Here is a 72,089-nt window from a genome sequence, read left to right as displayed (position 1 = left end):
TATGTATAGCTGATTCACTTTGTTATACAGCAGAAACTAACACGCCATTGTAAAGCAATTATACTCCAATAAAGATGTTAAAAAAAAAAAGGTAAGTATAGAAACTGAGGATGGTTAGAAACTTGTACTGCAATTTGAGAGAGTCATTAAATTTCATAATAAAAACTGAGGCTTATATTTTGTATGTCATAGTTCGTGTGTCATTTTTCCAGTGATTCATTTTTACTATATTTTATACAAGTACCAGTCCACAGTGGATGGGGGTGTGGGAGATGAAGCAAACTGGTCCTTCACCACAGATAGTCTGAGAAACCGTGGTCTCATATACATGGTCCACTGTGAAGCCTGCGGGTGAATCAACATTCTGGAAGCACACAGGGAGACTTTGGGGAGCTCTTCTCCCCTCGCCATGAAAGAAGGCAAAAATAAATGTCCACTATAATCGGGATCTTAGTTGGAGAGAGGAAGGACATTCCCAGACTTACTTTAGCTCTCTTATTTTCTCAAGCTTTTGTCCACGTTGATCTGCCCTTATTCAGAGTCCCTAGTAAGAATTTACTCTGCATAAGCTTTGGATATGGCCAGTTTAATAGGCTAAACATTACATGGGCATTCACCTGCCTTGCCCATTAAAACTTGTATTACTAGAATCAAAGCATTTGAATGGCTCTCTTAAGCCATTAAGAGAAAAACAACTTTGAGCTAGACTAACACAAGGTAATTACTAAGCTGAGCGAAATTCCTCTGCCATGCTCTTGGCACTGAGGTATGGAAACTCTACAGCCCTATAAGAAGTCTGAAGGAAAAAAATGTTTTATACAAATTTCAGGGGTCTAAGTTTCTCATTAAAAGTACATTTTAGAAAGTTGTTTTAAGTTAACTTGCTAGGGCAGTTGTACGGCAAGCAGACGGATGTAGCAATTTGTCAAACTGCAGCTTTCATCTCTCTTTTAAAATAATATGGAAACAATAAAAACACAATTAAAACTAAAATTAAAAAAGCATAATCTGAAAGAGTATTTTGATTTTTTTCTAATTAAAGCTCTGCAATTAAAGTTTTGCTGGAGAACAACCTGTGTTTTTCATCTCACAAAGGGCTAATAAATGCACCGAATTTGAGATGTCTGCTAAAACTCAGAGCTGGAAGTGACCTTGGAGAACCTTCTAGTCTGGCTTTCTCATTTTACAAATTGGAAACTGAGGCCAGAGCAGGTTTCTTTCTTTTTTCCTTAATCCTTTCTTTCATGTGTGTGCATGTGTGTGTTTTCTCTTGGTGTCTGCACCTAATTTAGTCACTCAATATAGGACTTTCTTCTTTCCAGTATGAAGACAAGGACTCAACAAACACCAAAGTTTATGCAGTACTACCTCGAAATCTGCAATTTTTGCCTAAGTGAACTTCACAAACCATTGAGATAGTAATGCATTTTTGTGAAAACCAAATGGAAATACAGCATGTGCCTTCATGCCTTCTGCAATAAAATAAGCTGAATGTAACTTGAGTATTCTTTGGTGACCCCAGCTTAGTCTAATAAACAGCTGTGATACTGCAGAGGAGCAGGTGGAGGCGGTCTGGGACATGGACACAAATGTGCATTGTCTCCAGCAGTGCCCCACAAACCTGCTATCATTTTAAAAATCCATCACCTGTATTTTAGGAGTTTACCTCTTTTTCATAAAAACACAAGAATTGTTTGCCAAATGTACATATGCAGTGCAAAACTGACCTATGACAGAACTGCCTTTAGCAGGTCATGGGGCTACCCTAAAGAGTTAATGTAGTTTGGATCACTTTTATCCCCTCAGGGGGTGAGGGAACAACAGGAAGGAAATGGAATATAACAAATAATATAAGATTTGGTGGGTACTTAATTTGTGCCCCAAACTTTCACTCATTTCATTTCTTAACTATCTTGTGAGAGAAGAAATAGTTCTCTCACTCACAGATAACAAGACTGAGCCCCAGAAAGATTAAATAACTTGCCCAAGGCCATAAGCGCTAAAAAGTGAAAAAGTAAGGATTTGAACCAAGCTTGCTTTGGTCCCAGACGTGCATCTTCAGTCCACACAATACTGTCTCAGAGAGTAGAGTCACTGCGTCTTGATCACTGACTTCATTTTAACATGCCAGGAGCTATATTTTGCTGTATAACAAACCACCCCAAAAATTAGTGGCTTAAAACAATGAACATTTTATTTGCTCATAATTCTGCAATCTGGGTTGGGCTTGGCTGGGTGACCCTTCTGTTGATCTTACTGATGGCTACTCACGTGGATTCATCCAGCTGGCAGGTCAGCAGGGGCCTGGGCTTGACTGAGACACTGGGATGGCCAGGCTTGTCTCTCAGGGCCTCTCCCTCTTATGTGGCTTTTCTGACAGCCTCTCCACATAGCTGTAGCAGGCTAACAGAATTATTATAAAGCAGATCATGGCTCTGAAGAGAACAAAAGCAGAACTTCTTAAGGCTTGGAACAAGAACTGATAGAGCATGACTCTGCCACTTCCAGTTAATTAAAATAAGTCATACTCCCAACTCAGGTTCTAAGAAAGAGGACTACACAGAGGCAAATACTGGGAGATCACGGGGGGCCAACAATGTAACAGTGGTCGCTATACTCTTCTTGAACTGTGGCACAATCAACTGTAAAAGTTGCTGTTTCTTCTATACCTTCCATTTTTCTTATGTGCAGTTTTTCACTCTTTTCCTGTTTGTTTCTCCACTTTCTCCTACCATTTCTTAGCTTTTCTGCGTTGTAACTGGCCTTCCCTAGGCAGCCACAAATAAAGGATGCCTCTCCTTCAGAGCAGTGAACTGACCAATCGCATCTTGTCAACCCTTTTCTTGAGGTCATCAGTCTTTGTTAAAGTGTTCTACTGACAGAGGTTGCTTTGTCTAGGTTTTTGTTTCATCTTGTTTTGCTTTATAAACTGCGTTCAAAGCTGGAAGTCTAATGTAAAGGAAATAGGACATTACTGCCTCAAGAAGCAACTTAAGTGAGTACATTTAAAAGCTTCACCCTTATAAATAAAATTTAGAATCTATCACACTCCTCTTCAGTTTTACCTGCAAGAAGGCAAGATGTCCAGTTCAATGGCCAAGGCAAGAAATCAATGTTTATCATGTTTTACATGCTTTAACTTCCTTTAGCAGTCATTCACCAGGGCAGAGAAGGAAGAGAGGCCTGTAGGAATCAGATAACTTCCAGCATTACAATTCTAGTTCACAGCAGGTTGCTTCTTACACGTAGCTAAAATGAAATCCGATTAAATTTCCATTGAATCATTCAACCTGTCTGATCACTGCTTTCTGCTGTCAGGAGAATTTCAAGAGTACTAAGAATTAGGGCCAGGAGGACTTGCTGTACAGATACCACAAGCATGAAGAGGGCAAAGGAAATAAGAGAAAAGAATTGTAAACACCCAAGGTGAAAATTCTTGCAGAAGGGGATCATGGGTTTCCATTTGAAATACTGACGAATTCAAATGAAAGTTAAAAGTTGAAACGTGAACTACCCTTCAAGTGTTTCCAAATCCATTCACTGACAATGTTGATCATTGTGTCTTTTATTCTGCACCCTGAGGCCAGTCACTGGATCCTTGATTGTTGCATTACATCTCCACCAGACATTTAGGTGCAAAAATGAAAGGGGATTAAATTTAATTTGGCTATGAATTGCTCAAGTGAAGGAGGCAACTGAGATAAAATGTCTTTGTTACTATTTTAGACTAATTCATTGACTCGAATCTGTGTTCTGTCGTCACAAACATCAAAAGTTGATTGAAAATGGGTGTAAATTCATACATAAATAATACACAAACTCATGACAACCCTCATAATGATTTACAAAGTCCAATAAATATTCTAAGAAAATTTGGAGAATCTGACTAGATTCTGATGTTCTCAGGAAGAAAAAATTGATAAGTTTATCAAAGAAATTTTTGAATGAAGAATATGAACGGCAGCCACACTAGATATTTAAGTACAGCATAAAGCTGAGCTGGAGGGAGTGGTGCCCAGCAGCACCAGTGTCCACATGGTGGGGAGAGCGCCAACGGTGGCTGCCGCCAGTTGACTCTGTCCCCAGGGTGAACAGCAGTCGTCACCATCCCTCACCCCATGCCTCTCTGGGAAACTCTCCAAGACCAGTAAGCATTTTTTGTGAGAAGTCTCTTTTAAAACTGCTTTTGCTATATCCCATAAATTTTGGCATCAACATGTCTCATGGTCTGCCTGAAGGACAGGGCCTGGATCTGACCCCATCTCTTCATCCCAACCTCCAATTCTCCCCCTGGACCAGCCTTCACCACCCTCAGCCTCAAGTCACCTGTCATGGTCTCCCACACGAGCTCCACGCTTTTTACCCTTTTGCTCACATGTTAGCTTCTGCCCTTTTATATGGAAAATAAACACTCTATGGTGAAAAAAAATAAGGCTATGATAATTAAAATAAGACACTACAGAAAGAAGGAAAAATATAAAGATATAGAACACACACTAGACAGTCCAGAATTGATTTTTTTCCATACAAGAATTGGCTAGGAAACAAAAGTGACATCACCAGAAAGGAAGAACTATTCATTAACTTGTGCAGGAATAACTGGGTAGGAATTTAAGGGATGTAAAATTAATTTAGACCCATCTTTCATAGTGTATAACAAAATAAATCCCAGATATATTAAAAAGTTAAATATTTTTAAAACATCCTTTTCCAAATGCCTGCTCAAACAAGGTATTAGATCTGTGAATTTAAAACCAAGGATGACTTCCTAAGCTTAAAATCCTTTTAAGAAATCATAAAACAAAAGACCAACTGTTCAGACTACATAAAATTTGAAACTTCTATTTGTAAAAAAAAAAAAAAAAGAGTAGCAAAACCAACTTTTTAAAAAGAACAACAGCAGATTGAGAAAATGCATTATTTTACTATTATAGCAAAAGAAAACATTTTCGCATTTATTTTTGATTTTTAAAAAAATGTTCGTTTATCTTTGGCTGCGTTGGGTCTCCATTGCTGAGTGCGGGCTTTTCTTTAGTTGCGGCGAGTGGGGGCTACTCTTTTTTTTTTTTTTTTTTTCTTTTTGCGGTATGCGGGCCTCTCACTGCTGTGGCCTCTCCCGTTGCGGAGCACAGGCTCCGGATGCGCAGGCCCAGCGGCCATGGCTCACGGGCCCAGCCACTCCGCGGCATATGGGATCCTCCCAGACCGGGGCACGAACCCGTATCCCCTGCATCGGCAGGCGGACTCTCAACCACTGCGCCACCAGGGAGGCCCGGGGCTACTCTTCATTGTGGTACACAGGCTTCTCATTGTGGTGGCTTCTCTTGTTGCAGAGCACAGGCTCTAGGCGTGCGGGCTTCATTAGTTGCAGCACGCAGGCTCAGTAGTTGTGGCTCGCGGGCTCTAGAGTACAAGCTCAGCAGTTATGACACACGGCCTTAGTTGCTCCGTGGTATGTGGGATCTTCCTGGGCCAGGGCTCGAGCCCATGTACCCTGCATTGGCAGGTGGATTCTTAAACACTGTGCCACCAGGGAAGTCCCAGAAGTTCATCTTCTTTAGCAATTTATTTTCATATATGGAAAGGAAAAGAAAACTGGTTAAAAAAACCTCTAGGTCCTTACTGCATAGTTAATTCATGAAACCCTGCTGCGCCTTACTGTACTCCTTGCTCCACAGTATTCCAGTCATTTTATTTTCACATTGTCTGAAGACAAGTGTATTTATGGAGCAGACTACTTGAAATAGGAACTGTCCACTAAACCTTGAAAACGTAGTCGCTGCGTCTATAGCTGACTTACCATTCTGGTGCTCTCTCTCAACCCTGAAGCTCTTAGAAGAGACCTTTTATCCACTTTATAAGTATCAGGCCCAACATGACATATAAGCATTTCACAAAATAGTTTGAATTTTGGAATAATTTTGATTCAAATACTTGGATGCAGAGATGGAGAAATGAAGGAGGCAAGAAGGTATTATTCCTCTGTTCAGCCCCTTGCACTAGGTTTGTGTCCCAAGGAAAGAGGAGCATCTCTGTGTTTCTACATGGAGCACGGCCCTAAGGAGAGTGAAAGGCGCACAGGGCTGCCCTGCCATCTTCAGGGCGTGAACCACTCTTCCAGGTTTCCTGGCAGACTAGAAAATATGGCTCTTTCATGGAGGGCACACAGCAGTGTCAGTGTGACAGAGCCATCCTCGGATACCTTAGCTGACACCTGACATTCCAGTGGCTGCCAAAGTGGAAGAACAAATGGAACATGGTTTTGAAACCCATGCAAACACCTCTGAGGATGCTCAGTGTGTGTGTACTTAGGGACCAAAATGCTACAACAAGACAGAACTATAAACCAGGAAATTTTTGCTTGATACCATTTCTCGAACTCTATTTACGCCCACAAATAGGTGAAACCCAAGGCAATTCAGGTCACACTGACAGATGCATTTGGCCAAGTTGGTACGTTGAATACCAACTGTTGAGTTTCTTGACCTCATCTGAACAGTTCTCTGATGTGTGTGGTCAAAGGAAGGTCACGGATCTCAGGAAAGCATCTCCCTACCACACCTGCTCTGTCTCTGTGTTCTTTGTTCCTCTAAGTCCCCAGTTTACTGCCATCTCCTGCCCCCGCTCTCCTTGCTGGCACAGGCTTTTTTGAATATGATGTGTCTCTTTCCTGGCTCATTCTTTGGCATTTCACTGAAACACCTGCTATCAGACCTCAGGAATAGGGAGAGTTATTTTTTGCCTGGTCAGGAATGAGCATTTGGTGGGAGTCATTTCTTTAGTGTGCAGTGCTCTGAACCCAGTGCTTTGGGTGTGGAGGTCCAAGGCATTTCCTTGGGGAATCTGGTCAGCTTCCTGGTATAGAAGACTTAAGTTAGCCACAATCCTTAAAGCAGTCCTATGAGAACATATAAAATACACTTCTATGTTAGAAATGTCCTAGCATTTTTGGAATTAGGTACTTTTGAGTGTTTTTATTCCATAGACATCACGGATGCCATATCTCAATTGCATTTCAATTACTGACTTATACTTCCGCAGTATAAACTTTGTAACTTCTTGACCACGAACTAGGCTGAGCACTGAGCTTGCTTCCTTTCTTTCCCTCCCTCCCTCCCCCTTTCCCCTTCCTTCTTCACTCCCTCCCTCCTCTCCTTCCTCCTTCCTTCCTTCCTCCCTCCCTCCATCTCCCTCCTTCTCCTTCCTTCTCTCTCTCTCTCTCTCTCTCTCTCTCTTTCCCTCTCTGGCTTGGGTGATTGTTGATGCCATTCAGAAACAGAGAAGATGATCTATTCAGTTTCTAATATGTCAAATTTGAATTACCTAAACAGGTGGAGATATCCTCTACCCAGTTATGTCATACATAGTAGAAACTTTATAAACACCTGTGATTAAATATATTTGGGGTCCAGTTCTGGAGCTCAGCAGAGAGGGCAGCCTGAAGATGTAAGTAGGGGTCTTCAACATACAGGGTGGACGACATGGGCGTCTTGGGTTTAGAAGATGTCCCTTGGGGAATCTGCACAATGGGAGAGTGAAGGACAAAGCTCTGGGGAAACAGACCAGGGGCCGGCAGAGGACCTGAGAAAGAGCAGTTAGAGAAAAGTGAAGATAACCAGGAAAGAGAGAGGTAATGGAAACTGAGGGAAGAGAAGATGCAAGAGAGGCTGTGTGACAAAGAAGAAAAGGCCTGCAGTGCCCTGAATCCTGCAGCCCACAACCCTGGCACCTGGGGGCAGGGAGCATTCACTATATAGTCACAAAGTTTGTTGCTTTTTATAGAGAGGAAGGACTCATTCAGAACCAGAATGAGCAACATTGCCCCCTTTAAACATTATTTTTCATTAATAAACCTCCACAGAATTAACAGTATTTTATTTTTTAAAAATTTGTCTCTTCTTTTTTTTTTAACCATTATTCATCATCTCTTTGATTACTTGCTCAAACCCAGTACACGTGTATAGGGGTATCAGAATTGAGAAGTGAGGGAAACCACTTTATTAACAAGAGAAGAGTGCTTATTCATATAGTTCCTTTAGTCCTCAGTCTTATAATGTCTACTCATTTTCAGATAAATTTCCCCCCTTTCCTTTAATGAAGTTATGTCATAGACCTGTAACACAGATTCTTTGCTTAAATGTAAAAACATTTAAAAATAAATGTGTACTCCCTTCACTCATTTCTCCTACCACCCCACCCCCTGCCTCTGGCAATCACTAATCTGTTTCCTGTATCTGAGCTTGTTTTGTGTTTTGTTTGTTTGTTTTAGGGTCCACATATAAGAGAGGTCAAATAGTATTTGTCATTCTCTTTCTGACTTATTTCACTTAGCATCATGGTGCCCACCCATGTTGTTGCAAATGGCAAGATTTTTTTTTTTTTTTTTGTGGTACGGGGGCCTCTCACCGTTGTGGCCTCTCCCGTTGCAGACCACAGGCTCCGGATGCACAGGCCCAGCAGCCGTGGCCCACGGGCCCAGCCGCTCTGCGGCATGTGGGATCTTCCCGGACCGGGGCACGAACCCATGTCCCCTGCATCGGCAGGCAGACTCTCAACCACTTCACCACCAGGGAAGCCCAAGATTTCATTCTTTTTATGGCTGAGTAATATTCCATCGTGTGTGTATGTGTGTGTGTGTGTATATATAATGTATATAAAATTCTTCATTCATTCATCCATTGATAGACACTTCTGTTGTTTCCATATCTTGGCTATTGTAAAATAATGCTGTAGTGAATATGGGGGTGCATATGTATTTTTGAGTTAGTGTTTTTGTTTTCTTTGGATAAATACCCAGAAGTAGAATTACTGGGTCATATGGTAGTTATAGTTTTCATTTTTTGCAGAACCTCCATAATGTTTTCCACAGTGGCTGCACCAGTCTATATTCTTACCAACAGTGCACAAGGGTTCCCTTTTCTCCACATCCTCACCAATACTTGTTATTTCTTGGCTTGTTGATAATAGCCATCCTAACAGGTGTGAAGTGATATCACATTGTGGTTTTGATTTGCGTTTCCCTGACGACTCATGATGTTGACCTCCTTTTAGATTACTGATTCAGTCTTCTTACTAGTAATTGGTCTGTTCCTAGTTTCTACTTAATCATGATTCTCTCTTCATAGTTGTATATTTCTGGGAATTTTTATTTCTTCTAGGTTGTCCAATTTCTTGGTGTATAATTTTTCATAGTAGTCTCTTATGATCCTTTGTATTTATGTTGTACCATTTGTGATATTTCCTCTTCTACTTCTGTTTTATTTATTTGAGTCCTCCCTTTTTTTCTTGGTAACTCTAACTAAAGATTTGTCAATTTTGTTTATCGTTTCAAAGAACCAGCTCTAAGTTTCACTGAACTTCTGTATTGTCTTTTTGGTCTCTGTTTCTGCTGTAATCTTTGTGATTTCCTTACTTCTACTAACTTTGAGCTTCATTTGTTCTTCTTTTTCTACTTCCTTGAAGTGTAAAGTTTCTTGAGGTAGGTATTTATTGTTATGAACTTCTCTCTTACAACTGCTTTTACTGCATCCCCCAAATTTTGGCCTATTTCCATTTTTGTTTGTCTCAAGGTATTTTTAAATTTCTCTCTTGATTTCTTCTTTGACCCATTGGTTGTTTTGTTCTTTTTTTCCCATGTTCACTCTTGTTTTAATTATATACAGCAGAGACCCTGACATTCAGAGTACCAAAAAAATCCCGTAACTACTGTTCCTACCCAATAGGTATTTAACATATGATGCTTATTGAGAACCTAATGTGTACATGGGGCTCTGCTGAGTACGGGAGGGGGTGGTTACAAAGAAGTATAAGGCTTGCTCTCTGCCCTCAAAGAACTTACAACAAAAGGCTGATGAACTAAGGGACACGTGGGCAGGCAATATACAAGGTGTGATACATGTACAGGAAGGTGAGGCCGCTGTGATGTGATGGAGTTTGAAATCCAGACTTTGCTGCTTATTAGCTGTGTCAGCTTGAAAAGTTACTGAACCCCTCTGAGCTTCACTTTCCTCATTTGTAAAACGGACTACGAAGCCTACCTCGAAAGCTTATCATGATGTAAGGAGCTAAGGCACATGGAAATCTTAAGGTGTCGTTATTATGGTTTCTCTGTGCTAGATACTCAAGAACGGCTCCTGGATCTGTGGGATTTGGGTTTGGCTTTGAAGAATGGATAGGACTGAGAAAGCAGAGAGTTAGGGAAGGAAGCCATTGACCCAGAGCTCTCCGTAGGCAACAGCGTGACCTAAGTCGTGTTTGTCTTCCCGCTCTAGTATTTCATTACCACATCCTTACCCGAAAACCCCCTTTTCAGGATCCTGTTTTGCAGAGACACGTTGCTGCCACGACCGGAAACTTTCCTATGCGCCCCCCTCAGAGTCAGTCCCTCTGTGCCTTCCAAGAAAGCTGCTGTCTCATCCAATAAGCCAGACAAAGTGGCAGTATGTCTCAATTTACTGATCTGTAAAGTGGGGGTAACATTACCTCCCTTCCCTTCCTTAAGGTTTACTGTGAGAAGCAAACGATATCACTGATGTGGAAGCACTTTGTAATTGTGAGCTTCTAACTCCACAGGATGTTGTTAGGATGACAAACTCGGCTGCTGATTGAATCCAATTCGACGCTACGTGGAAAGATAGGCCTGACACAATATCTGGTCTGTAGGCTCTTTCTTGAGAAATGTCAAAAGGTATATATGATTAAATCAAAAGAGTGAAAAGAGATCATCTTTAAGGTCTGTTGTTCTCTCTTAGGGGAAAGTTTTTAACGTTTAAAAATCTAGAATCCATGACGTGTGCTTTGTAATCAACCCCCCAAAATGACCGTTGAGAGAAACGGGGTTCAGTCAGGCCAAGCAGGAGGGAGGAGAAGCACCTTGCCTGCTGCGGGTGTTGGGGGAGAGACCTGTGGACTGATGGAGTCTGGTAGCACTTGCCTGACATCTCAGCTGGTGGCCTCCTCTCTCACTAGCACTAGGCTAGTTTTCGCAACTCTAAAAAGAGCCGATTTTTACAAGCGTTTCCCAGTAGGTGGATTTTTTAGTTGTCCTTCTCTTTTCTGTCTGTAATGCTGTCTCCTTTGGGCAGTTTCCCCAGCACCTCCACTGGGTTTTATGACTGGATGGACATTGAGACTTTTATTCCTGTGGGTGTTGGGTTTCATTTTTATTCCTAAACCTTTATGGTCTTCTGGTCCCTTGCAGGCTGAAGCTTAAGGAGGGGCTGATTTTCCTAAAGCAGAGGCCGGTGGAGGCTCTTTGGGCTGAGCAGGAGCTGGAGCTGAAGCGGGAGGCGGAGCCGGAGCCCCGACCCATTGGTGCTTTAGTAGCATGTTGTTTAATCGCCACATAGTTTTGAATTTTCCAGCTTCCTTCATGTAATTAATTTTGGTTTCATACCATTGTACCTGGAAAAAAGGTACTTGATATGATTCCAGTCCTCTTAAATTTATTAAGGCTTGTTTTTGGGGGGCTTCCCTGGTGGCACAGTGGTTGAGAATCTGCCTGCCAATGCAGGGGACACGGGTTCGAGCCCTGCTCTGGGAAGATCCCACATGCCGCGGAGCAACTAGGCCCGTGAGCCACAACTACTGAGCCTGCGTGTCTGGAGCCTGTGCTCCGCAACAAGAGGGGCCGCGACAGTGAGAGGCCTGTGCACCGCGATGAAGAGTGGGCCCTGCTCGCCGCAACTAGAGAAAGCCCTCGCACAGAAACGAAGACCCAACACAGCCAAAAATAAATAAATAAATAAATAAATAAAATATAATAAATAAATTAAAAAAGACTTGTTTTTTGGCCTAACATATTCTCTATCCTGGAAAATGTTTCATGTGTACTTGAGAAGAGTGTGTATTTGTGTTGCTTTTGTATGGAATTTTCTATATATACCTGTTAAGTGCATTTGGTCTAATGTGTCATTTAAGGCTGATGTTCCCTTATCGATTTTCTGTGTGAATGATCTATCCATTGATGTAAGTGGGGTTTTAAAATTCCCTACTATGGTATTGCTGTCTGTTTCTCTCTTTAGGTCTGTTAATGTTTGCTTTATATATTTAAGTGCTTCTGTGTTGGGTGCATATATATTTACATATGTTATATCCTCTTGTTGGAGTGACTCCTTTATCGTTATAAAACTCCCCTCCACTCCGCCTTATGACACACCTGGCTCTCCTTTGTGGAAGCCAGAGAGCCCCCAGGAAAGCAGACCAGATGATACCTCAAGCTGGTCTCAAAGAAGTAGAAGTTTGATCGGGGTTTTTCATTGTCCCAGGATCCTCCCTTATAATCCTGTCCCAGGTCCAGTTCTCTCCCAGGACATTGACTACCCACATTCCAGATGGGGATAAAGAGGAAATTGTCAGGAAGGATGGTTCTTATCAGCTGGCCACTGTCACTTTCACCCCTTATTTGGAGATGCTTATCCTGTTGTTCTTCTCCTATTACCTCCATTTCATTAAGGCTTTTTTTTTTCCTGAGGTTTTATCTTGTTCTTTCATTTGGAACATACGCCTCTGTTTCTTCATTTTCTTGACCCTCTGTTTTGGTTTCTGTACAGTAGATGAAACAATCGCCTCTCTCAGCCTTGAAGGAGTGGCCTTGTGTAGGAGATGAAGCTTGTTGTTCAACCCTGCCCCAATGCTTTTTTGTCTCTCAAACCTTTGTGCTTATGCAAGCAGCCCATTACATTTTTAATAACTCCCAGTAATTGAGAATGTGCCAAGACCTGTCAGCATCCCTAATGGGAGGATCTCAGCCCCTAGATTCAGGCTGTTTAGAAGCCAGACCCTCAGGCAGTGGCTTTTTAAAGTATGAAAAGGTACACAGATACATGTTTTGTAGGACCATAAGTGTAAGCTCTGCTGGCCAGGTGACCTGGCAGTCACAAAAATCAGGGCTCCAAACAAGTATATAAGCTCTTTCTGGGAGATACTGGTGAACTGGAACGAGGCAGAGGGAGAGTGCCAAGATGGCATCCACAGCCTGCATTCCTCATTCCGTAATTACGGAGAGCAGCTCCGTAATCCACTACATGTGTGCTGAACCTGAAGCCTGCCCCTCAGGCTGGAGCTCCAGGATAAGCCAAGCAGCCTCCTTCACAGATGACTGGGGTATGTGCATCAGTCTGCCTCCGGCTCAGTCCCTGGGCTGGCAGCCTGCCAAGAACCATCTCTCTGATTTGCTACAGTCCCGTAGGATCCACAAATGCAAGTCCCCCTGTCCACCAGAGCCAGGCAATCAAGGGGCATCCCCTAGGCAGCAACTGCAAAAACTGGGGCGCCAGATACAAAAACCAAGGCAGTAGCCAAGTGTAAAGCTTCCTTCCAGGAGACACCGGCTCTCTGGAGGGCAGCAGAGGGAGAGAGCATGAAGACAGTGCCTGCCCTCCAAGGCCTCTGAAAAGGATTACAGTCAACCCCTAGATGTGTGTTTAATTAGAAGCTTGCCCCTCAGGCCACAGCCATGATGATAAGCTAATAGGTCTTCTTCACAGAAAGATAGGCTTCTGGGTCTGTTGCCTCTTGCTGTGCCCCGGGGGTGGTAGCTGCTGAAGAATTCTTTCTCCTTTGGTTGTGTGAGACCCACAAGTGTAAGCGCCACTGCCTGCCAGAGCCAGGTGATGGAGATGTGTACTCTGGCATCAGCTGCAAAAATTGGGGTATGAGCTCCTTTCTGGGTGACACTGATTTTTACAGTCCCAGGGGACCAGGAATGCAAGCTCCACTTGCCTCCAGAGCCAGGTGGTCAAGAGGTATCCCCCGCCCCAGGTGGCAGCCACAGAGATCTGGGCACCAGGCACATGGAAAGAGCTCCTTCTGGGAGAAGATACTGGTGCTCTGGAGCACAGCAAAGGGAGAGTGCGAAGATGGCCCCACCAGGCTCCATCCCTGGAGACTGTTCCAGCAGGCTTCTAGAGGTGTGTGTTAAATTAGATGCCTGCCCCTCAGGTCAGCACTAATATAAGCAGGTGAGCCTCCTTCACGTTAAATCAGGGCTTGATTGGCTGCCTCTGAGCTGGGCCCGGGGGCGGGTACATCTGAGCACAGGGCCGCTTTAAGAGCTGGCTCTCAGATAGCTACAGCTCTGCGTCTGAAGATGTGAGCCCTGTTGGTTTTCCAAGTTAGGGCTTTTGGGGGCTCGTCTCTCAGGTGCAGGTCCTAAAAGGTGAGGTGTCCAATGTGGGGTTCAAACTCTTTCCTTCTTGGGGAGAAGCTCCGGGTTTTGAGTTTTCTCCTGGTTGTGGCTCACTGGGGTGAGCTGGGGGTGGCGTTTATATCGAGATTGTATGCCCGTTTCCATGTGGTTTCCTTCTTGTTTGCCAGATGTGTAGTGGTCATTCAGACGGACTTGGACTTTAGGTTTTCTTTCTTTCTTTTTTTTTTTTTGCGGTACACGGGCCTCTCACTGTTGTGGCCTCTCCCGTTGCGGAGCACAGGCTCCGGACGCGCAGGCTCAGCGGCCATGGCTCACGGGCCCAGCCGCTCGGCGGCATGTGGGATCCTCCCGGACCGGGGCACAAACCCACGTCCTCTGCATCGGCAGGCGAACTCCCAACCACTGTGCCACCAGGGAAGCCCATGAAAGGAACTTTTTAAGTAGTATCAATGCTAAAAGAATTATCCTGGCGGCGTAAAACATTGCGAAGGTTTTCCAAAGTGCTCCTTGACACAGTAGGGCCTCCATGATTGAGATTTGAACTCCTGTGATCTGCTTAATACTGACAAGGTTATTCTAAGGGCTTTGTGCTCTCAAACATGAGCAGCATGTTATTACCCTCGATTTCAACGGAACTTCTGAAATGCCAAGAGTTTGCCTGCTGTTCCTAAGCTCGGAGAAATATAATCTGGTCCAGCAGGTCGGAGGACCTTACGTTTGGATGTGGCCCACCGTGAATGTGAAATGCTAAGTCTTCATAGCCAGATCATTTGAAATGGCCTTTCAGTTCTTAATTAGTAGATGCTTTCTCTACCACTGACTACCTGGGAGTGACGTGAAGGAGAATTTGCCTAGTTTGCACGGGGGCGCCTGGGAGAGCCATTATCACTCACAATGTGTTAGAAATGAAAGATTGAAGAAAAGCTGATTAAAGCCCCAGCAGCTGCCTTCACAAATGAACTTCAGGAGAAAAAGCAGTTTAGTGTAAACGTGGCAAGTCTTCATATTGGAGCTTGATGAAATTAAAGGCAATGCCAGGTAATATAAACCACTGTTGAATCTTTCTTTTATTAAAACTGGGTTAAAACAAGGAGTAGAAATTTGTCAGGTGCAGTAATTACTTTGGTACTTTACTGATGAAAGCTCTCTTGGGCAAAGCCCTCCTCATCTCTTTTCCATTTCCTCCTAAGTTAGACTTTCAGCTGCTAGAAGAGAATAAATATGAGCTAAGAAGAGGGTAACTTCAAAGCCTATCCATTTATGCATTAAACATTTCTAAGGGTAATACTGGTGATGTTTTCCCTCACTCTTTCAGTTGCCCTGAGTTACTACCTTGAGAAAATTTCTAGATTATTTGGTCAATTATATTCTTAGGGGAACAGAGAAACATACATGTTGGTGACCATAGAAACAGGAAAAAAAAACTCTGATGAGACAACATCTGTTGCATGTGAAAATACTATAACCCAGCTGTTGCGGCTAAAGCAGGAGATGGAAGAAGGATACTGGGGCAGCAATAGTGGGATAAAAGAAACTGATAAAGAAGAGAAAAGTCTGTGAGGTCCTTGCTTGTAGTGTGGTCTTTGAAGCAGCATAAACGTCACCTGGAAGAAATCACCTGTTAGAAATGCAGAATCTCAGGCCTTACCCCAGAATACTGAGTCAGAGTCTGCCTTTTAACGTGATCTGCAGGTGATTCATATGAACATTCCAGTTTAAAAATCTCTTGATCTATGGGCAGCCCTATAGATGCCCATCTAAGTGCTATCAAAGCCAGGGAGACCTATACAATTCAGAGGATATCCACAGCTTCTCAGAAGGCATTTGCAGAGGGCATGCCAGTGGAAGGAATTACACATTCAGTGCTGGTGAAGATAGCAACAAATAGCTAGAGAAATAGAAATTCACAGGAAATCTTTAATTTTTAAAATTTTATTTAAGTGTAGTTGACTTACAATGTTGTGTTAATTTCTGCTGTACAGCAGTGACTCAGTTATACATATATCTATTCTTTTCCATTATGGTTTATCACAGGATTTTTTAAAATAAATTTTATTTTATTTAGTTTTTTTTTAATTTTTGGCTGCATTGAGTCTTCGTTGCTGTGTGCGGGCTTTCTCTAGTTGTGGTGAGCAGGGGCTACTCTTTGTTGCGGTGCATGGGCTTCTCATTGTGGTGGCTTGTTGCGGAGCACAGGCTCTAGGCACACAGGCTCAGTAGTTCTGGCTCGCGGGCTCTAGAGCACAGGCTCAGAAGTTGTGGTGCACGGGCTTAGTTGCCCCGCGGCATGTGGGATCTTCCTGGACCAGGGCTCGAACCCATGTCCCCTGCATTGAATCCCCCAGGCGGATTCTTAACCACTGTGCCACCGGGGAAGTCCCTATCACAGGATATAGAATATAGTTCCCTGTGCTATACAGTAGGACCTTGTTGTTTATCCATTCTGTATATACTAGTTTGTACCTGCTAATCCTAAACTCTCAATACTTCCCTCCCCTACCTCCACTCCCCTTTGGCAACCACAAGTCTGTTCTCTGTCTGTGAGTCTCTGTTTCGTAGATATGTTCATTTGTGTCATGGACAAGAAATTTTTAGAGTTAAGGCAAGAAAGCTCTCTGATTTAAGGACTGAAATGGTGCAGTAGTAGAAAGGAGTTAAAACTCTTTGCAGTATATTTACTTGCTATGAAAAAAGGCACCGAATGATCCAAACAAGGGCAGCATGGCTACTGGAAGCAGAAGGGACACTCAGCACCAGGCAGCAAGACAGGGGTGTGGTCCAGGATAAAGATCTGCTTCTAATCAATTTTTGCTCATAGCTTTTGTAGTGAGGTGGAGTTAACAATAAACCCAGACCATGGTCATCCACGTTAATTCTTAGTAATTTACTGCATATCCTTATCTATTCCCATGTGCACTTAAATTAACTCTTGAATAAACTCTACATAATTTGTTCGTAAATAGGTTTTGTTTCTTCACAAGCGTGGGTTCATTTCCCAGCTTTTATCTGCCGTGTGACTTTGACCACCTGTATCTTAGCCTCACTTGCCTGTTTCTTCAGCTTTAAAATGGGGATAACAGTAGTACTCACCTCAGAGGTTTGTTTGAGAGTTAAATGAATTAGTACATGTTATTTGCTTAAAAGAGCACCTGACATCTAGTTAGGGCTTAATAATTATTAGTTGTGATTATTATAAAGTCTTGAAATAAAAGTATCCATTCAGATACTTAAGGAGAGGCAGCTGAACCAGGAGGATTTAACCAGCACTGGCAATCACTCTGCTAGGACAGGTCACCTCAGTTAGACATACTATTTTTAGATGCTCCAGACCTTAAATATGGATAATAACACAAAAATCAGATAGGATTTTGAGCAGTCATAACTTAAATGTATTCTTATATACCTAAGGAATGAACTCCCTGGAAATGGAAAATCCATTACTTACCTTTGCTTCCAGAAATCTCTTTCATTTTCTTGGGTCCTTTCTATCCATACTCATAGAAAGTACATGGAAGGCCAAGTCCATACCAGTAGTTCTTGGATAAATAGTGATAGCTGAAGTATTGTGGCTGAATTTCACTCCTTTAAAAATTGACTGAGGAATTGAACTTAATTTGTAGCTGTATTATGCATCTTGATCCATGTGACAGGAATGCTAGAAAATGATGTAGTGAAATTGTAAAATGTTTAGGATCAGCTGGATCTCATTAAGAATGAGCTATTTGTGCTTAAAACCTACTTGAGTGAAAAAATGTTTTTCTCAACTACTTTGCAGTAGTTTTTCACGTGCATTTGGAAGATTTTCCTCTTCCTGCTCCTTCTGCTTTCTTGAGGGGCATTTCTGCAAGGAAATGTCATTATAAACACCATTTGTCATAGGTGATGGCAAGAATCTCCAAAAGCAATGCATGTGAATAGCTCTCCTTGAAGAGGCAGGACAGTGATGGAAAGTAAATAAGTTTGACCCATGTTATAGACCGGATATCTGACAACTTTTCCTTCTGGTCGTGGTTCTGCTCTGACGTTGCTGTCAGCCCCCTTCTCGAAGCCTCTGTGTCCCATCTATGAAATCTGAACTAAAATATAAAATCACATATTCAACCAACTTAAAATTCTAGGCCTCTGTGATTAGGACCCTACACAAAGGAATTATGAAAAGCATTTCTAACCGATTAGTTAAATTTCCCCTGGTTTAGGAGAATTGGGGTCAGGGACCAACACGAGACTACCCTGGGGAGACATGCAGGTCTTTTCCTGAATATACTTTACTTGGGTAAATGTAATTTCTGAGAATAATTTCTTTTCTTGATTTTTTTCCTTCGGTCTGGGGCCATGTTGGTCAGCCTTTTTTTTTTTTTTTTTTTTGCGGTACGCGGGCCTCTCACTCTTGTGGCCTCTCCCGTTGCAGAGCACAGGCTCCGGACGCACAGGCTCAGCGACCATGGCTCACGGGCCTAGCCGCTCCGCGGCATGTGGGATCTTCCCGGACCGGGGCACGAACCAGCGTCCCCTGCATCGGCAGGCAGACTGTGCCACTAGGGAAGCCCGGTCAGCCTTTTCGTAATATGAATTTTTATTTTCAAAATGGACTTTCTCACATCTCTCTCTGTACTACTGAAGATGTTGACAATCTATACAAAACCAGGAGAAAGAGGTCTTTGGGACGCTAATGCATTACACTCAGTCTCTTGGCCCAGGTGGCCCAGGTTTGGTGAGGAGGACATGGCAAAGATGCAAGGAAGTCCTGAGCCAGCAGGGATTACTGTAATTGAATTCCTGGGCAGCCCCTTGCTGCCTTCCAGCCCAGGCACACATCTTTGCCTTTTTTCTATCTTCTGGCTTCCATAAATAATCCGCAAAGTGGACAGTTGGCGGCCAGAAAATCAATTGGCCCTTATATCTTCTCTAATTAATTTCTCATTGCCAAGCATTCGCAAGGCATTTGTAGGGAATAAACTAACTCTTCTACCTGTTATGGTGCTTTTGATAGATGACAAGACATAGATAGATTCAGGGTGGAACAAACAGGTAAAGTTCTATAGCTGAGTACACTCTATCTGGACTTCCTTTTATCTTGTGTAACTGTAGAGGACGATGTTTTCCCAAATACCATATTATTAATATAAATAATAATTAATTTAAATATGTTATCTTTTTTAACTCTACTTTTTTAAAACTACATTTGTGTTGTGTGACAGAAACTGTGGGTATTATAAGTAAATAGAAAATAGGGATGACAAAATGAAAAGTAAACTCATAAAGTACATGAACATTCCTAAGGCTTTGAAACATGCCTGTGAGGAGACCAGCAGACACATATATTGGGTGCTCAAGAAATATTTAATGGATGAATGGAATTTTCCAAAACAGTTACTTGTATTTCTTCCCACCATCAGCTTAGGAGATAACCTATTTGTTTTATACTTGCCAATGTTGTTCAATTCTTTTCCTTTGTTTTAACAATTTAAGTGATATATTCTTACTACACACCTATGAGAATGGCTAAAATTAAAATATTAAAAATACCAAATGCTGGTGAGAATGTAGAGCAACAGGAACTGTCATCCATTGCTGGTGAGAATGCAAAATTGTACAGCAACACTAGAAAACGGCTTGACAGTTTCATATAAAGGTAAACAGATACTTATCATAAGACTCTGCAAGCACACTCCTAGGTATTTGCCCAAGAGGGATGAAGATTCGTGTTGATATAAAAACTCTACACAAATGCTTAGAGTAGCTCTATTCATAGTCACCCTAAACTAGAAACAGCCTAAATGTGGGCTTCAGTGGGCAAGTGAATAAACAGACTGCTGCATTCATGTGATGGAATTCTACTCAGCAGTATAAAGAACAAATTTTTGATGCACATAACAACTTGGATAATCTCAAAGGCACTATGCTGAGTGAAAGAAGCTAACCTCAAAAGACTACATAGAGCATGATTTTCTCAAGGAATCAGAACTACAGTTGACCCTTGAATAATATGGGAATTAGGAATGCCAACCCCCCACAAGTCAAAAATCAGAATATGACTTTAGAGTTAGCCTTCCTCATCCACGGTTTTGCATTGGCAGATTCAACCAACCTTGGATCGTGTAGTACTGTAGAATTTACCATTGAAAAAAAAGTCCTATATAAGTGGACCTGCGCCATTCAAACCCATGTTGTTCAAGGGTCATCCGTATAGTGATGGGGAGTAGGTCAGTGGTTGCTAGGGGTTTGAGGCCAGGAGAGTGTGTGACTATAAAGTGAGAGCAATGGGGAGTTTTTTTGGGTGTAATGAAACTGCTCTGTATCCTGACTGTGCTGATGGTTACATGAACCCATACATGTGCTATAATTTATAAAAGTGTACCTCAAAAATGAGCCAATTTTATGGTATCATAATTTTTTTAACAAAATTTTTAATTAATTAATTGATTTATTTTTGCTGTGTTGGGTCTTCGTTTCTGTGCGAGGGCTTTCTCTAGTTGTGGCAAGCGGGGGCTACTTTTCATCACGGTGCGCGGGCCTCTCACTATCGCGGCCTCTCTTGTTGGGGAGCACAGGCTCCAGACGCGCAGGCTCAGTAGTTGTGGCTCACGGGCCTAGTTGCTCCGCGGCATGTGGGATCCTCCCAGACCAGGGCTCGAACCCGTGTCCCCTGCATTAGCAGGCAGATTCTCAACCACTGCGCCACCAGGGAAGCCCCGGTATGATAAGTTTTAAAACAAAGTGAAAAAAATATACATTCTTATTGAAGACTATTAAACAGTAGGAAGCGTAAAAGTAAAATGGAGTCTTCACTCCTCACCTCCCTAACTCATACCAGGATGTGTATCCTTTCAGAGCTATCTATGCTGTTCTGACAGGCTGAGAGTTGCTGGGAAAGACATCAACTCAGGAGCCACATGGCCTTGATTTGTCCCAGCCCCTCCACTTAATTGTAGCTTTGTGACTTTGGGCAAGTTACTTAACCTCTCTGTTTCTCATGTTTCTCTTTCTTATGTACAAAATGGTGCTTATAGCTTGTTTACATAACAAGCACTGTAAGCATTTGCCATTTTTACTGTAGGAACATACGACATGCACACGTAAAATCGGTTTGTATTTGTATCGTTTTGACATCTTTCGTTCATTTGACATTACATAATTAATATCTTTCCATGTCAGTATATAAAGATCTTCCCTACTTCTGTGAATTCCAAAGGCTGCATAGTAGTCTATTATATATATATGAATTAAAATATATTTAATATTACATATTATTTATAAATATATATTTAATACATTCATATTAAATTTAATATTATATATCCTATTTATAATATAATATATTTAATAATGTTCTTATGGATGAAGGCACCCTTTTTAACTTAAACTGGTTTTTTATTTTTGAAAAATTTTCTCTACCAATCGGATCCCAATGTGCTCGCAATCTTCCAGGATTTGTTCACAGTTCATAGTTCACTGCTGGTACCCTTTTCTCCCTTCTCATCCTCTTCTTTCCCTTTCTCCTTCTTTTAAAAATCTTTTCCATAAGTTCCGTGGGCTTTTCGGGAGGCATTGGACGTGATGTGTGTCTTCAGTCTGTCCTCTTGAATCAGAAGCTCTTACCCTCCTAACATCCTTTCTTAAACCCATCCTATGAGTCAGGGGAAGTATTGAGGCAGAAGATTGCAGTGCTTAGGGAGAAAACTGAACTTAAGCTGGGAAATTTGAGTGTGAATTCTGCTTAGCCATCCATTAGCTGGCTGAAGGTGGGCATTCACTTCACATTCTCTGGTTCTCAGTTTCAACTGTAAAATGATATGCTTAGACTAGGTGAACTCTAAAATTCTGTTACCGGGCTTCCCTGGTGGCGCAGTGGTTGAGAGTCTGCCTGCCGATGCAGGGGACGCGGGTTCGTGCCCCGGTCTGGGAAGATCCCACATGCCACGGAGCGGCTGGGCCCGTGAGCCATGGCCGCTGAGCCTGCGCGTCCGGAGCCTGTGCTCCGCAACGGGAGAGGCCACAACACTGAGAGGCCCGCAAACCGCAAAAAAAAAATAATAATAATAAAATAAAATAAAATTCTGTTACCTCCACTTACAAAATGGTGACACTAAGGCTCACAGAAATGATTTGCCAGTGGTCATCCAGGAAGTGAGATGTAGACTTGAGTCTTGAACACGTGTCTTAGGATTTCAAATCACAGGTGCACCAAGCCAACCTGAGCAATGCCACCTCAAGAACTGAGAGTGAAGGGGACACATCTCTCTGAGAGCCATTTCCTACCATGTGTGGATGTGGGCACGTGTGCCCCCACACAGAGGCTGTCCCAGGAGGTCGCCTCGTGGCTCTTATACGCCTGCCCTCCAGTGGACAGAGCTGTGTTCTAGAACGTTGCCTGCTCCTCCTCTCGTGGGGTGGGGGCGGGGGTGTAGCTCGGCTTTGGCCCAGCACTGAGAAGCAGCCCTGTACAGATGGTGGTGCGGCTGCGTGCACAGTGGTCGGGCCTCCCAGCACTGGAGAGCATGGCTGAGCTGGTTCCGAACTCGCTCTGACAACATTCCTCTCCTGGCAGCCATGTAATCTCTCCTCCAGCCTTGTGCAAGCAAATGGCTTTGCAGCGGCTCCCCTCAGTCCTGGTGTAAGCAAGGTACAAGCATCAGGGCTGTGCCTTTGTATACATTTCCCTTATTTGGATCTTTCCACAAGGCCTTCCCTAGATGTCAATTTCCTCCTTCCTTTCCACGGATTTCCCTTTGGGTTGTATGAACACGGTTTTCCTTTTTAGTCAATATTAGGATGACTTTTAAAAATTTGCAGCAAAACCCCTAACTCCTCTAAACACACAAACAAACAAGCCAACAGAAAATCAAACCAGCAAACAGACGCATCCTACAAATCCATTAAAAGTGCTTCTTCAACACAATCTCATCAGCCTCTAGTTAGGGGACGGTGTGCTTGTTTCTTACACGGTTTAAGAATTGAGTGCTCGTCCGTTGCCCCACACCTTTAGCTTCTTTGGAACATGAGCTTCTGGAGTTCTGATCTGTCACTTCATTCTTTCTGGCCGCCTCCTTCCTTCTCCTTTACCTGGTTCTGTCCATTCCCTGAGTCTCATGCAATTATACCATCTGGCCGACCTTTTGGTTACTCCAGACCAGCTGTTCTCAACTCTGGCTGCACGTTAGAATCACTTGGGGGTTGAATTTGTCTTTGTTGGATTCTAGGTGTGCATATATTTAAACATACCTTAAGTGACCTGTACATAGAGGGGGTAAGAAATGGATAACATCTGTTAAATGGGATCAACTCCTTCCTTTTTCTACCTACCTAATCTAGCTTCTTTCCTCTTTTGGTGATTCTCAGAGAGAAAATAGGGGGTTCCCTTGGGCGGTTGTTGGCTTTCAAGCCTTTGATCTGACAATGCATTCATAACTCTCTGGGAGTGTGGTGCCCACCCTACAGGCTTATAGTCACTCTTAGAGGTCACAGGATGAACACGAGGTACAGCATGATTTTTCGCTTGCTTTATAATTTTCTCTATATCACTCTTTCATTCATAGTTTAGAAACAGTAGATGAATTATGTAGGCTTTTTAGACTCCTCAATAAAAGGAGAAGGGGAAAGGGAGCTCTAGGTTGAAGAAATTTGCATAGAAAGAAAGTATGCCCCAGTCACTGCACATTTCAAGATGTGTGATATCAGTATTTGAAATGTTTTTGAGTCTGGTTCTTTTTAAAATACTTAGGGGCATCCTGGCTGTAAAGACACAAGGCATTTTGCACAGGTTGTTTAAGCTCATGAGAAGACAGTCATAAAGCCCATCTTCCATATGCACCTTCTGTTGGGTATTGAGAAAACTCTTTTCTCTTCGTCTAAGCACCTGTGTTGAATTTGGTAGCTGTGGTGTTTGGACTGATTCAGCAGTAATTAATCTCCAGGCTAATTATGAGCTCTGTTGTCAGTTTGCTAGATGTAATTAAACTGCATAGCTGGAGAAAGTTGGGGAACTCTGGTTTCCAAGAAAACTCTTCCCTGTAACTTGGCAAGGAGCTCAAGAGTGTCAACATAATCAGCCAATTAAATATAAGCTGGAAGCCCGATGTCCTTCAGGATGAGTTTCCATGAAGAAGACAAGTGTATGTTCACAAGAGGCACCTGCTGTTTTACTGCTGCCTTTTTGGAAAGAGCTTGGAGTATTCTAGAGGTTTTCTCTCATTAATCCTCTTGATAGCTTTATTAAACAGGAAGCAGAGCAAACATTTTAGTCCCTTTCAAACAGATGAGATGATTAACATCGTGAAGGTCAACTGTCTTGTCAAAGAGCATAGTGACCACGGGTCAGAAGAAATTTCAGTAATGTATTTCCTTTAAAAATGTGATGATTGTCTACATAGATTTCTATAGCAACCATCAAATACATGATTATACTAGCATAAAGATATGAATTGGTGAATAAATTCTTTAAGTCTTTTGGGGCCAAGGTTCTGTTCCATTTTTTAGTCTAGGGTAAGGAGATACCCTAACAAACGTGGGTGTTGCTGAATCACACTGGCCTTGGCCTTGCTCAGAAGGGCCACTTTGAAGAGATGAGGAAGAAGGTGCATCTGGTCCGTCTTTCCATAAAAATCAGCCCTGGTAACCTGTTTGGCAAATAAGTTGCAGGCTTCCAATGCCTGACATAGGTAGAAAGACATATCGTACTTTGTTATTTTAAACAGGTTTTAATGCTTTACTCTATCTCTGAGCAGACTCTTTGCCTTGGTGTGCACAGACTACATGGTCAAGGAGAAAGCATTTAAAGCATGGGACAGCTACTCTCGTTGCTGTGTTTCCAAAAGCATGTGTGGGTGTGTACATGGGCTCCACCAGTGATACTCAAGAACTCAGGATGATTTGGGGAGGTACATTGACTCATATAGGTAGAGTTTTATACTGTTGGATATTTTTCATAGTTTTATTTATGGCAAGGGATTTCCATTTAAAAGAGTAAGGAATAAGAATGTCCTGTTGAAAATAAATTTATCTAAGTAAAACTGTGACCCATATAATTGTTAAATAAATAATGATATGGGTAACGTGTGGGTAGAGGCACAATTATGAAGGTGGCACTCGAATGACTAAGGTTTAGGTCACAGGGGCCTCTATCCGTTCTCTCCTACTCCTGGTAAGAGATTTACCTTCTTGATTCCTTTGCCTCTACAGTAATTCCACTTTGTTAAAGGTGGGTCAGATAAGAAAACTAATGTGTTGTACCATTAAGTCACAAATATGTATTCCGTTGCTATTGCAATAATGAAAAGATAAGGAAAACCACACTTAAACTCTGCCTTGAGTCTCCGAATTAATTTTAGTGCCCAGTCATTTGACTAACAAAAGTTTGGGTCTTACAAACATATGACTTAGTGCCTATAATAACCACAGATTATGATTATTCCCTGAGAGTGTTTCTTCTTTCCCTGCTCTGCTGAAAACAAACAGCCATAGTAAAAACTCGGTTTCTTCCTAACCATGGACAAACTAAATGGCAAGAGATCCAGGCTTTGCATATTGACTTTGGCTTTGGAAAAATAAGGGAAACTCTAAAGGACAATATGCCAGTCCACATTTCCTGACACACACAACACGGATAATCTCACTTACCTTGTGCTAAGTGAAAGAAGCCAAACTCAAAATGTTACATACTTGTTGATTACATTTATATGACTTTCTGGACAAAGTCAAACTATGGGGACAGAAAACTTATTAGTGATTGTCAGGGGGCTACAGGTTGACTTCCAAGGGGCAGGGAAAAATTTTCAGGATGCTGGAACTATTCTCTCTCTTCATTATGGTGGAGGTTGTAAGACTATATCCATTTGTCAAAACTCTTAGAACTGTACGCTAGAAAGGGTGAATTTTACTGGCTGTAAATTATACCTCAATAAACCTGACCGAAGAACCAATAAATGTTCTTAGTGTTCCATAAGAAGAATTACAAGTAAAATATGAAATAATAGTCAAACCAAAACGAAAAGCCACAAATATCTGCAAATCATTTCTTGAGGGTGGAGAAAATCAGTCTCAAATTGCAAATTGATTTACCTTGATAGACAGCCTCTTAATCTGTATGTCTAGAGTGAAAATATCAAGTGTATCCTTTTATACAAACTGTTTCCATTCAATCTCTTTTTTTGTTCACGACTAGATTCATTTCAGCCCTACTGCTCCTCATAGTTTGAACAATGTATCATGGCAAAGCGTGCTTTCTCTGGTCGGGTATTATATTAGTACATCGCTGTCAATGATTGCCCTGTAGCAGTTTTTCTCATATAAAACACACTCTACCTTTGGTACAATTAGGGAATGCCTAAGAGTGGAAATGATGGAGAAATTAGGAACATACAAACTTTTGGAGATAACGTACTCCGAATTAGTTCGGAATGGCCAACTTTTAAAATAGTGTGATCAGGTACAGATAAGGTTTGTAGCCCCTCTTACCTTGCATGTCCCCCTGTCCCCATGCTCATGAGATTGTATGGAAAATTTTGGCTCCCCTGGGTGTCTTCAGTCTGTGAGTTCCTTAGGAGCAAGAGACATATTCATTTTTGTATCCTATTTCCTAGCACAGTGCTTGTAGGAACTAAAAATTGCTTCTGAATGAATAAGTGAAAACTTATGGCTTTCTAATGATCTTAAATGAATCATTACCATGTAAAAACGGACTTTTGCAAGGAGTTGGGCAAGTGACATGAATTCTGACATGCCAAGATGGACACATGAGGCCATATGTCTGTGATACTGTAGGTGTAGCTTTTCTTGGAGGCATGTGGCTGGACTTGAAGTCTTCTTGAAACTTGTTCTAGTTGCTGGTTGGTTAAAGTAAGAACTACTCAAAGCTTTTAATGCATTCATTAAAATTTGTTTAAAGTAGTATAATAATGAAAATTAAGTCATTTAGGAAAAAAATGATGCATTTTTAAAGGTTCCTCTGCCTTGCAAATATAATGAATTATCAAAGGTTACACATATTTTATAGACACTGTTTTCTTTCTTTTTCTTTTTTTTTTTTTTTTGCAGTATGCGGGCCTCTCACTGTTGTGGCCTCTCCCGTTGCGGAGCACAGGCTCCGGACACGCAAGCTCAGCGGCCATGGCTCACGGGCCCAGCCACTCCGCGCACGTGGGATCTTCCCGGACCGGGACACGAACCCGTGTCCCCTGCACCGGCAGGCGGACTCCCAACCACTGCGCCACCAGGGAAGCCCTTGACACACTTTTTATAGGACTAATTGACTTTCTTTTGAAGCACTGGTATATTGTTGCCAATTCAGATCATTCCATAGTTCAAATAAGAGGTCCCTTTTCCTCATGGCTTTTTAGGGAAGTCTTTTAAAGTAATACATGAAAATCTGATTAATATATAGTCTGGTTTTCATAATTGTATCTGTTGTGATTCAAGGACTGATTTAAGATTTCTATTTCATTTTATTTTTCTTGTTTTGTGGCAATCACAGACAGTTAGCCATGTTCACCTTCTGATACCTATGACACAATTTTCATATCACAGAAGGCAGAACTCACCTTACCAAGCCCTCAGGATTGTTTACTGATTATAGACTCAGTTAATTCTTCTCAAACAGTGCAAACAGTCAAGGTCAGCTCCTTTTTGTTGATTTGTTTCCAAGAGGCCTCGTAGGATACTGCCCACCTCTGTAGCTCCATTTCACAATTGATCTTGGCTGTGTTTCCCTTCACACATTGTATTTATCATCATTTCACTTATCCCAGACTTACTAATCAATACATCAATTAACAAATATTTGCTGAGTTCTTTTTGTGGTGGCACATGATATTTATCTTGCCCAGGAGACATTGCCTTTCCTATGGTAACTACATTTAGGTTTCCCTTTGGGGCGTCTCTCCCTACATCTCTCAGTCATGTGCTTTGGAAGCAGCAGAGCTCCAGCAGTGGGCACATGACTCAGACTGGCCAATCAGTGTAGTCCATTTCTCTGGCCCCAGTGAATTATGTGGTGATGGGCACACGACATGAAACAGTCCATTAGGAATGAATTCCATGACTTTGGACTAAAACTGTTGGGAAGAGAAGCTGTCTTTCTCCCAGGGTTACTAACCAGGTGCAGTATTTCTGGGGCTATCTTTAATCCCACTATTAGAGGATCTTTGAAGAAGGAAGCCAATATAGAGAAAACCAGACCCAAGGAATGGAGAAAGAAATTCTTATGTCCCTTTAAAAAGCCTGATCCGGGCTTCCCTGGTGGCGCAGTGGTTGAGAGTCTGCCTGCCGATGCAGGGGACATGGGTTCGTGCCCCGGTCCGGGAGGATTCCACATGCCGCGGAGCGGCTGGCCCCGTGAGCCATGGCCGCTGAGCCCGTGCGTCCGGAGCCTGTGCTCCGCAACGGGAGAGGCCACAACAGTGAGAGGCCCGCGTAGCAAAAAAACAAAAAACAAAAAAGCCTGATCCAACTGTGTCTGAAGCTGATATCAGGCTACACGTGTACCTTAGAACATACACAATTTCTGTCCTTCACTAAAAAGGACTACTGATTAAAATGCTCACATGTGCAAAGATTCTGAAAAATACAAATTTCTGGTTTCCAAGGGTTTACAATAGATCAGAAAGAATAAAATAGAATCATATCAAGTTAGCATTACTCTTCAAAAGTATGCTATTTTTTCTCTCTATCCCTGAAATTATTCAGGATTGTTTGCATATATTCCTTTCTTCAAAGATAGATTGCAGAGAAGAGAGCCTGGTCTTCTATTCACCTCCTTTTTCTTAATATCTAGCAAAGTGCTTGTACATGGAAAATAGTCAATAAATTTTTATTGAATTTATCTGAAAAGACAACTAATGGTACTCAGGGATTTATGGTAAATGCCAAATGAGTAGTTTAGATCATGACATCCTATTTTATGTTAAATCACATTTTTTGTCCTCTGGGCCAGGTCTTCATTCAGATTGCTACCACTAGATAATTTGTGTTTTGTTTTGCTTTCTTGAGCAAAGCCATGGCTCAATACTAGACAGAGGCAGCTTTGTGGGGATAGAAGAAGGGGAATTGAGAAAGCCTCCAGGGATTTATGTTTTACAAGGAATATGCTCCATTATCAAAATAATGTTAAATTGTTCACTTAACTTTAAATTGATAAACCATAAAATTTTAATGAGGAAAAGAGAGGAAGATTCACTCCCAATAATCAAAAGTATATGCAATAATAACATCTTGATCATAATCATTGTTTTTGACCTTTCCTAGCTCAAATAACTCAGCCACTTTTACATAGTTGCAGTGTAGAACCATTTTGTCACTAGTTAATTAGAACCAAATGCCCTGACAAGGTCTGATTCTTTCTTTATTCTCAGAGCTGTGAATCTTTTTTCTTCCTGGACCAAACTAAAGTGAACTTCGTTCCTGTCTGATATTTATCCAGCTTCAAAAGTGGAAGCACCTGAAGCTACTTTGTTCAAGGTAAGTGAACTAGATATCTGCAGTTAATATTTGTTTCTTTTAAATTTTAATCGATACAGGCATGTGTGGCCTTATATGAGGATGCATATAAAACAATGCTCAAAACAATGCTTTTATTACAGTAGCTAAGATTCACAGAAGGAACTGAAAATGCATGAGTGATATTCAACACCTCTATCTTTTTCTCTTGGGTTATGTCATTCTATAGGATGAAATAATGATGGTTAAAGTTTAATTCGTTTCTATGTTTTTTTTAACAACTTTATTGGAGTATAATTGCTTCACAGTGGTGTGCTAGTTTCTGCTCTATAACAAAGTGAATCAGCTATACGTACACATATATCCCCATATCTCCTCCCTCTTGCGTCTCCCTCCCACCCTCCCTTCCCCACCCCTCTAGGTGGTCACAAAGCACTGAGCTGATCTCCCTGTGCTATGCGGCTGCTTCCCACTAGCTATCTATTTGACATTTGATAGTGTATATATGTCCATGCCACACTCTCACTTCACCCAGCTTACCCTTCTCCCTCCCTGTGTCCTCAAGTCCATTCTCTACGTCTGTGTCTTTATTCCTGTCCTGCTCCTAGGTTCTTCAGAACCTTTTTTTTTTTTTTTTTTAGATTCCATATATATGTGTTAGCATATGGTATTTGTTTTTCTCTTTCTGACTTACTTCACTCTGTATGACAGACTCTAGGTCCATCCACCTCACTACAAATAACTCAATTTCGTTTCTTTTTATGGCTGAGTAATATTCCATTGTATATATGTGCCACATCTTCTTTATCCACTCATCTGTCGATGGACACTTAGGTCACTTCCATGTCCTGGCTACTGTAAATAGAGCTGCAATGAACATTGTGGTACATGACTCTTTTTGAATTATGGTTTTCTCAGGGTATATGCCCAGTAGTGGGATTGCTGGGCCATATGGTAGTTCTATTTTTCGTTTTTTAAGGAATCTCCATACTGTTCTCCATAGTGGCTGTATCAATTTACATTCCCACCAACAGTGCAAGAAGATTCCCTTTTCTCCACACCCTCTCCAGCATTTCTTGTTTCTAGATTGTTTGATGATGGCCCCTCTGACTGGTGTGAGGTGATACGTCATTGTAGTTTGGATTTGCATTTCTCTACTGATTAGTGATGTTGAGCATCCTTTCATGTGTTTGCTGGCAATCTGTATATCTTCTTTGGAGAAATGTCTATTTAGGTCTTCTCATTTTTGGATGGGGTTGTTTTTTTGATATTGAGCTGCATGAGCTGCTTGTAAACTTTGGAGATTAATCCTTTGTCAGTTGCTTCAAATATTTGCAAATATTTTCTCCCATTCTGAGGGTTGTCTTTTCATCTTGTTTATGGTTTCCTTTGCTGTGCAAAAGCTTTTAAGTTTCATTAGGTCTCATTTGTTTATTTTTGTTTTTATTTCCATTTGTCTAGGAGGTGGGTCAGAAAGGTTCTTGCTGTGATTTATGTCATAGAGTGTTCTGCCTAGGTTTTCCTCCCTTTCTATGGTTTTATTAGATAACTAACATCATAGGTTTTTCATGAGACGGACCCCTGAAATAAGTTTGAATTTCAGCACCGCCATTTGTCAGAGCTGTTAATTGTAGACAAGTCACTTACCTTTGCCAGCCTGTTTTCTCATCTGTTCCTCATGGAGTTGCTGTGAGGACCAAGTATTCTAATGTATGTGAGGTCAAAGGACAATGGTAGTAGTAGCAAGAGCTACAGATTAGCTGGAGTGGTAATTCTGTACAAGCTTTCCCTATATCCTCCCTAGGAAACTTGATGTAAAGGAAATTCCATTTTTCCCCAATGTTGAATAGGCCATATGGCTGGCTAGGCCCCCTCTTTCTTCACATTCCGCCTGTGTCCCTCAGGGATGTGTATGCGGTTGAACTGGTATCCTTCCAGGATGGAGGGAAACTGTTCTTCAGTTCAGGGTACACCTCTAGGAAACATGAGAATGACAAATAATAAAAAAGAACCAGCCCCAAATGCTGTCAAATTGTGAGTACAAATCTAATGTTGGTTTTCATGTCGCTGAATTTTTTGTTACAGGAATTAAATTCTAACAAAACTAGCTTTGGTCAAAGAAGTTGACCCAATTTCATACAAGAAATAAGGATGTTACTGGGAATTGAACAGTTTATTGCTAGAATAATAAAGACGACAAGAGGAAGAATTATGGTCTCTTTTGTTCTCTCTTGAATCCCAGCTAGTAAAGTTGTGCCTGGACTATAAGAGGTGCTCAGTATATAATTATTGAATAAATGAGTGAATGCTGCTAAAAAAAAAATAACAGGTGGACTTGGGCTGATTTTTAAGCATGATAAGTGTGCCATGTAAAATAAACTAGACAGGGCTTCCCTGGTGGCACAGTGGTTGGGAGTCCGCCTGCCGATGCAGGGGACGCGGGTTCGTGCCCCGGTCCGGGAGGATCCCACGTGCCGCGGAGCGGCTGGGCCCGTGAGCCATGGTTGCTGGGCCTGCGCGTCCGGAGTCTGTGCTCCGCAACGGGAGGGGCCACAGCGGTGAGAGGCCCGCGTACCGCAAAAAAAAAAATAAAAATAAACTAGATAGAAGCAACATAGTTAAGCCAGGAAGCTGAAATTCCTCTTCTCTGAAGATCTCTAAGAGTAGGCTCAACTCCCATTTCTCCAAGATCCTGTCAGTTTACCTTTTGAAAAGAGGATAGGCCAGATATATTCTGAGGTTGAAAGGCTCTAGAACTCTCATGGAAAGTTCCATATATGTGTGAAAGGTCTTTCGTCATCTTGGAACTTGGAGAGCTTTGCCAGGCACCACAAATATTTATCCACAGTTAGTCTTTTACCCCCAATCATGCCTTAAGACAGATTTTCCTGCTACAGATCCATTTTGCTTCTGACACTCTTTTGTTGCAAGCCACCAGTTACCTGTGTGTGCAGGTGATAATGACCCCAGTGATATTTATTCATAGTTCACTTTTCCTTCACAGAAAGCAGGAAACAGTTCCTCATTAGTATCTGGGCCATATGTAAATAGCTGAATGACATTGTTGCTTTCTGTCTGCAAAGGAGAGAAATTTTGCTCAGGGTTTCACAGATAATACTGATTTTTTTGTGTCCCAGATCATGTTCAGGATATCATCATACATTGTAGTTCTACTTTCCTTTTGAAAATAATGTAGTAGATCAAAGTACTTATTTCTTTTATGTGAATAATGCTTTATTCATTTAAACTCCTAATATGAAACAAGAATATTTATTAAAAGATTTCATGGAAATTTGGGGGTAGAAAACAGTGCTCGTTTTATAAGCAATTGGAAATCAAATGGTAATTATTTTGAGAAAGAACTTTCTTATTACCATGGTGGGCTACTGACAATTGTTTAGGATAAGCTAACTAATTTAATAATTAAGTGACTATATTTGTTGCCCAAATCTCTGAAAATGGACAGGTTTCATGTTAAATGGTCTAATGTATATGAAGCCAAAGCACAATTTTTGTTGTTTTTCTGGTTTGATTACTTAATAGATACAGTACCAGAAACAAACCACAGCCTAGAAGCCCCCATCATAGCTAGAATACATCTCAGGAAGACATAATTGGAAGATAAGTTTGAACCAATGAAACCCACAGAGCAGAAAGATGCCATTACAGATTTAAAGATCATATACCTTATACACTTTAAGATAAAGTTGATGAATCTGAAGGACCCAGATCAGTAAAACCAATTTAGTCACATTGCATATGTAAAGAAAAGACAATGGGTCTAGTGAAACTAAGATGACTAACATAGCAAAAGACTTCAGTGCTCTCTAGTTTGCTTTGAAGGTATAATTTATGAAGATGCTTTAAGGTCATATGTAACACAAATGACAGTATTTCTAGAGATATATTTGTGCTCTGTAGGATTCATGAGTAATAATGCCTGGAGCACTCCAACAAAGGTAGTTGCATGAATTAATGGAGCAATCTGGGCATCAGTCCAATAAAAATGTTGGCTGAATGCTTCCTTGGGGGGAAAAGATGCTGAGAACAGGAGAGTTATAAGCAATTGATGCTGGTTAAATAGAACATCTTCCTTACTCTTTTCAGCTTGCTTCTGAACTAAGTCAGCTGTGTGTCTTTGAGAGAGGAAGAAGAAGACTTTAAGGGGCAAGTTTACTTTAATGCAAAGAGTCAATTTTCAAGTAACGTACTTCTTTTTGGGTAGACTGACCTGAGTATGAAAACCCAGGCTTACTAGCAAGCCCTTAGTTATAAAGTCTCTGCATTTAATGCTGATATCTCAGATTTATGCTGCACACTTCCTATAAGATCAAAGTACAATATGTAATTCTCAATTTCAATGCAACTACATATTTGAATAAGTTTATTTTGTGTTGGGAACAGTGGGAAGAAATGGAGTCAGTTAACCAGGTCTAATAGGAAGAGTTCCCTTCTCTCTTGGCTTGAGGTCTTCCATGGGGACATAAAGAAATAAAAACTCTAGGCTCATAAGAACTTCTGTGTCCCACTTGCCAATCAAAAATAGAAGGCAACTGGTTGTCTTTAAGTGATTGGTAGTGGGCATGGAAGAAAAGAGCATGCTGTGGAATAGCTGGGCTGGGTGGAGTGTCACATGCTTTTTAGAATTGGTCTGAAGGTCACTCTCTCCATTTATAGCCATGGAATGGATGGAGACCAAATTCAGTGTCAGAATGTTTGAGATCCATCCTTATTCTATAACTTTCTAGCCATGTTACTCAGGGCAGGTGGCTTAACTTCTCTGAGGAGAAGTTTAACTTTTTAAATTTACACAATTGGAAAAATAAAACTCTCCTCTGTGTCTTACAATCATTTCCTGAGACGCTATTGAAATAATGTATGCAGATGTGTTTTGCTGGTTGAGGAGAACTATGCCATTGTGAAGTGTGGACATTATTATTCTCTCTGATGGAAAGCTCCCTGAGGGTTTATACCGTTCATAAACCTCTTCCAGCTGCCTACTTTATTTCCCAAGCCCTCCTCCTTTGGCTCTTCTTGTTGTTCTAATTACATCCAGGAGGACAACTCCATTAGGAATTAATGAGCTTGAGTACCTTCATTTGCCATCTGCTCCCCTCCCCCTTTTAACAAATGAAGGTGTGTCTCAGCCTCAAGACCTTATGTTGACTGTAGCCAGGCAGATGTAGCCAGCGTGATTCAGATGAGAAAGATTCTTTATTCCATGGTACCAAGGTCACATTTGGATTTGGTGCTGCTTTTGGAAGCCAGATGGCGACTGGAAGGTGAGAAGAGCCTCTGTTTAGAGCCCTGCTATGGAACACACTGGCCCCACTGGCATTCATTTATTCAAGCAGGCATTTATTCATTCAATTAACATTTACTGTGTCTGTTATATGCCAGACACTGTGCTAGATGGCAAGGATATAAAGTTGAATGAGACGGACTCTTTTCCTTGAATTGCTCACAGCCTACTGGAGGAGATAAATACATGTATCCAGGTAACTATAGTGCAATATTTGATGTGCTCTAATAGTCCTATAGCACTGAGTCTAGGTTCAGATATAGGGAAAGTTAGAAGAGCTGAATTGCTCTCACAATTGGGGCTTTTCAGAGAAAGGACTGTCTTCTCAGTTGCCTCCATGTCTATTAGCAAAAGGAACTGGTTTGTGGACCAGTAAGTATCTAGTTGATAACCCCCAATTGCACATCTCTCTTTTCCTTTATTCCTGTGTCTGCTGTGTCCAGTTTGGGAATCACCTAGGACATAACTGCAATACTGGAAAGATTTGCAAATGTAGAGAATAATATAATCTCCCCATCTCTATTTATAATAACTGTGTACCATCTATTGTTTAATGAAGAGGGTGGTAATTAGGGTCCTAATAGATAACAGATGGCACACAAAACTGTTACAAGGGTGTGAGTACAGCCCCATAGGAGGGATTGTGCAGCAATCTGGGGCTAGGAGCAGCTGAGCTGAGACAATCTCTATGTCCAAAGGGAAGAAGAGAGGGATCAGTTTCAGGACCCCAGCAGAAAAAGGACCCCTGGAGAATTGGTCTTCTTGAGAGGTACAGTAACCTTCAGTAAAAGGTCATAGTTAGCCCACTTGGAGGCTATCTAGCAGGGAGAAAGCCAGGGAAACAAATCCCCTGCCTTCACTTTCCTCCTCCCTCCCTCCCTCACATCTCTCTGATGCTCTCCATGGCCCAGACCCAGCTAGAAGTCTCAGGCGCTGGGATCCTGTCAACCTCACCCTTCCAGTTCACCAGAGAAGGGTGGAGAGGGGACCTGGGAGGGCAAACAGAAGATAACCACCCAGGAGAGATCAGGATCCTCACCTGTAACATGACTGTGTAAGAATGTAGACTTGCCTGCCCCCAAAAGTTATGTTAATTATGTATATATGCGTATATATATGTGTGTGTGTGTGTGTGTATATATATAACATAACTTTTTATGCACATTTTATTATGCCTATATATACACATATATATGCACATATATACATGTGTGTTTTCTTAAAATAATAGCACACAAGTTCTGTACAGTAAGTCCCCTACATACAGACCTTCAAGTTGTGAACTTTCAAAGATGCAAACATGCATTCGCATGTCCAATCACGTAAGTTCAAGTGTCTGGGGTAAATTGTCACGTGCATGCATCTTCTACGAGTGGTTGTGCTTTTGTGTAGTTTACAGAACTGTATAGAGGACAGTAGTACAGTATCTTTATTTCAAGCCCAGGCTGTCCAGAAGCAAGCGTAAAAGCATAGGTAAAGTAGCTGGTACTACTGTACTTTTCAGAGTACTGTACTGTAAGATTAAAAATGTTTTCTTTATTTTTTCTGTTTGTTTTGTATGTATTATTTGTGTGAAAAGTATTATAAACCTATTTCAGTCCCGTACTATATAGCCGAGTTGTTAGTTGGGTACCTAGGCTAACTTTGTTGGATTTGCAAACAATTTGGACTTAAGGAACGCGTTCTCGGAATGGAACTCATTTGTATGTAGGGGACTTATTGTTTAACTTTCTTACTTGAGATGCTTTACCAAACACTCTTTTTCTTTCCTTTTTTAAAATACTTTCTTAGTTATGGAAAATGTCAAACACACACATACATAATAAATCCCTAGGTGCCCATTATTTTGCTTTAGTACTTATCAATTCATGACCAATCTTGTTTCATCATGCTCGCGTCCAATCTTCATAATCCTATGATTTTGAAATACATCCCATGTTTGGCTTTTGTTAGGCCAAAGGCATGTTAAAGCTATTTTTTAAAATGAATCCCAGGCTTCCCTGGTGGCGCAGTGGTTGAGAGTCCGCCTGCCGATGCAGGGGACACGGGTTCGTGCCCCGGTCTGGGAAGATCCCACATGCCGCGGAGCAGCTGGGCCCGTGAGCCATGGCTGTTGAGCCTGTGCATCCGGAGCCTGTGCTCCGCAACGGGAGAGGCCACAACAGTGAGAGGCCCATGTAACGCAAAAAAAAAAAATAAAAAAAAATAAAATGAATCCCCTTTCTCAATCACAAATTAAGCATATATTTTTAAGAGCTGAATCATAGGCAGTAATTAATATATTTTAAAAGGTCAGTCAGCCTCTCTTAACCCTAGATTGTTTTAAAATGATGAATGATTGCAAAACACAATGAATAACATGATTTATATAACTGTTTACTGTGTTATAGTTTAAAAATAGTGGCTTATACCTTTTTTTAACCTCTTTTTCTTTTCATTGTTTGGTAGTTAACTAAATTCCTAAATGACGATTTCTTCCGTTTTATTTATCCCCCACCCCTATATTGGGAACCTATCATGGGGTACCATTCAGTATATAGAACATTGTTCCCCTCTGATTTGTAATGTCCCATCTTCCATATATCAGATTTCAATACATGCATGGGCCTGTGTTGGGCACCTCTTTTTATTCTGTTGGTTTATTATTTTTTAAATCATTGTGCCAACATCATACTTTATAATATACTATAAAGTATCACTTTATAATAATTCTTCATATCTGGCGTTTGGAGTCTTTGGATGTATCCTAGCCTTTCTTGGCCCGCTCTTCCATATAAATAGGTTCAGCTTGTCAAACTCCATGGGGAAAACATCCTATTGGTCTATGGCAGTTGATTTCTAAAATGATCTGAACTACAAAACATATTTGTTGAGAACTTTGAAAGTTTTCTAGAAGTTTATGAACTGAAGGCTTCATGAGGCTTAAGACAAGCAGGAATAAAATATGATGTTCTCTTTGTGCATGTGAAGGCTTGATTAAAAGAAAAAGAATATATTTTTGTAATATTTGTGTGTCAAGCATAGGATCCATATCTTTTTGTTTAATGTAGTTTTCTACTCACTTTAAGATCTTTCTTTGCAATATGGGCTCTCAGTGACTAAAAAGGCAAGGTTGAGAAGAAATGAGAAATGATTGACAGAAGACCTCAAGAGCTCAATGGTCTCAAAAACTATGCACCATTGACCCAAGGGGCAATGCATAGAAGGAATATATTAATTGGCTGGTGATTTGAAGATATTAATGATGAAGACCATGGCTGCAATACAGCTGAGTCACCAGTCATTTAAAAATGTAGGATCTGAATGCTTAGGAATTGTATTAGTTATCTGTTTGCTGAGTAACAAATGAGTGGCTTAAAACAACCCAGGTTTTATGGGTCCGGAGTCCAGGCACTGGGTCCTCTGCTTGGGGTCTCACCAGGCTCTGATAAACGTGTTGGGTGGACCACATTTTCATGTGGACATCAGCCTGGGGGGGAATGCACTTGCATGCTCATTCAGGTCGTTGGCAGAATTCATATCCTGGTTGCTCCAAGACTGGGGTCCCCAGCTTTTTGCTGATTGTCACTGGAGGCCACCCCAGATCCTAGAGGCAATGCAGTTCCTCCCTGTGGGCTTCTTCGGTGTGGCTGCTTGCTTCAGCCAGCAAGGAGGGTCTCTGGCCTGTAGAAGGCCCGGTGCCTCTTTTATGAGCTTTCACCTGATTAAGGCCACACAGGATAATCTCCTTTTTGATTTACCCTTTTGACTTGGGACCTTTATAACATCTGCCAAACCCCTTCACCTTTGCCATACTCAATTGTTTAGAAAAAAGTCACAGGTCCTGTCTATGCTCAGAGGGAGGTGGTGATCATACAAGGTGTCAACACCAGGCGAACAGAGTCATAGGGCCACGCTAGAGGCTCTTTGCATAGGGCTAAAATAAAATGGCAGAAAAATTGTCATCTGTGGTCACAGTTCTGGCCACCTGGTTCTTTAAAAGGAAAGGGCGTTTCTGGGATGAGACCTGCAGAGGCAGAGGTGTTAGGGTGATGTGGGTGCAGCCCGTTTTGCCTTGTGTTTGTGAGAAGCAGAAGGAACACACATTGGCCTCCGCGAGCTTTCAGGGTATCTGTGCTGTAGGGCTTGGGAGCTTGCTGTGGGCTGTCTCCCCTTCAGAGCAGTAGATGTGGGGACGCAGACACGTGGCTCTGACGGGCAGGCAACACGGATCTCCTTGCAGTCAGCAGCCCAGGAAAGAGTTAAGCCTTGGCTTTTGTTCCTGAGCTAGGAGATTTTGATTAGATGCTTAATTGCTATTGGAACCTCGTGTGTAGGGTACACGCTTAGCCACCTGAGACAGTCAGAGACCGAATTTAGTACCTACTCTTAGGCCTGCTCCCAAGGACGAGAAGAAAAGGAGTTGTGAGGTACATTGTTGGCACAAACGCTGGGTGAACAATCACCTTCCTGGCCCAGCAGCAGTTTCCTGGTGCAGGTGATTCTGTGGCATTTGGGCTGTACAGCTCCCTTCACCTTTCTGGCCCCAGCCTGCAAAAAAATTCTGGCACAGCAGGGAATTAGTGCCTAATGGCAAGAGAAAAGGAAATTAGCATTTCCTAACAGCTAACCAAACACAAAAGCGTCCCCCAGCCTTGCACGGAACACCTCTGACCATCCATCCCTCTATGGCCAAGCCCTGCACCTTACAATTTGTGCTTAATTATACAGGAAAAGAGAAATCTGTTTCTCTGGGAGAGCCTCTGAGAACCTGTTGGGGAAAGCTTTCAATTTTAATTACAGAAGAAATACTGGCTGAGGCAATGGTGAGAAGGAATTACCTTTCCTTTTCTTCTGATTTTGCAAAACAGCTGGCAGCAGACACTGGCACATAGAAGGTGTGTAGGAAATGTGGGTCCAATAACTGAATAAATATGTGAATGAAAAAACAACTGTGAAACACTTACACAAGAATATTCTTCTTTCAAAAGAATAATGAAAAATAATTTCATTCAATAAGAGTCATTCTTAGTTACTGATACATGACTCAGTAGTTCCCATTCAATTTAAAATGTTCCATTTTTTTCTGATACTTAGCAAGTCATTAATTGAATGTTGCTCACTTTTAAGGCCAATCTGTGAGACATTATTTATCCTGTCTACTCTAAAGTTCCAGCATCAACGCAGGCGGGGCTTCACCATGTACTGATCATGGGACCTTGGCCTCTCATTGCCTCAGTTTTCTCATTTGTAACATGGGTATAATAATAGGCTTATTTCATAGGCCTATGAGGAGGAAAACCTCATATATATTTGTGTGTGTCTATATATATGTATTTAAACAGTGTCTTAGAATAGTGTCTGGCACATGATAAGCATTACAGAGTATTGACTGCTGCTCCTAGTACTGTTATTATGAGAACTAGCTGTTGAGAATAATCCTTCATATACTGGTTTATTCCACTCAAGATAAAGGAAACTAATAGAATATTAGAAATCAGATTAAACACAGAAAGCCAGTAAAATATACCAAGACAGAAGATGATGAGAGTGTAAAAGCATAGAAGAAAAAAAACGGGTTTTGTTTTTCTTTTTCTTTTTTAAAGAAGGAAAGAGCCTAGAAATAGGACAAAAACTATTCGTTGGCTATACTGACATGGAGATCGCTGGTGACCTTCATAAGTAAAATTTCAGGACAGTGGGCAAAGAGATTACGGTGAGAGAAGTCAGATGGATGTAACTTATAGAGTAAATGGGACGTGAGGAAATGGAAACAATATATGAAGATAACAATTTTGAAAAGTTCAGACATGAATTGGCTAAAGAAGATATGCAGGGATTAGGGGAGGAGGGAGGCTTTCATGTTGGACGTATAGTTTTTAACATTTTAAGTTGGAGTTACTAGTCTAGAATGAGGTTGAATTTTGGCAAGAATCATTCATAAGGAGTAGATGGGCTGTAGAAAATGCAGTGCTGTGAAGTACTTGAGAAGATGAGAGAAAATGAAATGCTATCTGTAGTGCACATGGACTTTTAACTTTAACTCCTGTAGTAAAAGGGAATACAAAGATCAGTGCAAATGCTAATGGATTAATGGATTTGGCAGTGGACTATTATGCATACCATAATGTCCTTTTTCTATTCCAGGATTTCATCCAAAACATCACATTACCTATAGTTGCCATGTTTCCTTAGGCTCCTCTTGGGTTTGATAACTTCTCATATTTTCCTTGGATGACCTTGACAATTTTGAGTAGTTAGTTTTTTGTAGGATACCCACTACTAGAATTTGTTTGATGCATTTTTCATGATAATATTGGGATTATGTGTTTTGGGGAGGAAGACCACAGAGTAGAAGGGTCATTCTGTAAGATCACATCAAGTGTACGATGTATCAATATGCATTATGAATGCTGAGGTTGACCTTGATCACCAGGCTATGGTAGTGTTTTTCAGGTTTCTCCATCGTAAGATTACTGTTTTCCCATTTTCATGCTGTACTTTTTGGAAGGAAGTCAATATGCTCAGCCCACAACTAAGGAATAGGGAGTTATGCTTCAGATGGAGTACTACATAAACTATTTGGAATTCATTTGCACTGGAGATTTATCTATTCTCCTGCATTTATTTATGCATCCAATTATTTATTTATATCAGAAGAACTCATGGATTTTTATTTTATACTTTGGGTTATAATCTAATTCTACTTTAGTTACTTTGTTCCTCAAATTGCTCTAGTCCTGGCCCTTGTGAACTCTTTTCAGTTGGCTCTTGTGCCACTCTGAGGTATCCCCATCCTATATATTTTTTTGGAACTTTCTGACACTATAAGATGGTCTTGTCTATAAATCTTGTATATTTACTGCCCCAGTCCTAGAATCAGCTATTTCTTCAAGGATAACTAGGTCTTTTTAGTGGAGAACGGTATTAGACAGCAGGATCTGGGTGTGGGGTGTGCTAATTGCTGCTCGGATGTCATTGCTTCTAGATCTTCTCAGCTGACAGAGCAAAGAGATAATATGTGTGTACATGACCCATGTATAGGCACATATCTATAAGTATCTCTCTACATAACCATGTGTATTAAGGTAATATGAAGCAATATTAAGCTAAACATGAACGTATATTGATGTTTCCAACTTTAATCTGTTACCACATAGATCATCTTAGCCTCATCTCTTGCTTATCTTTAAATTTCAACTCCAGCAAAATACTTGACTTTTAGAAGTATGAAAATCAAATTGTAGCAACTTTGGGAAGCCACATCATCTAGCAGAATAATTCTTAAAGGGCAAGGTGTTTATCATCAAATTTTAATTTACAATCAGCAGTACTTTTTAACATCAGTAGGCCTCCAGACCTCTGCTTCCAAGAAGATGAAGTAGCCCATTTCTCCCAGGTTCTCCCACTTAAAACTAAAACCCTGAACATAACAACAAACAAACATAGGAAGACGCTGAAAGGTGGAAATGAGAAGGCAGACTTAACTAGGGACTTTGGGACTTGAGGAATAACATGGTGATGAGTCCCCTGTGTTTCCTGTTGCTTCCCATACATCCTGGAGAGGGTATTACAGGAACCCCCAATCAATAACCACCAACAGAACAACAGACAAAAAAGCTTCCGAAAAAAACACAAAACCCTGTTCCCCCTAGCCAAAGTATGAGGAAAGGGGTTGCTAAAGACAGAAGACCATTTGGGCAATAATATACACACTACTCGAGCCAAGTGCCAGTGGAATATACACACTACTCGAGCCAAGTGCCAGTGGAATATTGCACCCATCCCCTATGTCCTGTCGTTTCAGTTGGGCCAAGGTAGGATTTGATCTTCCACACCACCCCAGTCCTGCCCTCCAGAAGAGCCAGCGCTCTGATTCCCCACCAGGGTTGTTTCAGTGTGGTCCAGTGGTGAGCTGAGCCTCCACCCCTTTCCATTAGCAAACAGACTTTAAAAGGTGGTGCTGACAGGCTACTTAACACTGGGCTGCCCTCACACAGTCGTGGGGTCCAATGGTGGGACTTAGCCTCCGTCTCACCCTGACATCAATAAGAATAGGGTGTTACAGGTTGGAGGGAGTAGGCACCCCACTAACCCCCAACATATGGTGTCAGTGAGACCCAGTGGGGTGCTGAATCCCCATAACCATCCTGAGGCAGTAAGACAGAATGAGATGGCACAAGCAAGGCTAGTTGGCAGTTCTCTTCCTCTTACCTTGGTGTCAGTGGGGCAAGCACATAGCTGACCCTCTACCCACACCCGGCATCAACAAGAAGGAATGAAGTGGGAGGAAGGACAGCAAACACTTCACTTCTCCCCTCCCCTGGTGTCAAGAAATCTACTGGGGAGATGAACTTCCACTCCTACTAAAAGGCAACACAATGATACTAATGTTCCCACTTTTGGGGGAAGGTGTCAGAAAGGCCATAGGATAGCTGAACTTCTACTTGATCTGTCTGCAGTGTGGCAATGTAAGTGCCCACTTTTGCTGGGGTATTGTCAGTAGGGCCCAATGGAAATCTGTATGTAACCCCCCAGTCCTCATACTACACCTCAAATAGGATGATTTCCTTCTAAAATGTAATAATAAAATTAAATGGGATGCAGAGTCATATAATAACTCACAATGTTTAGAATACAATGGAAAAATACTCATGACACTAAGAACCAGGAAATCACAGAATAAATGAGAAAAGACAATAAACATACACCAACACTGAGATAAAACATCTATTGAAATGATCAGACAAGGATTTTAAATAAGCTGTCACATAAATGCTTCAATTAGCAATTATGTGTTCCTTGACAGAAATGGGAAAAATAGAAAATGTAAACAAAGAACTAGAAGCTATAACAATAAAAACAAATGAGAACAGTAGAACTGAAAAATACAACAATCAAAAAGCTTTGCTCAAGAGTAGAGTGGAGATTACAAAGCATAGAATCATGAACTTAGAAGAGATCAATACAATCCACCACATGTACAGAGAAAAATAGACTGAGGGATAGAGACGGGAGAAAGAACAGGATCTCAAGAACGTGTAAACAGTAACAAAAGCACTAACATTCATATCATCAAAGTTCCAGAATAAAAACAGAGAGCAAGTAGGACTGACAAAGTATTCAAAGAAATCATGACTAAAAAGTTCCCAATTTTTTAGGACATAAACACAAATTCAAGAATCTGAGCAAACCCAAAGAGGAAAAACGCAAAGATATCCTTGCCAAGACGTGTCATAATTAAACTTCTGAAAAGTAGAGACAAAAAAAATCTCGAACGTGGACAGGCAGAAACGATGCATTACTTATTGAGAAACACCAATTCCAATGACAGCATATTTCTTGTCTAAAACTCTGGAGTCAGAAGCATGGACATAACATTTTTCAAGTGCTAAAAGAAAAGAACGCTCAGCCACAAATTCACACTTTTTATATCCACTTTCTTGTTTGACTTACATTAATGGGCTACTAACTCATCTTTCTATATCCGGGACTGCCATCACCCATCTCCAAAAATCTAGTCACAGTATTTCCAGAGTGATCTTTCTGAAAATGAAACAACTTTTTCTTATAAAAATACCTGATTGTGTTATGAAACTTTTCTTTCTTCTAAGTTACCAGTTAAAATCCTTCAATGGATTCCCATCTTTCTTGGAGTAAAATCTCACATCCAAACTCTCTTTGTCCTTTTGGGCTGCTGTAAGATTATGGTGCAGGTTGGGTGGCTCATAAACAACAGGCATTTTTTTCTCACAGTTCTGGAGGCTGCAAGTGCAAGAATAGGGTGGCAGTATGGTCAGATGAGGGCCCTCTTCTGAGTCACAGACTTCTCATGGTAACCTCACATGGCAGAAGAGCTTCGGGAGCTCTGGGGCGTCTCTTGTATAAGAGCACTAATACCATAATCATTTCCCAAAGGCCCCACCTACTAATACTATAACCTCCGGAAATTAAGATTTCAATGTATAAATTTGGAGGGGAACACAAAGACTACACCATAGCACTTAGTATACATACATGGACCATTCATGGTCTGGCTTCTACCACCCTCTCCATTGTCTTCTTTTCTTACACTCCAGTGAGCATTTCTTTCTTTTTTTTTTTTTTTTTTTTTTTAGCGGTACGCGGGCCTCTCCCTGTTGTGGACTCTCCCGTTGCAGAGCACAGGCTCCTAACGTGCAGGCTCAGCAGCCATGGCTCACGGGCCCAGCCGCTCCGCGGCATGTGGGATCTTCCCGGACAAGGTCACGAACCCGTGTCCCCAGCATCGACAGGCGGACTCTCAACCACTGCGCCACCAGGGAAGCCCCAGTGACATTTCTTATACTGATTATGAATGGAACTCCTTTCTGGACTGATCCTTAACCATTCATTTTCTGGCAAACATGAATTTATCTTCTCTTTTCCTCAAAAATTCACCCTTCCTTCATGTTACATGTCCATTTCCATTGCCTTCTACAGGAAGCCCTACTGATATCCCCCATATACTACTGTCCACAGCATGAATTAAGGTCTTACTGTGTCTTCCTATAGCACTCTGTAATAATTTTTACGGTAACTATGGATTTTCTTATTTGAGTGTCACAATACATTGACTTCTAGGTGGCATGATAATGATTTTAGTAACAGTAACACTGGTGCCTAGTTTAACCCATGGCCTACTTTAGGTGTTCAATAAATGTTTGTTGAATGAGTGAATGAATGAATGTTCAGTTTGAAATCTTAATCATGTTACTTTTCAAAAATCTGTTAAAAAGATACCCACAGTTTTCCAGAAGATTAGGGACTTAGGATCTTCAACTTGATTTAATAGAGGAAATTTTTACTCATACATCATGCTTAAATACCTCAAAGTAAAACCATTAACCCAGGAATTTAAGGTTACCATTTGGACTTGCAAGCCAATAATTAATATCTCCTGCCCCCACTGTATTAGATGGTTTCAATGCTCCACTCATATCTCCCCAGCACTCATCATTCCAGTATATGCTGATAGATTCATGCTACCACCTGCAATTATCCACCTTAGGGCAGGCCAGAAATGTACAGGAGTTAATGTATCTGGGTGTAGCTTTCAACCAAGGACAGAGGGGACTGGAAGATAAGTACTTCAAGTTTCTCACCAATTCTTGGGATAACTCTGAGACATGTTCTATAGAGTTTCACAGAACTCCCCTGAAGTACTGACAGCAGTTTCCTGCAGGAGTAATTGATTCAGTAATGCACCTCTGTTGGCTTCCTTCCATGGCTCCATTCTCAATTCCCACTCCACTTCTGAGTTTTCTGGAAGCACCTCCCAGATGCACAGTTGGCATTCAAATTATTGCCTCAGGTTCTGCTTCTAGGGGAATTCAATTTATAGCCTCCTAACAATCCAGTGCTCCTTACAGAGCCATCACTGGTACAAGTACCAAGGCATGGCACATTATGTATCACCCCTCCTAAATCCTAATATTTTGAAACAGATAGGAAAAAGCACGACCTTGAAGAGAAAAATCGTTTCTATGAGAATAGCCAATGGATAAAGGGAAGGAGAGACAGTGCCATTTGTTTTCCATTAATGATAGTGTGAAATTTATGGGCAGATGGTCTAACAGGTGTGACTATAATTTGAGGGGCCTGCTCCCTTGGTTACAGAAGACTGCTATTGTTATTATTATGGAAGCACAACCTCATGACTTTATTGCTTCACTTGATGTAGCCTTTTCCTTTACCCTTAAATCTTTCTACATCACTGAATTGCAGCCAATAGATTTATTTTCTCCCTATGGCTCCATCACACTAAAAAGACACACATGTGCACACACACACACACACACACACAGAGTTTTGTGTATGCCAGTGCTAGAAAAGACAAGCTCATGGTGCATGTATGCGATGGATATTGTACATTACAGGCCCCTGTGAGATAGTCTTCTGCAGGTTCGTATGTTTATTTTATGAATAATTAACTTTAGTAAAGTTAATTTCCTGGAGATCTTGATGAAGACTGAAGAAAGGAAGTAAATTTTAAAGAAAAAGACTTAGAAACTTGCCCTTTTTGCCCTCTCTTTGTGTCTTAATGAACAAAGGATAACTGGGCCTTTTTTGAAGTCTTTGCTTGAGTTGAAGACACAAAATGCAACCTGTACTCTTATCATAATATGTTCAGTTTATGAGTACACAAACTTATAAACTGTGAATTTCTCTGAAGTTATTATACCATGTAGAAGATGTTTGCTGGGACGTTTACTTAAAACCAAACAATTGAGGTCTATATGTCCAAATAATTTCCTTCTCTCTTGCTGTCTCCATTTCAGTTTCCTGAGTTTCTGGGAAGGCCTGGTTTCCCCAAAGGAACGATTTCTGGTAGAATTCTGGAAGTCTGACCCAAGAAAAATAATCCAGTATAGCCAATGAATTGAGGACAAGAAGGTTTCCAATCAGGTAGGAACATTTAATCTCATACATTACAATCACCTTAAATAAGGTGTGCTGATAGCTGGATATGATATAACTGCTTGGAAAAAGATGCATATCTAACCTACCCCACAAGGAAGCTGTTCTCAATTCCCTTAGAGGTTGTGGTGTTTATCAGAGAGTGCCTTGGGGGAAAATGAATACAATAACAGTATGATGCTTTTTGTTTTTTCATTTTTTAGCTCATTGTTGCCAAGTACACTTGGTGATCTTGGTGCCTGTGGTTTAATCCCAGGAGGTTAGACATGTGGAACAGCACATTAACCCTTTTTAGTATTTTCTCCCAAGACAAATCATTTTTATAGGTTGTCTCCATGGTCTTCTAGTTGCTTATCAAAATTAAGCATCATGTCTTCTAAGTGAGTAATAGCCCCTGTCAGTGTGAGGAAATCAGCTAGGTTCTTATTGGGGCACAAATTCTTGGTCTTGGCACAAAGTGGGTTCACATAGGCAGTTAGAAGGAGAAGAATGGGGCATGCGAAAGGGGAGTTCTGTGTTCTCATTTACCTATGCATGTTGAAACTCCACTAACAGTTTTATTTTTATTAGCAATTTGTGATAAAAACTTAGGGTAAAGGGAATAATGAAGCTGTGCCATTATATGGCAGGACAAAAGATAGTAGTGACATCAAAATCAGGGCCTATCCATCTCATTTGCAGTTATATACTCAGTGTTTAGCCTAGCATTTGACCCCTCATCAGTATTCAATAAGAAGATGCGTGTTGAATGATTTAGGGATGAATTAATGAATGAAAAAAGTTAATATGGTAGAAAATGTGTTTTATCCTTGTATTTTCGTGTGTTGACTTCTGTATTTCAAGACCCAGCACTATAACTGACACATAGAATATAAGCAATAAAATTTGCTGAAAGAATGAATGAGTCCCCACAATTCTAAGAATAATTTTAAGACCAACACAGACCCCATATCTACCATGGTCTATGACAGAAGTATCCAGAGATGAAAGCCTGATCTCAGCTAGTGGTAGAGCTGACAGAATTTATCTAGTTTTAATAATTTACAGCTCATCCCATTACATCTAGGCATAGTACCTACGTGAGCCATACAATTAAATGTTGACTGAAAAAAAATGCACAACCTAAAAGTTGAGAATTATGTTTTATTTGGAGGACATACTGAGGACTTAAATCAGGAGACAACCTCTCAGATAGCTCTGAGGGACTGTTCCGAAGAGGTAAGGGAGGGCACAGGATATTTAGGGGTTCTTGCAAAAAAAAAAAAACCCAGGTAGTTGGAACATCCAAAGATTACTGTTAATTAAAGAAACTAGACATCTTAATTAAATAAATTTAGCACTTTTCTATATATGGTGAGATGCAAGAATCTGGTCTCATGGAAATCATTCCCTTGATATGCACTTTAATTATCTAGGGCCAGTATCCTGTTTTCTCCATCCTGAATCCCCTCAGGGTGCAGCATTGGGGGTGGCTTCAGTGGCTGATGGCTTGATGGCTATAACATCCTTTGTACTGATACCGCAGGCTACATTCTTTGTCCACGTAAATGACTTGAATATGGATAGTAAATCTGTGGATTTGCAAAACGTAATTCTTGGAGCATTTTTAGAAGGACAAAGTTAAGGGCAATTTCAGAATCACTAGCAGCTAAAATTGCTATTTATACTTTTCCACCGGTAGGTAGTAATCTGTTGTTGCTATCTTCAGTATTCCCAAGGGATAACAAAAGCCATTTAATTCTAGAAAGAAATGTAAACTTTAGCACAATGCAACTTCCATAAAACCAAACACACAAACACACACCCAACTCTCGCAGATATGAAGTAATAATCTAAAATAGAATCCTGGAACTAATTGCAAAAAAAGAGCAAATGTACTCATATTGGATTTTATTCTTTTATTAATGTTTCATATATATATATATATAGGTATTTATTAATAAAATTCAGAGTTGCTATATGGAGAAATAGCTTTGTACCAATATTGTCTTTGTATGTGTTTATCAGTAATGTATGAGATTGCCTCCTATGCTCCTTTTCCTTTATTCTCTTGCAGGCAGTAGATGTAGTTATCAGTTGTTTTTAAAATTTCTAGGCAGCCAAAGGACTAGTATCACTTAAATAAAGAAGGCAAATTGTCCTAAAGTAGGAACAATATTCCTTCATTATGGAACATAAAGTCCTCCTATGAAGGGGGAAGAATTTCATAGCTAAAAGCTTTCAACTACAGAAGATGTATGGGTAACTATGTATGTTGTTTCAAAGTGGACTCTCTATAATTAATGTCTAGGGGTTATCTTTGGTATATAATGGATTTTGATTTTTTAAATATTATTAGATAATCTACAAAAGAATATATTTAATTGTATGTAAGTTATGAGAAATAATAAAAACTCCTGCAAACACACCACCAAAACTAAGAACTAGAATCAAAACTGCTGAGTCTTCTCTCTGTTCTCTACCCTGATCCCACCTTCCTGCTTTCACCAAAGAAATCACTCTGATCTTGGCTTTATGTTGAACATCCACATAATTTTTATCTGATTTTGCTTATTATTGAGATTTATAAAATTGATATCATACTTTAGTCTTCTGTGCTTGCTTTTTTTACTCAACATTATGTTTCTAAGGTTCATCCACTTTACTTTAACTAGTGTTCATTCATTTGTACTACTGTATAATATTTTATTGTATAAATACAAGAAAATGTGTTTATTATTCTATTAATGATATTTGGGTTGTTTGGGGCCTATTACGGACAGTACTTCCATGAACATTTATTTTAATGTTTCCTGGTACACATGTGCAAGATTTAACATAAGTAAAAGAGTAGACATACTAAGAGTAGAATTGCTGAGTTGTAGGGAATTCAAATATTCAACTTTAAAAATTCATGTCAAAATGTTTTCCAAAGTTATGGAATCAATTTTCAGCCCTTTTGCTCTATAGCTTCACCAGTTAGAATGGCCATTCTAGTCTTTTGTTCCTTGTATTAGTCTGCTCAGGTTGTCCTAGCAAAATACCTCAGATTCAGTGGCTTAAAAAACAAGAGATTTGGGCTTCCCTGGTGGCACGGTGGTTGAGAGTCTGCCTGCTGATGCGGGGGACATGGGTTCGTGCCCTGGTCCGGGATGATCCCACATGCCGCGGGGATGATCCCACATGCCGCGGAGCGGCTGGGCCCGTAAGCCATGGCCGCTGAGCCTGCGCTCTGCAGCGGGAGAGGCCACAACAGTGAGAGGCCCACGTACCGCAAAAAAAAAAAAAAAAACAAGAGATTTATCTTCTCACAGTTCTGGAGGCTGGAAGTCCAGGCTCAAGATGTTGGCAGTTTGGGGTCCTCCTGAGGCCTCTGTCCTTGACTTGCAGATGACCACTGCTTCCTTGCTATGTCCTCACATGGCCTTTTCTCTGTGTGTATACATCCCTCTTATCTCTTTCTCTTCTTACAAGGACACCAGTCATATCAGTTAGGGCCCCACCATTATGACCTCATTCAACCATAATTATGTTTTTAAAGTCCCTGTCTCCAAACAGCCACATTGGGAGATGGGGCATCAACATACGAATTTTAGGGAACACAATTCAGTCCATAACAATTTTAATTTGTATTTCTCTAATTACTGATAGGCTGAGAATCCTTTCATTTGTTTAACAGTTGCCTATGTTTCCTATTCTGTGAAGTCCAGAGAATATCTTTTGTCCATTTTTCTACTGTTTATCTTTTTCTTACTTATTTGTATTGTTTTTTAAATACAAGCAAATAATCTTTGGTCAGCTATATATGACACAAATAAGTTATTTCATACCTTCTAACATTTTTAATGTTGTCTTGTGATAAATAGCGGCTCTCAATTTTAATGAAATCAAATTTATCTTTTAGCTTAGTGTCTTTTTGTTCTACTTAAAATGTCCTTCCCTAGTTTAATGCTACCCAGATATAGTATATTTTCTTCTGAAAGTTCTAGTGTATCTTTGTTTTATATTCAAGCCATTAATGCACTTACAATCGACTTGTCTGTATTATCCAATTTCTTTGTTTTCTTATGAATAATTAAGTTTTCCAGGACCATTTTGGAATGAATGGATTTTTTAGGTGTGTCTGAGCTGTTCTTGACCATTCACATAAATTTCAGAATTGGCAATCCTGTAAAACCTCTATTAAGTATTTTTATTGTAATTGTATTGACTATATAAATTAAGTTGGGGAAAACTTACACCATTATGATGAGTCTTTTCAATCCATAAACAAGATGTACCTCTCCATTTATTTAAGACTTCTTTAATATCTTTCAATAAGGTTTCATTTTCTCCATAAATGTCTTGCACATTTTTATTTAGATTTATTCCTAGGTAGTTTTTTTTTTCCATTTTAAATAATTTTTAAGCTCTCTCTTTGTTCCTGGATTATAGAAATCCAATAGATTTTTGCATCTTGAGTTTATATCTAGCCATCTTGCTAATATTGTTTTTTAGTAAGAGAGAGGATTTTCTTAGCAAAGAGGAATAAATGTAAAATTAAGTAAAAAGGTTATGGGTCAGCTCTGGTCAATAGAACTTTCCATGATAATGGAAATGTTCTTAGTGCTGTCAAAAACTACAGCCATTAGTCACATGTGTTTTTAAATTTTTAAATGTAAGTTCAATAAAATTAAAATTTCAGTTCCTAAGTCAAACTTGCCCACATTTCAAGTATTTAATAGCCACTTGTGACTAATGGACACTATACTGGACATTGTATCTCTAGACTATTAGACTGTGAAGCCATGGCGTCCCGGGATTTTATCTTTGTCAATGGCATAGTGAGATCTTTTATGTGACAGTTATTCTGTTATTAAAAAGAGAAGTTACTTAACCAAGTCATCCGTAACTTTCTGAAATAATCCAACATAGCTTTCACCATCCATGAATTTCTTGAATCATATTTATGTTTCTAAACTATTTCTTGTATCAGGTGTTCACTTTGTACCAAGTTCATTGTCCTAAAATGGCACATACCAAAGTATCAAGAGGTTCCCTTATTCCTGATAAGCTGTGATTGGATGAAGAAGGCCTTGTTACCCTGCCTGTCTGATTTTTATTATAATCAGATGTTAATCTGTACCAGTCTCCATATTCAAAATTCACCTTCAAAATTATATGTTATTTACATGATGGTTGTCTTTATTTCATTTAGCTAGTATCATGACCTTATAAATGCAGTTTTGGTCATTTTCTACTAAAACCTCATATTTATCTGTGTGGAAAAACATCTCCTACTTGTTTGCCCTCTTATAAACTCTTCCTGTAATTTAATCCTCATGAGCTTTATTTCCCCTAATTGTAATTACTTAATATTTTGTAAAACATTTAAGAGATCACTGGTATGCTCTTTTTTTCACTCATCTATACATTTAAACAGTGTGTTGCAATAAGAAATAGTACTGGTAATCAGAAGACCAGAGTCCTAGTTTTACCCGTAAAAATGAACTATATGTGCATTTAAATAAGTTTTATATAAGGTTATATAAGGTTTATTCTGATTCTAAAATTGTTATGATTATTTAGAAAAGTATGTGTGAAATATGGCATTATTCAAAACCAATAGAGGTTTGAAATCTATTAAAAATCTACAAAGAATTCAACTATTTCACCTTTTTCCCTGATTTGATATTAAACTGTAATCCTTCATCTTTCACTTACAGCATGCTGTAGCTGCTGTTGACACAAAGACAAAATATAATGTCTAAATATTGTGTACTTGTTTTTTAAATGAATACTTTTGTTTAAAATTGTCTTTTACATAGATTCTTGATTCCCTTTTCACAACTTTTCCATTCCCCATGCTACTGCAATCAATCACTCATGATAGAAAATTATTCTCTTTTCTGTTTGCTAAAGCTCTTTTTAAAATACCAAGTTTCAAATGATCATCAATTCAAGAAACTTTGGGAAATGAACCTCATCATTTCCAGAATGAATATTTTGTTTCACTGGCTACCAGGACACCATCCTCTCCTAGATTTCTCCCCTCCTCACTCACCATTCCTTGGCAGTCTCCCTTGGTGATGCCTCCCATCCCTCAACGTCTTTTAGAATGCCCTAAGGCTCATTCCTGGCCCCCTTCACTCTCCATCTACCTTAACTACTCATGAGTTTTAATCTAGTCCCATTACTTGAATGGGAAGATGACTTATGATTCCCCAATTCGTACTTCTAGCCCTAAGCACTCACCTAACCTCCAGACTCCTAATTCCAATTTCCCACTAAATATCTCCAATCTATGCATAATAGACATTTCAAACTTAGCAAATAAAACTAAATATTTTGCTTTGATCCATCCATTGCACTCCCGTTTTTCCTGGCTCCATAACTCATCCAGTTGCTCAGGCCAAAAATGTTAGATTCATCCTTGAACTCTCACTTTCCCACAATTCCTGTGTCCAGTCCATCAGAAATTCTTGCCAGTCTAACTTGAAAATACATCCTGAATCCACCTACCTCTCACCTTACTCTTGCCGTCTTTACTTACTCCAAGCCATCATTGCTTGCCTCATCTAATGCAATAGGCAGCCTCTTCCACAACCTCCTTGCTTCCTCCCCTCTTGCCCCAATCCTTATAGTCTATAACCAATACAATAGCCAGAATAATCACAAAAAAAACATGAATCATATCACATTATTTCCCAAAACCTGTTCCCATCACTTTAGAATAAAAATTAAACTTTTTACCTGTCCCACATGCTTTATTCAGTATTTCTTCTGCCCTACTCTCCAAGCTCGTTTACTACTACTCTTCTCTCACACACACATCCAGATTTTCTTTCTGCAGTGGCTTTCCCAACATCAGGGCCTTTGCACTTGCTATTCCCTAAAACCTGAGATTTAAAAAATCTGTAAGATTCCTCCAAGCAAGATCTTAGAAGGTATTTACATTTCATTTTGTAGAGACATTTGGTAGAAGACATTTTTGCAAAAGATAGATACATTTTACTTTGGCGGCTATTCACACATCTGGCAATTTCCAAGTTGGTTAAATAACAAATGTGAATTGATGAAGCTAAAATAAAAGAACTGTAGTTGGTGAGACCTATGTGTTTTAAACCGTAAACTTTGAGGAATTGTAGACATGCAAACTCCACCATGGTTTCAGTGTTAATGTGTGAGAATTAGCTAAGGTATTTTCCAAATACTCATTACTCTCTAAAGAGCTTCTGAGCAGGAAATCAGAACAGGGCCTGTGGACCTGAATTTTATCTAGTACCACAGTTGATTCTGTTGCAGGTGGTTTTCAGTCAGCCCTTTGAGAGACACCAAGCTGGGGTATTTGCCCAGATATGATTACCAATGGTCATGCAAGTCACCAATGAGATACAATCGAGAATCAACAAATGACTGAAAAGAGTGACAAAAGAAGAAGAGGATCCAGTAAGGATCAGTAGAGACGCTATCCCAAGCACTCTTGGCTAGGAGTTTTACACATCCATTCATATAAATGGATGATAGTTAACAGCCAAATGGCACTGCACATTTTTTTAAGTTGCTGAGTATTAAAGTGTATGGCTAAGCATCATAAGTTTTGTTAAATTATATTTTGGTTGCTATAAAATTAGGTGTACATTGTGTGTCATAGATGTAGGGATACAGATGTGTAAATATATGTCATTGTTTCAGTTCTTCAGCTGATACTTCATAATGTCTTTGCAACTTCTAAATGAAGGGCCTCTTCAAATATTGTTTAGAAAGGAAAGATACCTGTTCATCCCTGTCTACCTCCCTTTCTTCATCCCCTTCCTTGTCCCTTCCCTTTTTTTTTATATCTTTATTGGAGTATAACTGCTTTATAGTGTTGTGATCCCTTCCCTTCTTGAACAAATTAGTCCATTAAGTGAGGTAAAATAACCCTTTGTCAGCATGGGGGAGGTGGGCATTCAAGGGACCAAATGACTTGGCATTGGGTCTCAGAGTCTGAGAAAGGGGAGAGGATGTCTGCATAAGGGAGCCTGGAGTTGACTGCTGAAGTCTGATTCGTGTGAAAGGGCATCCACATGAGGAAGTGGCCTTGGCAACCACTGTGTACAGATTGTCCTAACCCGTGCCAGGTGGAGAAAATGTGTGGATGGGAAAGTGGCAGCTACAAGAATTTACTTAAATACAGGAAGATTGATCAAATAATTAAGGATATTAAGAATATGGTAATCAGTGTTATTTTAATATCTGTGGAGGGAGTTAAAATATGAAAAGGGCAAAAACTAGAATGAAAGGGTGTTGAAAGGGAGTGGAGGATGTTAATGTGAACACATGATTTTCAATATAGAGACATTATAGAAAAAACATAGACTATATGTATGCATATGTTTATGAATGTGTTTGTGAATATGTGTAAATGGTTATGAATATGTGTTTTCATATGTGTGTATGTATATATGTACATAAATCCCCTAGCTCTGCCTATTGAGAGTACCTGGGACCACTGCTTCCCAAGAGCAATGAATACACCTAGTGTCCAGATCTTGGTTTCTAAATACAGCTCTCCAACTGAAGGAACTAAAGGTCTTTGGAGAAATGGCTGATTCTAGAACCGCTACAGGGAAAATATAAGATGACCCTAGAACATATTATTGTTTCAAGAAGTAAGGGATCAGCCATAAAAAGAAGCGAAATTGAGTTATTTGTAGTGAGGTGGATGGACCTAGAGTCTGTCATACAGAGTGAAGTAAGTCAGAAAGAGAAAGACAAATACCGTATGCTAACACATATATATGGAATCTAAAAAAAAAAAAAAATGTCATGAAGAACCTAGGGGTAAGACGGGAATAAAGACACAGACCTACTAGAGAATGGACTTAAGGATATGGGGAGGGGGAAGGATAAGCTGTGACAAAGTGAGAGAGTGGCATGGACATATATACACTAGCAAACGTAAAATCGATAGCTAGTGGGAAGCAGCCGCATAGCACAGGGAGATCAGTTCGGTGCTTTGTGACCTAGAGGGGTGGGATTGGGACGGTGGGAAGGAGAGCGATGCAAGAGGGAAGAGATATGAGGATACATGTATAACTGATTCACTTTGTTATAAAGCAGAAACTAACACACCATTGTAAAACAAGTATACTCCAATAAAGATGTTAAAAAAAAAAGAAGGGAGATATCACAGAATAATTGGGAAACATCAAAGGATATAGAAGCCAAACTGAAGGGGTTTCCACTGGACAAATCTTGAACAATCTCAGCCTCAAAATAAATAATGGCAGAAACGTATTATAGTCAATTGAATAAAATAGGAGTCTATGAGTTCATACTGATTTAAATAATTAAATTGAGTAAATTATGTTTGATGAGGAACAGGATATTTACATAATTACAAAGTGCCTTACCACAAAAATTATTAATAATGAAGGAGAAAAAAATAACTTTACAATGGAGAAGACTGGGTGATACACCTTAATCAAATGAGTCACATGATATTCCAGTAAGGTTACAGGTTAAAAGTTTGCCAAAATTGTTTGATAGGAAGCAGTGAGAAGAACAGAGCTTCACCACTGTGTTATTCCTGCCAACTACACATATCCTGAATAATCATGAGACAAATACAAACAGCTAAATCCTACAAAATAACTGATCCATATTCTTTAAAACTTTCTAGTTCATGAGATTCAAGGGAAGCCTGAGAAAATTTTCCAGATTAAAAAACTAAAGAGACAGGACAACTAGATGCAACATGTGACACTGGGCTGATCCTTTTATTATGAAGGACATGATGGGGATAATTGACAAAACTTGAAAGGGGTCTGAGGATTAGTAGCTCTGGTGTCATGTGTCAGTGTTAATTTCCTTATTTTCATGATTATATTTGGATATGTGTTTGTAGGAAATACTAGAGGATTTGGGGGAGACATTGCATTGTGTTAGCAACTACTCTCAAATGGTTTGGGAAATAAATTATTTTTATTGTCATTTCAATCTTTCTTTAATTTTCGAGATTGTTAAAAGAAGGCAAAAAAAAGAGGAGTAACCCTCCTTTTCCTGGCGACTGCCATAGTTAAAAGCTCAGTTTACAATGGTGGTCAGTTTTTCAGTCTATTTGTGCTAATTTCTGTTACTAACAACATAGCATCTTATTTTCTATTTGAGGTTTTTGGATTTTTCCGAATTATGCTTTTGCTTTTTATTCTATCAAATGTCTATGAATTTGATAAAGTCCTCGGTATTAACACAAAATCAGTAAGATTCATAAAAATAAAAATAAGTTCTTGGAGAAATTTATACATTTCTACCTGCATTCAAATTGGAGTAAGTTGGCAAGAAATTTATTAGGGGAAAATACTATAAGGAGCACTCCCATTCAGAAACTCAAAATGGTTGCACGTGTTTATCTTGTAAGAGGTCTGTGATGAAACAGCAGGATGAAGGCTATATGTCCAAACTTAAATGCAATCTTTTAAATCGCCTTTCGTGTCAGGCCATGTAAGAACTGGGCAATTCAAGAAGTAAATTAGAACAATTCTTATTTTCAATAATTTCTTAGGTCAACACTTAGAATAATGAAACACTTATCTTTAACTCCAAGAAATCTGGACAGTTATTAAAGCAAATGTGTTGTCCTACTGGCCTACACCTGGTTACAAACAGCAGTACGACTTCAGAAAACCCTGGACACTGAGTGGGCTTTCTAAATATAGCTTTTTCTTTCTATAAAGGTGTTTTACAAGAATGCTATCTTTTGTGAAAATGTGGCCTTTAGAAAGGGTACACTAAGGTCTGTGACTTTTAGACCTAGAAAAGACTTGAAATATTTTCTTAGCCTGGGAATCCACATTTTAGAGGCATAGAAAGAGAAACCCAATGAAATTAAATATTTTGCCCACCATCAAATGGCAAACAAGTAATAACGACAGCACTCAAGCCTCTGTCTTCTAAATCCATTGAATGCAGCATAAATAGATTTCAATAACTGCTGATTTTCATTGTCCTCAACACTACATTCCTTCTGTGCCTTATCCCTCTTCTTTTAAGAGGGATGACAACATTATCTGCAAACTTTATCTATAACTATTTTTTTTTAATTTTGCTGTTTTGTAAACTTTTTGTTTCTATGTTGAAAATGTGTAAGGACATTTACCTTCTTTCTTGAAACACCTTTGCCTGCATTTATCACATTTTATTGTTGAACTATCGTGTAGCAATAAGTACAAAAGCGCCTCTAGTAGAGGAGATAATATCAGAGGCAACAAGGTGTGTGTATGGGGGGGGCGGGGTTAGAGTTGACATACCTTAAGGGAGATGAGGAGAGAGGGAAGAGAATAGAAAGTTTATTTATTTGAAAAAATATGGCAAGTTAGAGAATTTTGGCTAAACTTAATACAATATAGCTTTCCTTAACTTAAATTCCGGGTTAACTTCCACTCTTTACATTGCCACAGACTAGGGAATAAACAAAGCCAAAAGATTTTTGGTACCACCATTTTGTGTTAATTTCATAAAGATTTCTACAAGACTTTTAAAAAATAAATTGAAAAACGAAAGTCTTGTCTTTAGCTTATTTTCCCTGCATGCTTGCACTTTAATAAGTTGATAAATGGCATTTAAACTCAATAGTTATGATTAATTCTGTCCCACAATTTTTAAAAGCACTGGGGATTGTGTGCGTGTGCATGTGCCCACCTTTACAACCAGTAAAATAAAGTTCTTGATCCAAAAATGATTATCACTTAGACTATTGAATAAAATCAGATATGATAGAGGGGCCAGCTGTTGGTAGGTTTAAAAGTCACCCTAGGTGATTAATTCATGCAGCAGTGTTGCACGTCTCTCTTTAGATGAAGCACTTAGAAGTAGAACCAAGCATGGATCTAATTTCATATCTGAGATGTGTTTTATTTAGAGTTCTTTGGCAAGTGCTTGCTCTATGTGTTTTTATAGTCTTTGGTTGTGCTATAAAAATGTCAAAATTATGAATTAACAGATATGCAAAAGTGAAATCCTAGAAGATAGGATAAACATGAAGTCCTCTAATTATCACTCAAATAAGTTTGGTTGACACAGAGCTGGGAATCAGATAAAGACATTAATAATTCATAATGCTGAAGTTAAAATCTTCTAGTTACAGTACAAAAGAAATCCTAATTTGTACCACAAGGTAATGAATTCAGTACTTTTCATTTGTTAAACATTTGCTTATTACCCTGCACCGTGCATATAAAACTGTTCCCAAATTTGGAGGGCAAACAGGAAAAACAGACACTCTCTACCCTCAAGTTGTTTATACTGCAGTCAGTGAAATTTCTCTACTTTGAGATCTTTTAATTCCTCAGCTCATTGTAACATCTTCTTCAGATGAATTGTTTTTTATTTGTTAAAACCAATGTTTAGCACTTGAAATAGTTTCTTCAATGTTCCTGATAGTGAAATAGAGTCATCATGGTAATTTCCAATACTAATTATAGAGTTGATAGGAGAAATGCTCAAGATTGATAGTAAAGTGATTTCAATGATCTACAAAATGTCTTGAGGTTTCCCAGATAACAACTTGTCTCCCAGACAAAAATGCACTTATTATTTATATTTCAAGATTAGAAAAATTTTTGTACTTTAATCATATAGAGATTTTACAACATCTTTTCATTCATATTTTAAGGTATTTTGTTCAGTAGATTATCTCATTTAGAAACTTGATTTATATATACATACTATGTAAATATTAGTATACATTTCCCAATGACTAGATTAGTGCTTTCTTAACTACTTAAATTTGTTTAATTCATATTGTTGTTCTTCAGCATTTCTTTTACTCACTGGAGCCTATCCTACTGACTTCAAAAAGCCTGAAAAATCTGAAAATCCCATTTAAAGTAACTGTATGGAAAATCTTAAAATAACATATAATAATTGTAGAGAAGAAGTGTATTTAACATTGTGCTGAGATTATTCCATTAATAAAGAGATTAATCAATAATTCTAATATTCAGACATATAATCAAAATGAAAAACAATCATAATACTGAGCAATGACATTTTCAATAAAGGGAGATATTAAATATTGTATAGGAAACTAGAATCTGCAAAGCAGACAAGTTGGCAATGATTATACATATAGTTAAAATATGTTGAAACAGTCATAGACAGTTTTTCTTTTTGGCTGAAAAGAGGCATATTGAAGTGTTTAAGCACTACTTCAACTGAAATAGATATTTAGACACTATACAGAAAACACGATTGCAGAAGAGCAGATATTAGCAGGTGTGTGAACGTGTATGTCTTTTTTGTGTGTGTGTGGTACGCGGGCTTCTCACTGCTGTGGCCTCTCCCGTTGCGGAGCACAGGCTCCGGATGCGCAGGCTCAGCGGCCATGGCGCACGGACCCAGCCGCTCCGCGGCATGTGGGATCTTCCCAAACCGGGGCACGAACCCGTGTCCCTTGCATCGGCAGGCGGACTCTCAACCACTGCGCCACCAGGGAAGCCCGTGTATGTCTTTAATTAATGTATTTTCATTCATTCAAAAAGGGAAGAATGCCAAATTTACTTTAAAGGCGGCATTGTGATATGTTAAAGTTCCATTCTTAGACTTTTGCTGCTGTTGCTGTTCCTTTAGTATTCACCAAAGAGTACCGTCCTGTCATTTATCCAAGTTAGAAATCTAGGAGCAATCCTAGGATTCTCATTATAGGGTCCACTACCTTCATGCTCCCCCCTCAATAAGTAACACATTCTTGGCTCTCCTATATAGGAAAGCTCTCTCCAATGTACGCCTGCTCTGTCACTCTCCGGGTCCAGCATCTCTGCCTCAGCCTCCCATTGAAGTCACTTCTAGTTCATTCTGTGCAGGGCCATTTTTAAACCTTCCTCAGTCCTAGGCAATTGCCCCTTTAGAAGCTTTACCCTAAATGTTATCAAATGCATTAAAATGTGCCCAAGTCACATATCCAATATAATTTATAGATAACTATATGAAAGCTGAGTAACATTGCTGTTGTAGTAATATTAGTTGAAAATATTAATTACACAAGTTTTGATCTCCATTTTGCAGATTTGTTTTCATATTCTGGAGCCCTTTTTTTCAGGTTCCAAACAATTTTCTAAGTCCTTCTCAAACTCCTAGTCCCTAGTGAGTGTGCTTTTACTGTCACAGGGTTGAACAGCCCAGACAGCAAGATGTCTGAAGATGAAGACCATCACAGGGATGAGTAAATCAGATACGTGGAAGTTGGAATGCAAAGTGTTTGTAGAAAAAAATATACAAATCAAGGAAGAAATTGCAGTGTCAATTAATATGATGTTTATCAGATGATAGTATTAAAAAGCCAGGTGAAAATAAAATAACTTAATAATGTACCTATTTGTCTGATTGTTTACTAGTGATATACTGCTCAGTGTAAGGTGAGAACCACAGATATTATCTTCTGGAAAAAAACCCTTTAAGCCCTAACAGTTTCAGTTTATAAATTTCCTCTCTAATAAATGAGGAATAAAATAATTTACAATAAATTAATTATTTCCTCTTCTGAAGGTACCAATACCACAAATTCAGTCAGAAGATAGGTCAAGTTTTTCATACATTTCTCTCATTTCACATTTTTTAAATAAATGAGACTATATTTTGTCTAATGACTACCAGAACAACTATCTGGAAACTATGACTTCATTATATGTGAGAGAGTATTTTAGGAGATACAGATGTATATTTAGATGGAGATATAAATACATAGCATATATACACAATATTTAATCAGACACAGGAAATGTAGGATAGCTCCAGAGTGGTACACCCTATGTTCTGAGCTGCTCCGAAATGCAGTTCCTTTTTTTTTTTTTTTAACATCTTTATTGGAGTATACTTGCTTTACAGTGGTGTGTTAGTTTCTGCTTTATAACAAAGTGAATCAGTTATACATATACACATGTTCCCATATCACTTCCCTCTTGCGTCTCCCTCCCTCCCACCCTCCCTATCCCACCCCTCTAGGCGGTCACAAAGCACCCAGCTGATCTCCCTGTGCTATGTGGCTGCTTCCCACTAGCTATCTGTTCTAATGGGAGTTCTCTGGGCACAAAGGGCACTATTTTCTGTAATGAGATTAGAAGAAAGGATTTGCTAATAATTGCTTCTATAGCAACTAAAAATCTTGGAATCCCACCTTTCAGCATTTTGAAAATCTTAAAGGGGATGTTGTCAGTAACAAAAAAATTGAAGACTGATTATGTATTTAAATTAATGATTCTTTAAATTCATCTGCCCATTCATCTTTTAAATTGATTCATGCTTCTCAGAAAATAAAATATGCTAATCCGTATATCCTTTTTCCACTGCGTAGGGCAACTATATCTAAAAACAAAAATACTATCATTTTACTTTCCTTTACTATATTCCTCCACAACTTGTGTTGTACTTTCATATTTTCTTTTCATTCTGCTAGTGAGATATATATCCATATATGTATGTATACATATATGTATATATACACATAATATTTAGATTTCAGATATTTGCATTATGCAGGGTAATCCATAAAATGGATAGATGCTTAATTTTAATACCATTGAATACAATTTTCATAATTTTATACTTTAATTATTTTTGGAAGCACAAACCAGAAAGGGTAAAGCAAACTTGAAATGGAAAAAGATGACCAAGCTGGCATTTTGCATTTCAGACTTTATATTTGGACTACTCAGTGGGACAGATTATAATAACAAAATTTTGCTTTTGCAGGGAGGTCAATCTTTGCTTCTGCATTGCCTCATCTCTTTTAATCCCATCCAGTTTATTTTTCATCTCAGAAACTATATTTTTCATCTCTAGGAACTCAATTTGGGTTATTTTTATATCCTCTGTATGTCTATTTAAGATGTTGACGCTTTCCTTTAAACTTTTTGAACCTATGAAAATTAGTTATAATAACTGTTTGAATGTCTTTGTTTACTGATTGTACCATTTTTCAGTCTGTTTTCATTAATTAATTTTTCTCCTTGTTATGGGTTATATTTTCCTTCGTCTTTGCATCCCTAGTAATTCTAGATTGCATGTCAGATATTGTGAATTTTACTTTACTGGTTGCAGGGCGTATTTGTATTTTTGTAAATATTTGTAACTTTGCTCAAAGAGGTAGTTAAGAAATAGTTTGATCATTTTGAGGCTTCCTTGTAAGCCTTATTAGGCTGCAAGTGAAACAATTTAGTCTAGGGCTAATTTGGTCCCACTACTAAGCCTATACCCATTGAATACTCTGTGTACTGAATACTCTAGTTGATGCTGCATGTATTAAATTATATCAAAACATATTTGTATAATCTTAAAGCAATAAATGCAACACATAAAAATATAAAAAAATTTAAAAATTAACTTTTATTAAATAAAACAAAAATGTTTTCTTCTAGTAATTGTAGTATTTTAACATATTTAAATACTGCATCCCTATGAAATTCATTTTGTTAATAAATATGAAAAGAGAATCCACCTTTATTTTTCACAGGTGACCAGGGACTTGTTCAAACACCAACATTTAACTGTATTACACAAAACATTATGCCACTGGTTTTTATGGGTTATCATTATAATTAACAGCTTTATACAACCGTTGTCTTGTGCTGTTTGTTGTTCAATGTCTAAAAGTATTGTTTAATATATATATCTTTTTACTTTTAGCAGTTTAAGCCAGGAGAGTAAATCCAGTTCCTGTTACTCCATCCTGTCCAGAAGCACAGGTCTTAAGTGAAATTTAATACCAAAGGAACAGTTCCAAATTTTACAACGGATCTGTCACTGGTTGTTAGCATATCTTCCCACACCCAAGACACCGAGATACCTTCTACTCACTGTTAAAGCTTTATGATGAGCAAAACTTCCACCACTGTGCTTCCTTAGCATGTGAGTATATTTTTAACTTGCTGGTTATATATATTCTCTAATTATCCATTATTTTGTCCTTCTTTTTGATTAGATATTGATATCCACATTTTTTTTCTAATAGCTCACAGAAATTTCTCTCATTAACAACACCAATAGAAATAACAATAAAAATCGCCTTGGGGGACCAAATTTATATCACATTATCAAGTTTTTATTTTGCTCCCATAAAACTTCTGCAAAATACAACCACTGTCTATCATCAGTATCATTAGAACAAAACCAAGTCATTCTAATCTCAAAAGCACAATATTTTATTTAACTTAATAAATTTCACATTATAAACATTTTCTCATAGCATCATCCTTAATTCCTCAGTATTCACTAATATTGGGGGATTTTTCTTTCAGTTATTTGAGACTAAGGATGATTTTATTCATCTCTACAACCTGGTATATATATGTACAATGTTTGTCAAAAGGTGGATATTCAAAAAAATTCTTGACTAAATTATGGTAATTCATGTGATCAGTTCTGCAGTTCTTAAAACTTTAAATTACTTGTTAATTCTAAGAGAAAGTCAGATAATTTTTAGAAGGATTTCCAAACCATGCTAAAGTGTCAGCCTTCATTTCCTTGTGTGAGGGAAACAGGAGAGAAATAGATGGTTTTAAAGTTCTCCAAGCTTCTGTGTCCTTTATACATCCACAATTTTAATCCTTATCATTTTCAAGATTTGCTAAATTATTTGAGGTGATCCATTCTCTTATTAAAGTTACATATTTTATGTCACATACTGAGCATATTAACAAATAACTTACTGATAAATGACAATGCCCATAACATCAGGTTAATCTGATTTCCATGAAATGAGCTATAACTTCAAGAATATTAATTCATCTAATAAGGGTGATGATTTACATAATGTTGCCTAAAATATTTCTCTTGATTATTTAAGAGAGTTTTCCTAGGGGAAAATAGCTGGGAAGTCTATAGAAAAAAAAAAATAACAACCATGATTAATTTAATTCCAGTCTAAAGGACTCCATATATAATGTATTTGAGAAAACCAAGTCACTATTATAGATTCCGATAAATGGTTGTATATTTGAGATATTTTTAATGTAACCCAAATTATAAGAAATAGTTTTTTGGTATAGAAGCAACCACTCTTTTACCTAAAGGAAAATATAAAATCTGAGTTCATTGAAAACTTGCCTCATTGCCCTCTGTTAGTTTGTGCCTGCCCCATCCTTAGGGGCCCAGTTAAGGACTATTCTATCATCCATACATCAGAAGAGAATGTCTGTGTTCTATGTTGATAGTCAGTCTAAACAAATATTTATACAGTTGAGATCAGAGATATAAAATGTCAGTTCCAAATCCACCCATGATGGCACATATACCAGACAGATGACAAAGGTTATAAGGCCTGTGAAATACTTGAATCATATTTTGCAACCCTTGAAAGAATTCAAGTTGGAGATTAGCAGAAACCAGGCTCAGTTCTGTCCATAATCCCCTTTATCTGTCTTCTAGCCAACAATATGAAAACCTGAAGCCAAGCTGACAAATAGAGTGTGAAGGGCCTTCTACTGCATTTAAGAAAAAACTGAGACTTGCTATAGGTAGAAATTATCTTTTCTATTACTATTATTGTTGATGTTGTTGTTATTCATAGAAATAATGAAAAAAACCCCTAAATAACATTATTCTGCTGGATTCTTTACTATATGCAACACAATAAATTAACTCGCTTCATATTACACTGGGCATATAACATGAAAACATGTGCAGAGAACAGAAATCAGTATCTGTACAGACAAATGCCCCTGTGATAGAGAAATCTATTATTTTAAGTCCAGACAATTAGATCTATTAAGGGGTAAGAGTGTTTCAGTACAGTCCTGCTAAAAGTAAACCTTAAAAGTAAATCGAAAAAAAAAAAGGAAAACTGATGCCAGTTAGATACAAAATATAAGATTATGCTATGTATATGGGACAGGATAGAACTCTGAATGCACTCACATGTAGGGAAAGCAATATTAGTGACAAATCAACTAATGTCCTTATTGAGCATAGACGTTCCAAGAAGGGTGAAGAGTACTCTATATTAGATGTAAGACTCATAATATTCAAGTTAGTTGTAAAAGAAACAAGGTAAATGCTTTCAGTCAATAGGATAGGCTGAACTGATATTGAGAATCCTTTCTTGCAATCTGAACACACAGTTTGTTATACTTGTGTTTTCTTTTATATGTTGCTTTTACATGTAGCAACACATAAAAAGAAAATGAACAAGCTTACAAAAAATGGGGGGGGGGATCCCCAGTCTCAGGATTTAAGGAGAAAAAACAAATTCAACATTAGAATAGTGAGGAGGAGTTGAAACCAAGAAATTCAAGGGGGCCCTGGAAATAATAAGCCTTGTTTTTGAGGGCTGGCTTTAAATATCTGTTGTCTTATCAGAAAACAGGTAGATGCTGTTGTCTTATCAGAAAACAGGTAGATGCTGGAAAACAATAGAATAATATCTTCAAAGTACTGAGCACATATAGCTGTCCAAATTAAAATTCTACACCTCATTTTAAAAAACTACTCAAGAACAAGAAGTAAAGAAATTTTCATTCATAGACAAAGAGGAATTACCACCCACAAACTGTAACAACAACAACAACAAAATGACTAAAGCAGTAGCAGCAGCTATTGGAATTGTCTGAAGGCATTAAAAAATATTCTGATGCCTGAAGCCAATACTTGGAGATTTTTTTTTTTAACCAGTGATCTAGGGGGTGTTTCAATAATGGGAGCTTTAAAAAGTTCTCACATAATTCTCATGTGTTTTAGGCAAGATTGGAGACCATTGTACAAAGAATGTTCTTCAGTAAGAAAGAAAATAAGCATAATAAAAAGAAGTAGGAAGGTGCACTGAACAGTGACCAGCAAAGAAATTTGTAATGTTGGAATGAATCTGAATAACGGTTGAGTGTAACAAATAATAGCCAATGGGGGTATGTACAAAGTAAAACTAAGACACTAGATAATATACTGAAATACTGGAGATCAGATTTAAAATTTGAGGGGTCCATGAACCGCTTAGGAGGAAGATGAGATAATTAGTTTTAGACTTTTTCAAGTTAGAAATATATGTCAAATTTTTCAGAAAACACTAAAAATGAAGACTTCATATATGATTCATAAAAAGGTAGACCATAAAAAGAATGAAAAATGTGTTTAAACGAAGTTAGTACCGGGAGGGATAAAACATGGAAAAATAAAGGAGAAATAGATCAATAATCACAATACATTTGATCACAGAGACAATAAAAATAAATTTAAAAATTCCAGTTTATGCTGCTTACAAAAGACATATATAAACTATTTTTAAGATGCAATGCAATACTTCACTCGAAATAATTAATTATATACATGATAAATGATTTTTAAGATTACATATTTGGCATGATGACATGTCTACAAATTTTTAAAACTCAAAGCAATCATGTGTTTTTCATGGATTCATTTGCATATAGTAAAAAGTTCAAGCATGGATTCAAAGTATTTATATTCAATTCATGATACCAGTTATCTAAGAAGAGGAAAAATGGGACTGAAATGAGAATAGAGAGGAGAGAAAAGAAATGTGTGTGTATTTGTGTGTTTGTATGTGTGTGTGTGAACACACGTACAACAAATGTGTGCTTCTTTCACAGCATGATTCACTGTATTCCATCACAATATTAATAAGATTTCACACAATATGGGCATCTCTGCAGAAATTAAAATTGTCCCATGCTTATGTGTATTGGGCAATGAGCTCACCTTACTATTTCCATCCATTCTTCAATTAAAATCTAGAAATGTGAATGGGCTGTTAGAATTTAGTTAGTGAGCCAATTATCTTTACAGAACATGCTAGTTATGCACAGCTTTTCCTTGGCTTAACTATGTTTTAAAATAGCAGGCATTCATTTTACGTCTTTAATTGATGGCTATCACACACAATTAGTTTGAAATTTCTTATCAATATGCTTGAAATATACTTGGTTGAATCATTGGGGTAATCTTTTTTGAACTTACCCAAAATTATGTGTTTAGCCTTCCTAAACACAGTGGCACATTTCCAAGTACAAAGTAGTTGCATTAGAATTATTCCTAATATGAAGACATTCAATATTTGTGGCAACAAATTTTCTCTTGAAAACTTAGCTTCCAGATGGGAGAAAAATAAGGGTAGAAATGTATTTAAAGGCAAATTTGAAGATGAGAAATCAAAATTCACATTCCATAGTGAAAGAAAAAGGGTTAGTAATTTCAGAGAGAAAGGCAAATACAATGCAAAAATTATTGGAACATATTTTGCTCAATTACAAACAAACTTACATGGTAAGTTGTAGCTTCCATTATTGCACCAATTTGTAGCATATTTTAATATTTTCATTTTGAAAGGAAAATTTTAAAAAGTCATCTATTGTTGTTTTAGAAAGTATCTAGAGTGGTTGAAGTGAAATAACTTTCAGAAAATGTGTTAAAATGGGGCTACAAAAGACTTAGGAGGACATAAGCTTGGTTCTTATTATGGACAGTTTGCAGATCAGCCATGGGGATACACATTATTTCCAATTTAAAATGAATGATGATTCTATACACATATATATGCATCTTATCATATTGATTATAAACCAAGTAAAATCTCATGAAATCTAAGTATGTTTGAAAAACTTAAACCTATTTTTATGTTTTTCCAAACACTAGAAAATGAAAGCAATTTCTGTTGTTTGTCATTTTCTTTTGGACTCTCTTGGCTTCCTGAAAATGATTATGTCAAGATATTGGAGAAATATTCATAGGAAGCAACAGAGGCCATGAGAATAGAGACCTACACTGCTTCCTCATTAGAAAAAATCAAATAAAAATTCCTGTCTATCCATTTCAAATTACACTCAGGGATGCTTATAATATAGAATTTGAAAGTTGAATACATACTAGTTGTCAAGTAGTCAGCCCCGTTGATTATTCATGCATTCCCTCCTAAGTATGTTGTTCTTAGAATTCAGAGGGGTCCTTTAATCACACCCCCCATCTTGACCACTCACATCTCCAGATTTTCCTACTTCACGGCATATTGGTGTTTAACTTATTAAACAAATATTTGTTGAACAATTACTATGCATGCTAAGCAAAGGGGATCAAAGATGAATGAATATTCATTTGTCTTTAAGGAGACACAGTCTACTGGAGAGAGGCAGAACTGTGAACAGATGACTGCATAAAGAGGCAAAGTCAAGTCTTATTTATTCAGAGGAAGAAGTCCCCGTGATCAAGCAACAAGTAAAATCATTTCAGTGTGCAAGACGTGGATTTGTGATTGAAAATGCACAAGCATATTTATTATCCATCATAGATGATCACCTATTATAATCAGTGAGATTTCTTAATGGCACAGCATCTAGAGGAGGACGTCATGCATGAACCTGTCATATTCAGAAAGTAAGGAAGTGGCACAGTGGGAACAATTCAGGAAAGTAAATAAAGATGACAGTAGGTTTTAAATCTACTTTACCTGTTCTTACTATTATTAATCTATTTGGGCAAGTGGTAGTTTTCATTGATGTTAGCATTTTTTCATCCACGACTTGAAATCAGACATTAAATATTAATATTATAAAAATATTACAAATGGAATTCATTCACAAATTTATAAAAATAGATCAGCACCAGAGACCTATTTATTGGAAACAAAGTAGGTAGAACAATGAAACTCATTTATAGTTCCTCCTCAACCAAAGTGGACAGAAGTTTTATATGTAGAGGTCAATCCTGGGCCAGAGGCTATTTAATATTTTCATCAAGTCTAGGATGATAGAAAAGCATGTGGATTTAGTCATTTACAGTTCTCTTTAGTTGATAAGACTGATTAATACTTTGTCAAGATCAAATTTCAACATGACCGTAATATGACCTTGACAAATTGGAGAAGTGGTTTAAAACAATGCAATTTAATAAGTCTAAGGGTCAGGTATGGGCTTTAGAGGGATTGGGAAGGAAATGGAAATTATAATAATGTAGGTGATACCATGCCAGTGAGAATGCATTTGTGTGTGTAATATAATATGTAACAAATAATATTGAGTATGACTTGAGTCAAGAATATAGCAATAGCTTTTATTTTTTTCTCTCTCTCACCATGGCATAGTGCTTACTCACTCACAAATATTTCTAATACATTTCCTCAAAATTTCATCATTAAATCCTGTATCCCTGCTGATAAAAGTAATTCTAAGATATATAAATGAAGAGAAGGGTATAAAGGTACAAATAAGTGGGTGAATATTAATGAAATTACTTTGTATTGTGCTTTACAAATACGATTTATGCATTTATCTTGTTACTAACACATTCATTCATTCATTCATTCAGCAATCATTACATATTTATAGAACTTCTAGTAGGTCCCAGGCACTGCATTAGGTGCTGGTAATACAAGGTGTGGAAAAGCAAGCATTGTCCATATTTCTTAGAGCCTGCAGTCTAAAGAAGAATTACTAATTGTAGTAAATATAGACAGGGTACTGTGAGCCATGGAACAGGGAGCCTTTCTCACCTGGAAGGATGAGGAAAGGCACCCCTTGTGAAATGTCTTCTTAACTGAAGTATGACGTAGGTAGCCTAAGGGGACAAGGGAGTAAAGGAGTAAGTATTTCTTGCAAAGGGGAAAGCAAGTGTTAAGAATTTGAGCTTCAAAAAAGGAATGCTTCACGTTGATATTACAGTCTCAACAAATACAGTTAAATTTCTGGTTGTTAATACATTGCATAAAAGTGGAGGAGTGGATTTCTGCCAAAATTAGGGCATATAGTTAGGATTAGAAATGTGCTCTGTGATATCAGTGACTTTAACATTGCAGTGAGACTGGGAGAAAAAAACGTACAAAGAGGCTATCCTCTGGACCCAATGGCACTGATGTACATCAAGGCTTTTGCTGAAGTAGAAAACCTGCTATTGATATTGAGATGCTCTTGAATGAAACAATGACTTCAAATAAGAGTTCCAAACTGAAACTCAGAAAGACCACCAATCTGACATGACTTAAGTTTGAACTGCTTCTCAGATAGGCAATTTATACTTTGGGGTAAATGGAAACTGGGCTTGGTTTCACTCATGATATCAATGACATTTTGCTATTAAATTTGGTTTAATATTTTCATTTTACAAATCCCTAACTTCAGAAACTCTCTAAGGGAAAGTAAGGGGAAAAGGATAGGACTAACTTGTTTAGTTACATTACCTTGAATTTTACATTTAAATTGAGCTGCGCTATCTCCATCAATGCTTGACTAGAAGCCTGCACAGTGAGTAGTTGTAATGGAGGAGATTGGCTCATTTTAATGGCCACATCTGATGGATCTCAAAGAAATTCAGGTAAAACAACTCTCTGCATAGTTCATAGTCAATTATTTATACTTACAGAAAAATGCCAAAGCCTAGAAAACTTTAAATGGTGGATAATCGGCAACATTCACATTTTTCCTTGAGGTTTTCAGGATCGTACAAACACATTTAGGCTTTGAAAGACACGTTTTGGAACTTTACTGGAGGTATTCTAAGAAATACCTTCATGTTAAAACAATCTCCAAATATTTTAGGAATAACTAGTATCTCTCCGTAAATAATTTATGCCTTAATTAATTATTATCATTGTTAGAAATTAATACTGAAGTATTTCAGAAAAAGATGACATATTAAGAATGTGACACTGCTTCCATGTCATATAAGAGCATGAGGATATCTCTATTATGAAACTTACTGCATTTTGCTACAACATTTTTGTCTATCTTCTCTTCCAGATTACAAGCTTCTTAAAAAATAGACTGTGCACAGATCTAACTTTCTGGCCTACATTTGCAGCACTGGAGACTACTATTGAAATATTAATTCAAAGGATATTTTAGAAAACATTATAGACAG

General features: G+C 38.9%; 1 long non-coding RNA gene across 3 annotated transcripts; it reads left to right on the top strand.

The window, feature by feature from the left end:
* The first annotated feature begins 29,423 nt into the window (after positions 1-29,423).
* Positions 29,424-70,276, top strand: LOC308619365. Of its 3 annotated transcripts, XR_014016163.1 has the most exons (5): positions 29,424-29,599; positions 47,159-47,285; positions 63,921-64,142; positions 65,661-65,749; positions 69,344-70,276. It is a non-coding gene; the product is annotated as an uncharacterized lncRNA (long non-coding RNA). The 3 variants fall into 3 exon arrangements; XR_014016165.1 differs by lacking the exon at positions 29,424-29,599 and having other exon boundaries at positions 47,144-47,285; XR_014016164.1 differs by lacking the exons at positions 29,424-29,599; positions 65,661-65,749 and having other exon boundaries at positions 47,144-47,285.
* The last annotated feature ends 1,813 nt before the right edge of the window (positions 70,277-72,089 follow it).

Source organism: Mesoplodon bidens (genome assembly GCF_964165515.1).
Source record: "Mesoplodon bidens genome assembly, chromosome: 6".
NCBI classification, from domain to species: domain Eukaryota; kingdom Metazoa; phylum Chordata; class Mammalia; order Artiodactyla; family Ziphiidae; genus Mesoplodon; species Mesoplodon bidens.
Note: the sequence above shows the minus strand (reverse complement) of the source record. Positions and strands in the feature narration are given on the sequence as shown.